Raw genomic sequence first — 72,089 nt, forward strand, 5'->3', positions numbered from 1 at the left:
GAGACAGTGCGAGGGGACGGGGGTGAAACAGTGTGAAGGGACGGGATGAGCCTGTGTGAGGGGACGGAGACAGTGTGAGGGGACAGGGGTGAGACAGTGTGAGGGGACGGGGGTGAGACTGCATAAGGGGACGGGGGTGACAGTGTGAGGGGACTGGGGTGAGACTGCGAAGGGACGGGGTGAGACTGTGCGAGGGGACAGGGGTGAGACTGTGCGAGGGGACGGGGGTGAGACTGTGCGAGGGGACGGGGGTGAGACTGTGCGAGGGGACGGGGGTGAGGGGACGGGGTGACACAGTGTGAGGGGACCGGGGTGAGACTGTGCGAGGGGACGGGGGTGAGGGGACGGGGGTGACACAGTGTGAGGGGACGGGGGTGAGACTGTGCGAGGGGACTGGGGTGAGACTGTGCGAGGGGACCGGGGTGAGACTGTGCGAGGGGACGGGGTGAGACTGTGCGAGGGGACGGGGGTGAGACTGTGCGAGGGGACGGGGTGAGACTGTGCGAGGGGACGGGGTGAGACTGTGCGAGGGGACGGGGTGAGACTGTGCGAGGGGACGGGGTGAGACTGTGCGAGGGGACGGGGTGAGACTGTGCGAGGGGTCGGGGGTGAGACTGTGCGAGGGGTCGGGGGTGAGACTGTGCGAGGGGACGGGGGTGAGACTGTGCGAGGGGACGGGGTGAGACTGCGTGAGGGGACGGGTTGACACAGTGTGAGGGGACGTGTGGCCCATCATTTTCGTGCACCTTCCCACTTTGTTGTTCTTTCTCTGCCTCTATGCCGCGCACTGCACTGTTTGGCTGCCATGATGTACCGCGCTGTGCTTGGTTTGAACAGTCGCTCTGTGCTGATACTTTCCCTTTAATGATTCTTTTATTAACGCTTTCCTCCCCCTACACCACAAGATACAGGAATATGATCGTCTTTGATAAATAATTGCACTTCTTCTTCCCTTTCGCGCTGTATTTCGCTCTCGGAGAATCTCGTCTTCAGGTCTTTGATATGTTCTAGTTTCTTCGAGGAGCGGGAATCATTTTCTTATTGCCTCCAGCGACATTTCCATTAACCCCTTCCCTCCTTGTGGGGTTTTCCTGAGGAAGGACGGATAACTCCGGTTATAAGTTTATGGACCAGGACCGCCGGTCACTGTGTGCGAGTCCGGACGTGGCCAGCAGAGGGCAGCATGAGGCGTCATAAACCACCCCTCCCCAGTCACTGTAATATACAGGAGTGCAGAGTATTTCAGCACCGCGGCCTTAACCCTTCCATACAGATTCTTCCTCCCATCCCAGACATCTAGCATAATGAGATGGATACGAGCCGCTCTGTAGCCATCTTTGGATCCCGCGTGTTTCTGCACCTTCACATTTAAGATCTCTGCTTGTGTGACGCCCTGGACTAGCCAGGTAGTCACAGGCATAACATCACACACACCCCCTCCCCTGGATAGTCTACACCAGTCAAACAAAACCCTTGTTGCCTCCCTCCAGGGTCTGATGTCCACACCAGGTGGGGCGGAGCCAGGCGGTTGGCCCCACCCACCGAGGAGTTCACAGGCCTGGAGGCGGGAAAAGTAGTTAGTTCAGTTTGGAGTTCAGTGGAAGCGGAGTGAGGAGTAGAGTTTGGAGTGGAGAAACTGCTAGTGTCTGGGTAGGAGCCCAGGCACTGTCAGCAAGGTTGGCAGATGGTGGTGGCCGTCTGCAGGAGTTAGTGGACCTCTGCGGAACCGTAGGACCGGGGTCGGGCGGTGGCCCGCCGGTACCGAACCGGGAAGTGCAGTGAAGCTAAGCACAAAGGCAGGGCCATCGGACCCCAACTAGGCTAGGAGCCGCCGACAACGGTCAAATCCGAGAGTGACCGGAACCCCAGGGGTTTCCTTACACCCAAGACCCGACAGAAGGCAACAGTCCACACAGTGAGGATAAAAAGCCACCACCACAGTCTAGAGATCCAAGGGCCAGCGCCTGCGGGAAAACAGGCTCCTTCGGTACATACACACCGGGGAGCGGACTACCATTGGGAAACCATCGGAGTCGATACATACACAACAGTGCAGGGGAAGACAGCCGCCATCACCTGTCTGGGGAGAGCAAAGACACTGCAGCCGGCTGTGGGACCCGTCCATCCGCCATTTGGTTTACCAGAGACTCTGTGAATCTGTGCCTGAGTGAGTACACCAGTGCCATCCGGCACCGCGCCGCGCTGCCCCTGCAATCCCTGCACCCCGGCCTTCCTGCCTCCCCGTACCACCACCGGGCCCCGGGATCACCAACCCCTACCCACGGAGGGGGAACCAACATCCTAGCTGCTCCCTGTCACCGCTCCCGGGATCCCCGTCACCAGCAGCGGTGGTGCCCACCATCACCACGACCCGTGGGTGGCGTCACAAACTATCTCCCCAAACCAACCACCCCTTTTTCACTCGTGGGCGAGGAGCGCTGCTCGAGTCCCCGGGTCCGGCCCACCGCTCGAGCCACCGAGCAGCAACAGCCCCGGACCCGAGCGTAGCGAGCGCGGCAGCCCTTGCTCCGGCCACAGGAGCAGGGGAGGCCGCGGGTCCAGCGGTCGCCCAGGTAATGCCGATCTCCCTGCTCTATGTACCTGGTGCTACCTGGCTACCGCAATACGATGGGAAGCCTGATGCTTTGCAGGCGTTCCGGAAAAAGATTAGCCCGGTCCTCGATTTGTATGCCCTGACTGGCAGGCAACGGGCAGCGGTAGTGCTAAGGCAGCTAACCGGCGCGGCTGAGCAGGAGACGGAGACCTGGACTGACGCGGACCGGGCCTCAGTAACTACCATTTTTGAGAAACTCCAGACCGCTTTTGAGACCCGCACGGAAGCGGAGCTGCAGATGCAGTTTTATCAGTGTCGGCAGCGGCCTACGGACAATATCAGAGACTATGCCTTGCGCCTGCAAACAGCTCTCCGTACGCTGAAGCGGGTGGACACTATTAACGATGTGGACAGCATTAAGATGCTAGTGGAGCAATTCCTGCAAGGGCTGGGGTCCATGGAAGACCGCAAGCAGCTACGGCATTGGACCCTGGAACACCCCAATCTGGACTTTGCAGTATTGAAAGAGCGGGCCATCAAGGCCCTGCAGGCCCCAACGCCAGACGCTCCTGAGGCGGCCCCATGGCCGGCTGAAACTGCTCCCATCTCGGTGGCACCTCCTCTCCCGGCTCTACCGGCCCCTGCAGCGCCTGTTGGGATGATGGAGGACCTGGGCAGAATGGATGGAGACCTAGCCAAGATCCTCGCCGCACTCCAGCTTCTGGCGAGAGTCAAGCCCCCAGGAAGGATCCAGCTCGCCGACAGCCCGGAGGACATCCCCTGGATGCAGCGGAGAAGGACCAATGACTCACGGTATGGGCCTCCTATTTGTTACAGGTGCAGCAAGCCTGGCCACTACTCTAGGCGGTGCCCATTAAACGAGCAACCCCTGGGGCCAAGGCCAATCCTCAGGAATAGACACCAATGGCCCCCCCGATTGGCGAGACCAGTACGTCGGAGCTCGCCCCATCATCCCTCTGGCAGTGGACGGTAGGTATCCCGCTCATGGCCCTCTTGGACACCGGATCACAGGTAACCACTATACCATATACACTGTACCAGCAGTATTGGGGTACTGATGAACTTGCCCCCCCTGATGATAGCCTGACCCTTGTCGCGGCCAATGGACTCTATCTGACCCAGGTGGGATACAAACAAGTGACCCTGACCGTGGGACGTGTGGAGCTAAAACAACAAGGAATGATTGTGGTGCTGAATGAACCCAGTGACCATAACCCGAAAGTAATTCTAGGGACCAATGTGATGGAGCATTGTATGAGTGAGGTGCTGAGAATGTTGCAGCAGTTGGCCGCCACAGCAGGAGGAGGCCGGCAGAGGGCTGTGCAGCCTGAGATCCGGGCCCTTCTGTATCGGCAACAAGTGAACTTGACGGGTGGAGAGATTGGTGGAGTAACGGTGATGGATGTGGCCCCCTTGGTGCCACCAAGAAGCGAGATGATGATTTGGTGCAAGGCAGCAGTAGGCCCCCAGGGGCGCGATGGTGGAGCCCACGCCTTCTGAGCACTGGCCCACGGTGATAGCGGCCAGAGGGGTGGTTGACGTCAGGAAGGGGAGAGTGCTAAATTGTGGGGAGGAAGAAGTTAGACTTCCCCGTTACGCTACCCTGGCCAAGCTGCTTACCCTAGACCCTCACACCATTCATGAGACCGCCCCTCCTACCTCTGCACCCCCTGCCAGTGACCATATACCCCCCGAACAGTTAGCGGAGTGGTGCCAGGAACTACATGTAGGCAATGACGCCACACCCACGTATCACAAAAAGGGAGTGTACAGGGTAGTACAGGACTATGAGCAGGTTTTCAGCAAACACCCACTAGATTTCGGGAGGATTAAAGGGGTTCAACACCATATCCCTACAGGCATGCATCCACCCATCAAAGAAAGGTATAGGCCCATCCCGCCAGCACACTATCAATGCGCCAAGGACATGTTGAGGAACATGAAGGAGGCAGGGGTCATCCGGGATAGTTGTAGTCCCTGGGCAGCTCCACTGGTGCTGGTGAAGAAGAAGGACGGCACCATGAGAATGTGTGTGGATTACCGGAAGATCAACCAGATAACGCATAAAGATGCCTATCCTCTCCCCCGTATCGAACAGTCGCTAGCTGCGCTGAAAACTGCTATCTTCTCTACCCTTGACCTTACCAGCAGATACTAGCAGGTGGCGGTCGCGACGGAGGACCGCGAGAAGACTGCATTTGCCACTCCCATGGGACTCTGCGTGTTCAACAGCATGCCGTTCAGGCTGTGCAATGGCCCTGGAACCTTCCAACGGCTCATGGAGTGCTGCCTGGGACATCTCAATTTCGAAACTGTCTTGCTGTATCTAGATGATGTGATCGTATACTCCCAGACGTACGAGGCTCACCTGGAGCACCTGGCTGAAGTGTTCGCGTCCCTTGCTAGGTATGGGATGAAGCTGAAGCCCTCCAAATGCCACCTGCTGAAACCCAGGGTACAGTACGTCGGACACGTGGTGAGCGCAGAAGGTGTCGCCCCAGATCCCGAGAAGATCACTGCTATCCAGGACTGGCCGAGGCCGACCACAGTGAGAGGTGAGACAGTTCCTGGGCCTGGTGGTGTATTATCGCCGCTTCATCAAGGGGTACACGAAGATGGCTGCACCTATGCAAGACCTCCTCGTGGGACAGACCAAGGGTGGCAGGGCCACTGGACCCCCGTATGTGTGGGAAGAAAAGCATGAAGAGTCCTTTCATCAGCTGAAGACAGCCTTGACAGGAGAAGAGATCCTGGCGTACTCCGACTACAGCCTCCCGTTCATCCTCTACACTGATGGCAGCATTGTGGGCCTGGGGGCAGTCTTGTCCCAGGTCCAGGACAGGAAAGAAAAGGTGATTGCCTACGCCAGCCGAAAACTCCAGCCCACGGAAAGGAACCCCGAAAATTACAGCTCCTTCAAGCTTGAGTTCCTAGCCCTGGTGTGGGCAATCACCGAGAGGTTCCGACATTACCTTGCGGCGGCAAGATTCACTGTCTACATGGACAATAATCCGTTGACCCATCTGGACACGGCCAAGCTAGGCGCGTTGAAGCAGCGGTGGGTGGCCAGGCTGTCTAACTATGACTTCACTATCAAGTACCGGGCCGGCCGCAAGAACACCAACGCAGACGCGTTATCCCGGATGCCCCACCTGCCGGATGGGGGGGTCGGAAGACGATGATCTCGAAGAAATCGAGTTGCCCGCGTTCCATCGGCCACCGGTCGAGAAACTTTATGTCAAACAGCAACAGGTGAACCTGGACCCGCTACCCAGTCAGGGATGGCAAGAAGCCCAAGACCAGGCGCTTGCTGTCCAGTTGGTCAAGACCATGATTGAGCAGGGCTCCTCCAGAATGGATCCTGCAGCTCCCTCTGGGGCCCAGCAGCTGTGGAAAGAACGAGCCCGGCTGTACCTGCACCAAGGGAAGTTGTATCGGGAGCTGATCAACCCGAAGACTCACGAGAAGGTTCGCCAGCTGGTGGTTCCTCAGGCCAGCGTGCCCAAAGTCCTACAGGCATATCACGATGGCGCCGGGCATTTCGGCTGGAACAAGCTGGAGATGTTGCTGAGAGAGCGGTTCTATTGGAGTGGGATGCGAGAATCTGTGGAGGCCTGGTGCCGAGAGTGTGGTCCCTGTACACTGAGAAGGAAGGATGAAGTCAGCCAAAGAGCTCCTCTACAGCCGATCGTCACCCATCAACCGCTGGAGTCGGTTGCCTTGGACCACGTCAAGCTTACACCCAGCCGGAATGGATATACCTATGCCTTGACCATCGTGGACCACTACTCAAGATTCATGGTGGTTGTTCCAGTCAAAGACCTGACCGGTCGCACCGCGGCTAGAGCATTCCAGGCCTACTTTTGTCGGCCACACGGATACCCAGAGAAGGTGCTTACGGACCAGGGTTCGGCCTTTGAAGCAGAGGTGTTTCAAGAGTTTTGTCAATTATACGGCTGTAAGAAGATCAGGACCACGCCATATCATGCCCACACTAATGGGATGTGTGAAAAGATGAACCACCTAGTTCTGGATCTCCTCAAGGTACTACCACTGGAAGAGCGAAACCTGTGGCCGGAGAAGCTGCCTGACCTAGTAAACATGTACAATAACATCCTCTGTGGTTCTACCAAATGCACACTGGCGTATCTGATGAGAGCCCGACCGGGCCGGCTGCCGGTGGACCTGGAAATGGACTTGGAAGCTCCGGAGGCCCTGCCGTCGACCGCAGACTGGGATGTCCGGCGGCAAGCGTAGTACCGGCGGATCCAGGAATATGTGGAGAAGAATCTGCGCCAGAGTCGAGAGAAACAGGAGCAGCGCTTCAACAAGCGGGCTCCAGCCGTCCCCTTTGAGCCCGGGGATGTGGTGCTGAAATGGAAGAGGAGAACTCATAAGCTTGATGACCAGTGGGAGAAGACCCCATATGTCATACAGCCCACTGAATGGGAGAATGAAAAGGCCTATCTGATCAGTCGCGACCAGGGAAGGACTGCGGCTACAGTTTCCAGGGACCACCTAAAGAGGTGCCCACACCCTTTGAGACTGGCGAACAAAGCTCTGGTGCCCATACCGAACGGGAAAAAGGAAAAAGAGGTGATCCACACCGTGATGGGTGACTTTCCAGCAGACTGGCCTATGCAGAACGGTGCGGTGATTGTTCCGGTGATAATGTTCCCACAACCCGTGGAAGAAATGGAAACGGAAGTAACCGCCAGTGAACCGCTTGAACCAGTGCCCAGGGATGCACCTATACCAAGCCCCCGGGGGTCTCCACCTGCCATACACGACATACGGGAAGAAGAACTGGTTGTCTCCTCTATCCCATCGCCCGCTACGAACGACATTGGGCCCCGAAGGTCCACACGCCCCAAGCTAGGTAGGCCCCCGCTTAGGTATAGGGAAACTACCATCTAAGGGTGCAGCACGTTGATTGTGTAAATAGCTGAATGAACACCAATGATCCGAATGACTCACCTGATTTATACGTCCGTAAAAGGAGAAAGTTGTCCCCGTTGGGACCATCAGTATGTTTATTCCTTGTCTGCCATACTACTACTTCGAATCAGCCCACATGAGAAACTACTCATGAACACGGCCGAGAACTTGCACATACATACACAACAGTGCAGGGGAAGACCGCCACCATCAACCTGTCCGAAGAGAGCAAAGACACTGCAGCCGGCTGCGGGACCCGTCCATCAAGCCGTTTGGTTTACCAGAGACTCTGAATCTGTGCCAAAGTGAGTACACCCGTGCCATCCGGCACCACGCTGCGCTGCCTCCGCAACCCTTCACCCCGGCCTACCCTACCTCCCCGTACCACCACCGGGATCACCAACCCCTACCCATGGAGGGGGAAACCAACATCCTAGCTGCTCCTCGCCATCGCTCCCGGGATCCCCGTCACCAGCAGTGGTGGTGCCCATTATCACCACGTCCCATGGGTGGCGTCACGAACTATCTCCCCAAACCAACCACCCCCTTTTCACTCGTGGAAGAGGAGCACTGCTCGAGTCCCCGGTTCGGTCCACCGAACAGCAGCAGCCCCGGACCCGAGCGTAGAGAGTACGGCCCCTCTGCCCGCGACACTTGCTTTTAAAGAATGGCTGCTTCTTTCACTGTCGGGGGCTGAGAACCTTTGCTCCCAGAGTCCCGACTGTCTCACAAGATGCCGGGTTATTAAGTACACAAAAACTCGCTTCCTTTACACGGATTTCTGTTATTTTCCTCCACCCATGCACATACATGCTCATTTTAGTGGAGTGTGCATGTGGCATGAAAAGGTAGCGAGGAGCAGGTCTGTGCCTTCAGCTGCTCATCTCCGCACAATACACCTTAGTGACCAACAGCTGCTGCACTGAGAGTCAAGACATGCTCCTCGCTCCATATTAAAGGGAACGTCACCAAGTATGACGGAGGGGCAGAGACCCTGATTCCAGCGATGTGTCACTTACTGGGCTGCTTGCTGTACTTTTAATAAAATCATTGTTTTCTCTGTAGCAGAGCTCTGAATGCTGAGTTGTATAACCCCGCCCTCACCACTGATTGGCTGTTTTCTTGATACACTGTGTATAGGCAGAAAGCTGCCACTCAGGAGTGTGGGAGAAGTTTTACAGCCGAACATTCAGTGCTCTGCAGCAGAGAACAGGGATTTTATCATAACTACAGCAAGCAGCTCAATAGGCTACACATGGCTGGAATCAGGAACTCTGCACCTCCATTATGCTGCTCACAGGAGGCAGAATCTGGAGACAGATCCCTTTCTGTGGGCCAATCCCATCATGAGCAGGTTTGAGGTCTCATAAGAGGATGAGATAGGGGCGAGATCGAAACCTCCGGATCTAAACAGGACTTTACATTCAGTAACAGCAAACAGAGATATTACCAATAGAACGAGAGGTGTATCTAGAGAGTGACGCGCACATCTGTGGACACCATTTTATTAGTGTGTATGGCCCTTTAACAACTTGATACATTGTGACAAGCGATATTTGAACAGTGGACTGCAGTGATCCCGCTCTCTGATTGGTTGACACTCTGGTGTTTCCCAGCAGCCTCGTCACCGGCCGGCAGAGGGGAGGAATCTCACATATACAGTTTCTTAGTCCATTTCAGAGGCCTGAATTATGGAGCGCAGCTCTGAGGGCTGTAGATTCCATAACTTTACACCAGCCACAGTGATGAGAGGGGCAGCAGGAGCATGGCAGACCTCAGGAGCGGACTGTGGCCGGAGCCCTTCAGACCGGCGTAGTATTCGGCCACTTTAACGTTGGGGGTGACATCATTGTTGATGAAGAAGATCTGCATGCACCGCCCGCTGCCGCGCACGCTGTCCGAGAACTTGTAGGAATTGCTCCACAGCTTCTCACAGAAATCCTTGGCGGACGGGAAGACGACTTCAATCTTCCGGCACAAAGACCCAATCGGACATCTATTGAATCCTGTTAAAAAAAATAAATAAATAAATAAAGAAGAGTGACTTTTACTGCAGCCAGGAATATTAGAGTGTCAGCTCTGCGGACAAATCTCTGGCAGGGGCCATCCACAGCCCCAGGAGGGCGCTCACCGCTCGTCCAGTTCCAGCCCTTGTGCCAGTTCTCCATACAGGTGTAGTCCTGTTTACAGTCGTTGTACCAGGTCTCGCAGTCCTCCTTACACAGGGGCACGTCCACGATCCGCTGCTTCCTCCAGCTCTGGTCCACCTGCCGGCAGAAGACAGAGCGGCCTTACACTCGCCCCCAGAGCTGCACTCACAATTCTGCACTCACATTGTAATTACACCGCTCTCACTGCCCAGCGCATGGCTGTAGGATATTACATACGTCCGTACATTGTGGGGAATAATCTATATTACACACACACACACACACACACACACACACACACACACTAGCTGTGGTACCCAGACGTTACCCGGGATAGTAACTGTCTCTCTCTATCCGTCTCCCCACCGACATCTTATTACCTCACATATCAGCTTCTTATACTATGACTGTCCTTTGTTCCTATAGCAACCACTCACAACTGCTATTAAAAACCTTTAGTTCCAGGCTCCATTCACTTTAATGCATGCAGCTTTTTGGAGTGTAACTGTAAAGCGCGGGGTTAAATTTTCCTGTCAAAACAGTCTATGACATTCCCTGAGTCACATGAGGCATCTGTGCAAAATTTCGTGATTGTAAATGCGACGGTGCGGATTCCTTTAGCGGACACACACACCACACACCACACACCACACACCACACACCACACACCACACACCACACACCACACACCACACACCACACACCACACACCACACACCACACCTCTGTTACTTCAGCTCTGTAAGCAACTAGAGAAAAATAATCAACTTATCTCCACAAGAAAGGTAAAAATATACAGCGTCCAAGACCCCAGTGGGTTCAGCTCAACACCTCAGGCCCCCTGGACCTGACCTCACCCCACACTCCCCAAAGCCCCCCCATCCTCCTTACTGTCTCAATCCAGGGTCCCAGGTTCGGGGAACACTCATAGAAACACGTGTCCTGGACGAAATGCTTCCTGCACTGCTCAGACATTACACCGCAGTGATTCCAGTTAAAGTTGTAAAGGTAAGACTGGTCATCGTGAGCAGCATGGCTGGTATTTGTAGTGCAGCACGCCTTCTCCTTCCAAGCTACACACTGCACCAAAAGAAACACAAAGGTCTCCTGTCTATACACACATGGCAGTATTATAGCAGTTCTATTCCTGTACATAGGAGGCAGTATTATAGCAGTTCTATTCCTGTATATAGGGGCAGTATTATAGTAGTTATATTCTTGTACATAGGAGCAGTATTATAGTAGTTATATTCTTGTACATAGGGGCAGTATTATAGCAGTTCTATTCCTGTATATAGGGGCAGTATTATAGTAGTTATATTCTTGTACATAGGAGCAGTATTATAGTAGTTATATTCTTGTACATAGGAGCAGTATTATAGTAGTTATATTCTTGTACATAGGGGGCAGTATTATAGTAGTTATATTCTTGTACATAGGAGCAGTATTATAGTAGTTATATTCTTGTACATAGGGGGCAGTATTATAGTAGTTATATTCTTATACATAGGGGCAGTATTATAGTAGTTATATTCTTGTATATAAGGGCAGTATTATAGCAGTTATATGCTTGTATATAGGGGCAGTATTATAGTAGTTATATTCTTGTATATAGGGGCAGTATTATAGTAGTTATATTCTTATACATAGGGGGCAGTATTATAGTAGTTATATTCTTATACATAGGGGGCAGTATTATAGTAGTTATATTCTTGTATATAGGGGGCAGTATTATAGTAGTTATATTCTTGTATATAGGGGGCAGTAATTATAGTAGTTATATTCTTGTATATAGGGGCAGTATTATAGTAGTTATATTCTTGTATATAGGGGCAGTAATTATAGTAGTTATATTCTTGTATATAGGGGCAGTATTATAGTAGTTATATTCTTATACATAGGGGGCAGTATTATAGTAGTTATATTCTTATACATAGGGGGCAGTATTATAGTAGTTATATTCTTATACATAGGGGGCAGTATTATAGTAGTTATATTCTTATACATAGGGGGCAGTATTATAGTAGTTATATTCTTATACATAGGGGGCAGTATAAGGCTATGTGCCCACGCTAGAATGTCCCTGCGGATTTTTTTGCCTGAAAATCCGCGACTTTCGCGGCAAATCCGCACCCGCGGATTTTTTATTTTTTTTTTTCCCCCCCATTCAAAGCCAAAAATCCGCACCAAATCTGCACCAAACAATTGACATGCTGCAGATTTTTCCTGATCAAAATCCGCGGCAAATCCGCCGCGGAAAAATCCGCAGCATGGGCACAGCATTTCCAAAATGCCATTGAAATGGCTTGGAAGTGCTGCTGCTGCAGATTTTCGGCAAATCCGTGGTAAATCCGCGGCAAAATCCGCGGTAAATCCTGTAGCGTGGGCACATAGCCTTATAGTAGTTATATTCTTATACATAGGGGGCAGTATTATAGTAGTTATATTATACATAGGGGGCAGTATTATAGCAGTTATATTCTTGTATATAGGGGCAGTATTATAGCAGTTCTATTCCTGTACATAGGAGCAGTATTATAGTAGTTATATTCTTGTACATAGGGGGGCAGTATTATAGTAGTTATATTATACATAGGGGGCAGTATTATAGTAGTTATATTATACATAGGGGGCAGTATTATAGCAGTTATATTCTTGTATATAGGGGCAGTATTATAGCAGTTCTATTCCTGTACATAGGAGCAGTATTATAGTAGTTCTATTCTTGTACATAGGGGCAGTATTATAGTAGTTATATTCTTGTACATAGGGGGCAGTATTATAGTAGTTCTATTCTTGTACATAGGGGCAGTATTATAGTAGTTATATTCTTGTACATAGGGGGGCAGTATTATAGTAGTTCTATTCTTGTACATAGGAGCAGTATTATAGTAGTTCTATTCTTGTACATAGGAGCAGTATTATAGTAGTTATATTCTTGTACATAGGGGGGCAGTATTATAGTAGTTATATTCTTCTACATAGGGGCAGTATTATAGTAGTTATATTCTTGTACATAGGGGGGCAGTATTATAGTAGTTATATTCTTGTACATAGGGGGGGCAGTATTATAGTAGTTATATTCTTGTACATAGGGGGCAGTATTATAGTAGTTATATTCTTGTACATAGGGGGCAGTATTATAGTAGTTATATTCTTCTACATAGGGGGCAGTATTATAGTAGTTATATTCTTGTACATAGGGGGGCAGTATTATAGTAGTTATATTCTTGTACATAGGGGGGCAGTATTATAGTAGTTATATTCCTGTACATAGGGGCAGTATTATAGTAGTTATATTCCTGTACATAGGGGCAGTATTATAGTAGTTATATTCCTGTACATAGGGGCAGTATTATAGTAGTTATATTCTTGTACATAGGGGGCAGTATTATAGTAGTTATATTCTTCTACATAGGGGGCAGTATTATAGTAGTTATATTCTTGTACATAGGGGGGCAGTATTATAGTAGTTATATTCTTGTACATAGGGGGGCAGTATTATAGTAGTTATATTCCTGTACATAGGGGCAGTATTATAGTAGTTATATTCCTGTACATAGGGGCAGTATTATAGTAGTTATATTCTTGTACATAGGGGGCAGTATTATAGTAGTTATATTCTTGTACATAGGGGGGCAGTATTATAGTAGTTCTATTCTTGTACATAGGAGCAGTATTATAGTAGTTCTATTCTTGTACATAGGAGCAGTATTATAGTAGTTATATTCTTGTACATAGGGGGGCAGTATTATAGTAGTTATATTCTTCTACATAGGGGGGCAGTATTATAGTAGTTATATTCTTGTACATAGGGGGCAGTATTATAGTAGTTATATTCTTCTACATAGGGGGCAGTATTATAGTAGTTATATTCTTCTACATAGGGGGCAGTATTATAGTAGTTATATTCTTGTACATAGGGGGGCAGTATTATAGTAGTTATATTCTTGTACATAGGGGGGCAGTATTATAGTAGTTATATTCCTGTACATAGGGGCAGTATTATAGTAGTTATATTCCTGTACATAGGGGCAGTATTATAGTAGTTATATTCTTGTACATAGGGGGCAGTATTATAGTAGTTCTATTCTTGTACATAGGGGGGCAGTATTATAGTAGTTCTATTCTTGTACATAGGGGCAGTATTATAGAAGTTATATTCTTGTACATAGGGGGGCAGTATTATAGTAGTTCTATTCTTGTACATAGGGGCAGTATTATAGTAGTTATATTCTTGTACATAGGGGGCAGTATTATAGTAGTTATATTCTTGTACATAGGGGCAGTATTATAGTAGTTATATTCTTGTACATAGGGGGGCAGTATTATAGTAGTTATATTCTTGTACATAGGGGCAGTATTATAGTATTCTCCTCTCACCTGACCATGTAATTTGTCCTCAGGTCCCGGCTCGGTCTTGTGGTGCTTCCCGTCCATGCACTGGTTCATGTAGTCCTCTTTGGCGGCGTACAGTAGTGACGCTGCGGTCAGGAGGAGGAGGCAGCGCAGCATGTCTGTAGGAGGATGAAGGCGGTATAATGGGCACTGTGGTGCAGCACTCGGTGTATGAGGGGATTGGGTCACTCGGTTTGTTTCTCTATGATCTGACTTTTCTCAGGTCTGGGGAGATGATATGGGTGAAGTCAGGGTGGGGCAGAGCGAGGCGGCGCCCGTCCATCCCATTTAGCAAAAGTGTTGTGTTTTGTATTTTTTTTTACACCACAAATATTATCCCGAATTAAATTCATCAAAAGTTTCTTTTACAGTAGAAATCTGGAATAAGACGCTGTAAAGTGGAGGTTGTGCAAAAGTATTCCACACCTTAATGTTTTCAGCAGCTCCACCAGACCTGGCAGCGCTGGGGCCGGACGAGGAGCACGGAGCCGCGCGCCACTAATGCGGCTGGTGACGGCGGACGCCTCCGTGTCATTACTCCAGTCACAGGCCGCAGCCGCAGTTTTGGCACTTGCACTTCTGAATGTGACGGCGGCACAGCCCCTGTGCGTCCCTCTGTCCAGACCCTCCGTCCATCCGTCCGTCCAGTCCCTCTGATGTGAAAACGCCAATAATTTAGGGGCTTCTCTCAGAATTTCCCTCCAGTTTTGGGGCGCAGAAGCTTTGATGATTTAACCCCGGTGTATTTCCAATTCTTAAACCTGTTTAACATCTTTGGGGCTTTTTTTGTTATAAATCTGTTCCCGCGCCCCCCATCCATCATGTCCTCTATAATAATGGGGTCTTTTTGTGGGTGAAGGACATTGGACCCCCAGACACCAGGACCCGGCTGCAAGTTACAGACTCACACAATAATTTTGACTTCCTACAGCTGAGGATTCGCTACAATAGCATCCGGTGGACATTCACCTGCACTGATACATTGTAACAGACTGTCAGCGCTTTACCCATTAGTGATCGCACATCAGGACGGCGGCACATGGAGGAAGCAAGTTCCCAGTCACTGACAGCAAGCAGAGGCCGGCTGCACCATTATTATTGCCAGAGCAGGTGTGTTGTGAATGTGATGAATACAATCATACCCAGCTTCCCCCCCCCCCCCACCAGCGGTCACCCAGCTTTCCCCCCCCCCCCCCCACCAGCGGTCACCCAGCTTTCCCCCCCCCCCCCCCCATCAGCGGTCACCCAGCTTTCCCCCCCCCCCCCCCATCAGCGGTCACCCAGCTTTCCCCCCCCCCCCCATCAGCGGTCACCCAGCTTTCCCCCCCCCCCCCCCCCATCAGCGGTCACCCAGCTTTCCCCCCCCCCCACCAGCGGTCACCCAGCTTTCCCCCCCCCCACCAGCGGTCACCCAGCTTTCCCCCCCCCCCACCAGCGGTCACCCAGCTTTCCCCCCCCCCACCAGCGGTCACCCAGCTTTCCCCCCCCCACCAGCGGTCACCCAGCTTTCCCCCCCCCCACCAGCGGTCACCCAGCTTTCCCCCCCCCCACCAGCGGTCACCCAGCTTTCCCCCCCCCCACCAGCGGTCACCCAGCTTTCCCCCCCCCCCACCAGCGGTCACCCAGCTTTCCCCCCCCCCCACCAGCGGTCACCCAGCTTTCCCCCCCCCCCACCAGCGGTCACCCAGCTTTCCCCCCCCCCACCAGCGGTCACCCAGCTTTCCCCCCCCCCCACCAGCGGTCACCCAGCTTTCCCCCCCCCCCACCAGCGGTCACCCAGCTTTCCCCCCCCCCCACCAGCGGTCACCCAGCTTTCCCCCCCCCCCACCAGCGGTCACCCAGCTTTCCCCCCCCCCCACCAGCGGTCACCCAGCTTTCCCCCCCCCCCACCAGCGGTCACCCAGCTTTCCCCCCCCCCCCACCAGCGGTCACCCAGCTTTCCCCCCCCCCCCACCAGCGGTCACCCAGCTTTCCCCCCCCCCACCAGCGGTCACCCAGCTTTCCCCCCCCCCCCACCAGCGGTCACCCAGCTTTCCCCCCCCCCCCCACCAGCGGTCACCCAGCTTTCCCCCCCCCCACCAGCGGTCACCCAGCTTTCCCCCCCCCCCCACCAGCGGTCACCCAGCTTTCCCCCCCCCCACCAGCGGTCACCCAGCTTTCCCCCCCCCCACCAGCGGTCACCCAGCTTTCCCCCCCCCCCCCCACCAGCGGTCACCCAGCTTTCCCCCCCCCCCACCAGCGGTCACCCAGCTTTCCCCCCCCCCCCACCAGCGGTCACCCAGCTTTCCCCCCCCCCCCACCAGCGGTCACCCAGCTTTCCCCCCCCCCCCACCAGCGGTCACCCAGCTTTCCCCCCCCCCCCACCAGCGGTCACCCAGCTTTCCCCCCCCCCCACCAGCGGTCACCCAGCTTTCCCCCCCCCACCAGCGGTCACCCAGCTTTCCCCCCCCCACCAGCGGTCACCCAGCTTTTCCCCCCCCCCACCAGCGGTCACCCAGCTTTCCCCCCCCCCACCAGCGGTCACCCAGCTTTCCCCCCACACCAGCGGTCACCCAGCTTTCCCCCCACACCAGCGGTCACCCAGCTTCCCCCCCACACCAGCGGTCACCCAGCTTCCCCCCACCAGCGGATACAACCAAGGAGGGAAATTAAGTTAATGCGGACATCAGTCACCTGCCCCCTATAGGGGGTCTTATGTGGCAGAGGAGCCCCCCACTAAGGATGCAGGATCTGAGGAAATCCACTACCTGTACACCCTTATAGCAACAACCCTGTGAACCGCACTACAAGTCTCAGCATGCATTGTCCCCCATTGATAATGGATAGATACGGCATCACCTGAATGTTATGTCACTTATACTTACTGCAATGGGGACGGGTCAGTGGGGGTCAGCAGTGGAGGGTCCCGGGGGTCAGCAGACCAGCAGTGGAGGGTCCCGGGGGTCAGCAGACCAGCAGTGGAGGGTCCCGGGGGTCAGCAGACCAGCAGTGGAGGGTCCCGGGGGAGGTGGGTTCAGGTGGCCAGGAAAGGCGAGGTCCTCTGGGTCAGCTGGCCAGCAGTGGAGGGTCCCGGGGGTCAGCACACCAGCAGTGGAGGGTCCCGGGGGTCAGCACACCAGCAGTGGAGGGTCCCGGGGGTCAGCACACCAGCAGTGGAGGGTCCCGGGGGTCAGCACACCAGCAGTGGAGGGTCCCGGGGGTCAGCACACCAGCAGTGGAGGGTCCCGGGGGTCAGCACACCAGCAGTGGAGGGTCCCGGGGGTCAGCACACCAGCAGTGGAGGGTCCCGGGGGAGGTGGGTTCAGGTGGCCAGGAAAGGCGAGGTCCTGGGGGTCAGCTGGCCAGCAGTGGAGGGTCCCGGGGGTCAGCAGACCAGCAGTGGAGGGTCCCGGGGGTCAGCAGACCAGCAGTGGAGGGTCCCGGGGGTCAGCAGACCAGCAGTGGAGGGTCCCGGGGGTCAGCAGACCAGCAGTGGAGGGTCCCGGGGGTCAGCAGACCAGCAGTGGAGGGTCCCGGGGGTCAGCAGACCAGCAGTGGAGGGTCCCGGGGGTCAGCAGACCAGCAGTGGAGGGTCCCGGGGGTCAGCAGACCAGCAGTGGAGGGTCCCGGGGGTCAGCAGACCAGCAGTGGAGGGTCCCGGGGGTCAGCAGACCAGCAGTGGAGGGTCCCGGGGGTCAGCAGACCAGCAGTGGAGGGTCCCGGGGGTCAGCAGACCAGCAGTGGAGGGTCCTGGGGGAGGTGGGTTCAGGTGGCCAGGAGAGGCGAGGTCCTGGGGGTCAGCTGGCCAGCAGTGGAGGGTCTTGGTGGGTGCAGGTGGCCAGGACAGGAGAGGAGAGTCTTGGGGGTCAGGCAGGTCCGGAGCTTGCACAGGTGGCAGGATTCAGGGGATCTTTGGGATCCTCTCCAGGCAGAGAGCTTGCCCTTGTCTTATCCCCTGGAGATCTGCAGAGTAAGGGAATGTCACTTGGAGAATATTCAATGTTTCTTCACCTCTGGGAGCAAAGTGCAAGTCGCCATCTGCATTAATCTTTAGCCAGGACGATGCGGCTGGAAGTCTCCTGTGCTGCACTGACCGCTGCGACTAATCACCTGCAGCCGCTCCTCCCCTCTGGAGGCCGGTTACCTGCTGGTGGGGTGTCAGGTAGGTTCACACATGCAGGTTTTGATGCAGTTTTTGAAGCTTGCGCTCTGCAGGTGTGAGGAGGAACATCCCAGAAGATTTATGCAATCATTTCCCCAATCTTCTGCACCTGTTCCCCCATGTGTGGACCCTTCAGTGTTTTCTGCCCCCGGAGGTCCAGGCCTGGAATTACACTCTTGCTGTGTCTATTATGCCGCCACCTTGTGGCCACGCTGCGTCTCTGCGTGCTGTGGACGTGTGGATGGACTGTGCACGCTGCAGATGAGGTGAAGACGTTTTCTGCACCAATAAAGCGCGTCTTTTGTGCCAAGTGAAATCATTGTCTGGAAGAGCTGGAAAACAAAAATGCACCAACAATTGACGTTACAAATGTTATCTGCCCCCAAAACTGCAAGGAAAAAAGAAGCAAGGTGCGCACAGCACCTGAGACTTCTCACAGAGTTTGCTGGGATAGGAATAGACTGCAAATCTGGACAAAAACTGCACCAAAAAATGCATAAAAAACTCTGCGTGTGCACACAGCCATAGTTAATTTTTAATTTTTTTAAAAAAAAAATTTTTAATTTAAGTTAATTTACATAAATTGTATGGGAAAAAAACTCGGGTAAGTGTGCGGGGGCCAGGGGAGCGCTGTAAGTGTGCGGGGGCCAGGGGAGCACAGTAAGTGTGCGGGGGCCAGGGGAGCACAGTAAGTGTGCGGGGGCCAGGGGAGCACAGTAAGTGTGCGGGGGCCAGGGGAGCACAGTAAATGTGCGGGGGCCAGGGGAGCACAGTAAGTGTGCGGGGGCCAGGGGAGCGCAGTAAGTGTGCGGGGGCCAGGGGAGCGCTGTAAGTGTGCGGGGGCCAGGAGAGCGCTGTAAGTGTGCGGGGGCCAGGAGAGCGCTGTAAGTGTACGGGAGCCAGGAGAGCGCTGTAAGTGTGCGGGGGCCAGGAGAGCGCTGTAAGTGTGCGGGGGCCAGGGGAGCGCTGTAAGTGTGCGGGGGCCAGGGGAGCGCTGTAAGTGTGCGGGGGCCAGGGGAGCGCTGTAAGTGTGCGGGGGCCAAGGGAGCGCTGTAAGTGTGCGGGGGGGCCGGGGGAGCGCTGTAAGTGTGCGGGGGGGGCCGGGGGAGCGCTGTAAGTTTGCGGGGGGGAGGCCGGGGGAGCGCTGTAAGTTTGCGGGGGCCGGGGGAGCGCTGTAAGTGTGCGGGAGCCGGGGGAGCGCAGTAAGCGTGCGGGGGACGGGGGACGGGGGAGCGCAGTAAGCGTGCGGTGGACCGGGGGAGCGCAGTAAGCGTGAAGGGGCCGGGAGAGCACAGTAAGCGTGAGGGGGCCGGGAGAGCGCAGTAAGCGTGCGGGGGCCGGGGGAACGCAGTAAGCGTGCGGGGGCCGGGGGAGCGCAGTAAGCGTGCGGGGGCCGGGAGAGCGCAGTAAGCGTGCGGGGGCCGGGAGAGCGCAGTAAGCGTGCGGGGGCCGGGGGAGCGCAGTAAGCGTGCGGGGGCCAGGGGGAGCGCAGTAAGCGTGCGGGGGCCAGGGGGAGCGCAGTAAGGCCGGTTTCACACATCCGGCTTTTTGCCGTTTTGCCGGATGCGGCGCTCTCCCGTACAGTTAATACAGTACAGTGACAGCGCAACAAGCGCCGGTCACATGCTGTCATGTGACCGGCGCATGTGACCCGGAAGTTACAGCGCTGTCATTGTACTGTATTAACTGTACGGGAGAGCGCCGCATCCGGCAACACGGCAAAAAGCCGGATGTGTGAAACCGGCCTAAGCGTGCGGGGGCCAGGGGGAGCGCAGTAAGTGGAGATATGTGACACCCCTGGACTATCAGGTCGTCACAGGGTATTGTGCAATCTGCCCTCCCGTGCAATATCCACCTCCTTCTTGGTTGTGGATCCCCAACTACATGGTGTTGCCTACATAAGCTAATTAAAGTCCTAGGTACACTCTGCACCACACCCACCAGACACACCAGTGGACAGCCTGAGTGGAATATGGTCACCCACTTGGGGGGTTGGTAAGGAGAGGTCAGGAGTAGACAGAAGTGTGTTGGAAGTGAAGGAGAGAGGAGGTCAGGTGCTGGTCTTCTAGGAAGCTATCTAAGTGGCAGACGTTGGTCTGGGCCTAGAGAAGCTGGACCCCCAGTCGCAGGGGATCGTGGCAAGGGGCACGGACCTGTCAAGGAGGACAGCTGGCGGCCTTGCACCATCCTTGAGTGGGACCAGGGCACAATGGGGTACACGGACCCTAGGTCAGGGAATAGCTTCAGGCAACCTGACAATTTACCCGATGAGAATGGAGCCTTCAAGATCCGCTCTCCACCAGCTCCAGAATTGGGGTACAAGCGCAACGAGGGGGATAGGACTTTCCACCAAAACGGTCCAGAAAATCCCAAGCGTGAACCCTGAGAGCAAGCTCCCACACTTAGCCATAGTGGGGAACGGGACCTGGCAGGTTTCACACTACCGGGACCAACAGAGAAGTAACTAAGTGCCAGGAGGAAGGTCACGGATCACCAGGCAGCACCATTGGGGAAAGGACCCGAACCAGCTCCCCTCAGCGGCAGCGGTGTCCAGAACTTTGGTTTATCCAGTTGTCGGTGTCAGCTTAATGGACTGAGTGAGTATGCAAGTGACCCCTTTGCACCCAACGGCACGTCCCCGTCACCATCACCGAGCCCCGGGGCATTCCCCCTACCCGTGGAGGGTCACAACACCTGGCTGCCTCACTCCATCACCCCGGGTACCCCCAACTGCAGCGGTGGTACTCCAAATTACCATATACCACGGGTGGCGTCACAAACATTAACACAATCCCCTGTAAATACCCCCTTCATTTGAGTGACCGTACGGCCCCCGGGTCTGGATACCCCTCGAGCCACCGAGCACCCGGATCCGAGTAGCTCGGCTGCTGGCATGGGAACGGCACACCTCAAATTCCTGGCGTCACGAACAGGATATGAGCAGGACCCATTTACCTGGGTGACGTGCGCCTTAGAAGTTGAAACCGCAAGTCAAAATCCTGTTTTCCGACAATTCCGCCATCTTCCGGCGCCAAAACGCCGTCTTCTCCACAAAAATGCGCAAAGCTGAAGCCTCGCCCTTCATCCTGAGAGTGAGCCGGAACCGGAAGTTCCCAGAGGGCCACAGCATCGAAGAGAGTGCTGAGTGAAAACCGAGGGGGAGAGCGAGAATGTCTGCGCCAGACGATGGAAGAGTGGCGGCACTGCCTCCACCCGACCAGGGTAACGGCAGTGCTCGGGCCGCAGGAGCGGCAGCACTGGGACCCGCGGCGATTGCGCCCATAATGCCGATAACCCTGCCCTATGTGCCTGGCAACGCCTGGCTCCCACAGTATGATGGCCAACCAGATGTGTTGCAGGGATGTAACGTCCTCGGTATGTACGCTCTGACCGGACGGCAGCGGGCGTCTGTAGTGCTCGGGCAGCTGACCGGCGCTGCCGAATTGGAAGTAGAGACATGGCCTGAGGAGGATCGGGTCTCGGTACCCGCCATTTTTAAGAGACTGGGAGCTGCGTTTGAGACCCGCACTGAAGCGGACCTGAGGATGAGGTTCTACAACTGCAAAAACGGCCCCAAGACAGCATTAGGGATTACGCCTTAAAGTTACAAGCTGTGCTGCGGACCCTGAGACTGACCAACAATATTGGAGAGCCAGAGAGGAACAAGATGCTTGTAAAGCAGTTCCTCCAGGGCCTGGGATCAGTGGAGGACCGTAAGCAGCTCCGGCTGTGGGCCCTGGAACATCCTGCCTTGGACTTTGCTACCTTGAAGGAGCGGGCAATCAAAGACCTGCAGCCCCCGGAAGCTCCTGACTCTCCACTCCCGTCCTGGCAAGCTGGTACATCCCCGCTACAGGTGAAGCCCCCTGCTCTGGCACTGCCAGAGCCAACTCCCCCAGTAGTGCCTGTAGCCGGAATCAGCGATTTGTCTTCACAGGTACAGCAGCTAAGTAACGACGTCGCAAGGATCTTGGAGGCAATGCAACTCAAATTAAAGGCCATCCCGACGAGAGAGATCCAACTGGCCGACTGGCCAGAGGACGTCCCCTGGATGAGGAAGCGGACCCCGGCGTATAAAGGACGGAGCAGTGACCGGTATGGACCACCTGTTTGTTATAAGTGTAACAAGTCTCGCCAATACGCTAGGAGCTGTCCTTTAAACGGGCAACCCCTAGGGCCAAGGGCCAATCCCCAGGAATAAACTCTCAGGCCCAGCAGACTGGAGAGAGCGGTATGTAGAGGGACGGCCCATCGTTTCCATCACCCTGGATGGGATCCCGACCTCTGCACTCCTTGATACCGGCTCCCAGGTAACGACTATTCCCTATGTACTCTATAAGAAATTTTGGCTTGACGATGAACTCACCCCGCCAGATGACAGCCTTACCATCTACGCCGTCAACGGGTTACCAGTGACTCAAATCGGGTTCAAGGAGGTGACCATTAGGGTGGGCCGGGTAGAGTTGATGAGGCAAGGCCTCATAGTGGTACAGAATGACCCTAGTGATCAGAACCCTAAGATCATTTTAGGCACAAATGCCATTGAGAATTGTATGGGAGAAGTGTTTTTGCTTCAACAGCAGCTGTCTGAGACTGCAGGAGAAGGCGGCAGAGAGCCCTGCAACGTGAGATCCGAGCCCTCCTGCAGCGGCAACAGGTGAATCTCTCTGGGGGTAAGATAGGTGGTGTACAGGTCATGGATGTGGCCCCTCTTATAGTGCCCCCACGAAGTGAAATACTGATATGGTGTGTGACGCCCTGGACTATCCAGGACGTCCCAGGTAGAAACAACAACACTACACACCCCTTCCCAGTTAGGTAACATCAGTCAAACTTAAAGCCTTGGCACCACCCTCCAGGTTTGATGTCCACACCAGGGGGGTGGAGCCAGGTGGTTGGCTCCACCCACCGAGGAGTTCACAGGCCTGGAGGCGGGAAAACAGTGGGGAGTCGAGCTGAGAAAGGAGAGAGTTGAGGTTGGAGTGAGAGCAGACAAGTTCATGGGCAGTCCTGTGTCCAGGCTGCCCAGAGACTACCCGGTGGCTGGGTCGGAGCCCAATCACCATTGGAAAGGAGGCAGACGGTAGTGGCCGCCTGCAGGAGACCGGGAAGACAACCGGTGGAACCGTAAGGGACCAGGACAGGGTAGTGGCCCGCCGGAACCGAACCGGGGAGCCAACTGGATACCGGAGCACCAGGCAGAGTACTCAGACCCCGAACTAGGCTAGCAGCCACCACCATAGTCAAATTAACTGATTGCGGTCTGAACCTCAGGGGTTCATTCCCACCTAAGTCCCGATTGAAGGCAACAGCCCAATCATTCCGGATAAGTGCCACCACCAAGAGCAAGAGATCCAAAGGGCCAGCGTCTATGGGCAAACGGGCTCCTACGACAGATATACGTCTGGGAGCGGGCTACCAGTGCTCAGGCACAGGAGTCAAGATTCACACACAGAGGTGCAGGAAAAAAGCGGTCACCATCAACCTATCCTGGGAAAAGCTGCAGCCGGCTGCGGGCCCCGTTCATCACTCCATTTGGTTTACCAGTGACTCCAGTGTCTTGTGTCAGAGTGAGTACACCAGTGCCATCCGGCACCGCGCCGCACTGCACCGTATTGCTACACCCTGCACCCGGGCCCGCTGGACCCCGGGACCATCATCCCCTACCCACGGAGGGGTCAACACCTAGCTGCGCTACTACACCGCTCCCGGGGGTCCCCATACCTTCACCGCAGCGGTGGTGTCCACAATCGCCACAACCCGTGGGTGGCGTCACGAACTATCATTTCAAACCAAACACCCAAATCCCCACGTGTAGCGCCAACTCCCTTGCAGAGCGACGTGACCCCCGGGTCCGTGAGAGGCTTGAGCCACCACTCGCAGCCGAGCCCGCGGGGCGGTACAGGTGCAGGGCAGCTGCAGGCTCCCGTGGACAGGATTACCAGGCAGTGGTGGAGCCCCTACCCTCAGAGCATTGGCCCACCGTGTTCACGGCCAGAGGGGTGGTCGACATCCAGGAGGAGAGACTGCCTGTGCGAGTGTTTAACTGTGGGGAAGAGGAGATCACATTACCCAGATACGCCACCATAGCCAAGCTGTTCGTAGTCAATGTGTGGCGCCCTGGACAAGCCAGGTCGTCACAGGTACTACACCAACACACCCCACACCCCGGCTAGGCACACCGAAGCCAAACACAAAATCCTTGTTGCCTTCCTCCAGGGGCTGATGTCCACACCAGGGGGTGGGCCAGGCGGTTGGTCCCGCCCACCGAGGAGTTCACAGTCCTGGAGGCGGGAAAAGGAGGTAGATCAGTTTTGAAGTTGAGGAGTGAGGAAGTAAAGTGGTAGAGGAGCAGTCTGAAGGCGTCCGGGTGTGTGGCCCGGACGGAACAGCAAGGTTGGCAGATGGTGGTGACCGTCTGCAGGAGAGGCTAATTGGAGCAAACCGTAAGGACCATGGACGGGCGGTGGCCCGGCGGTACCGGATCGGAGAGCAAAGAGAAGCCAGCACCATCCGGCAGGGCTTACGGACCCCGACCAGGCTAGGAGTCGCTGTAAAACTGGTCAAATCCGTTAGCGAAGGGAACCTCCGGGGTTTCCCAGCAGTCAAGACCTGATTAAAGGCAACAGCTCACACCGTAGAGGGAAACACAGTCACCGCCAAGGCTACAGTTCCCAGGGCCAGAGCCTGCGGGCAAAAGGGGCTCCTTCAGCATCCATCCAAGCTGGGGAGCGGGTTACCGGTGGGAAGCCATTGGAACCGTAAACACAACATAGGTGCAGGGAAAGGCAGTCACCATCAACCTACCGGGAGAACTACCGCAGCCGCCTTTGGGACCCGTCCATCCAGCCGTTTGTTTGACCAGAGACTCCGTGTGAATTACTGGCTGAATGAGTATCACCGTGCCGTGCGGCACAGCGCTGGCCCCGCGACCCTGCACCTCACCAGGCCCCGTAACCCGCCTGCCATCCATCCCTACCTCCCTCACCGGGCCCCGGGACAACCAACCCCCTACCCACGGAGGGGAGAACCAACATCCAAGCTGCTCCCTGTCATCGCTCCCGGGATCCCCGTCCAGAGCAGTGGTGGTGTCACCAATCTCACCACAACCGTGGGTGGCGTCACGGACAATATCTCTAAACCCAAACCACCCCCTTTCACTCACGGGCGAGGAACGCCGCTCGAGTCCCCGGGATCCGGCCCACCGCTCGAGCCACCACCGAGCAGCAGCAGCCGGACCCGAGCAGTGGGTGAGCGCAGCGTCCCCTCCTCCCCCCGCGACAACTTGGCGTCACGAACAGGATCTTACCGCTCTGCCGTCTGGTAGAGGTGCGTCTTGTGACCGCCGGAGGTGTCCGGCCGAAAATTTGGAGAAGCCGCCATTTTGGGCGCGAAAAGTCCTCGCTCGAGCGTCTCCTCGAGCAGTGGAGGCGCTAAAATAAAAACCCCGCCCCTGTAGAGGAGGAGCCGGAAAAAAACTAAGGGGGACGGATGGTGTCTGGCCGCATGTAGCCCGCGGCTATAGAAGCAGGGACGCCGGGACTCTGCGATCTGCTAATTCCTGGAAAGTATGTCTGCTCCACCCAGCTACGCCGAGGCTACAGAGCCGGTGCCCGGGACGGCGGCGTGGCTCAGGGCCCGAACAGCAGGGATCTGCCGACGCTACCGGAGTCAGATATGTATGCTGATGGAGCAGTGGACCGTGGAGGTGGAGGAGGTAGCTGCGGTCGCCCGGGTGTATGGAATGGAGGCCATGATGGAGGAGCTGGTGAGTGGCCCACGCCCCTGTGTCCCCGAGGGACCGGCCGTTGCAGCTGAGTGACCCGGTCTACCCCTGGCCCCCATGCCGCCTCCGTCTTCCCTGCCCATGCACCGCGCTGCTTCTGGTCCGTCTGGCGTACACCCCATCGTAGCAGTGGCCGAGAGAGTGGCGAGCCCGGAGGCTGCGGCAGCTGGCGGCGACCCGCCTGGAGCAGGGACGGATGATAGCGACTCCGGACCGGACACAGAGCCTGTTTCGGAGGAGGACGAAGGGGTCGTTGTCCTGTGTGACATGGAGGCCACTTACATCCCCCGGAGCGGAAATAACGGGTACCCTGCGGCCCTTCCTCGTCGCGCCTGCTATGCGCTGGAAGGGCTGGTTCCCGTGTTCCTCCACCCGGGGCCGGCTGAGGATGAGGAAAGCGAGCAGTGATGGCAGCGGAGCTCCGCTGCAAGTTGTCCCCGTTGGGACCACCAGTACAGTTTAGAAAGTTTTGAATGACAAGATGCGGAGCTGCCGCCTGACCTACACCCCACCTATTGTCTCCTCCCCATAATCCTATAGAATGTAAGCCCGCAAGGGTAGGGCCCTCTTCCCTCTGTACTAGTCTGTCTACTGTAACTTGTATACGTATTTTGTATGTAACCCCCTTCTCATGTACAGCACCATGGAATTAATGGTGCTCTATAAATAAATAATAATAATAATAATAATAATAATAATCAACCGAAGGAAAGTTTACCTGATTTACAACCGTGATTAAACCGGCCGTTGCTGACAACTGTTGTCCCCGTGGGGACTGTCTGTAACCATGCGTAGAAACTGCTACGGACAAGCCCGAGAACTTGCAGGGCAACCACAAACTTGTGGAATGTAGATAAAAATGTTGGCTTGATACCGTTACCGCCTCCGGAGAGGCTGATTTGGAGGATGGGCCTAAAGGAAAGTGATGGCCCAGGCCCGCCACTACCGTAACCGATGGCGATCCTCCGGGAGGTTCAGGGGTTCCCCATGGACGTGGGTCCCCTGAAAGGGACAGAACCCGCTCGGGCAGCCTGGTAATGGACTGGGGTCAAGGGGTGCTGCCCATTTGCTTAGGGGCAGCATCAAGGCCAGGTTGCTTGGGTGGGAGAAGAGCGGAAGCCGTAACCGTTATTTATTAAAAATGTTTGGTAACGTTTAAGAAATGTGCCTCCCGATGTGGGAAGATTGAAAAATGCTTGTTTTACATGTTTTACCGTTTTATATCTTTTTTCAGTTCGTGAAAAATAAAACCAGTGATGGACGGGCAGCCCGCGGACGGTCTGCATTTTACTAAGGAGGAATGTGGCGCCCTGGACAAGCCAGGTCGTCACAGGTACTACACCAACACACCCCACACCCCGGCTAGGCACACCGAAGCCAAACACAAAATCCTTGTTGCCTTCCTCCAGGGACTGATGTCCACACCAGGGGGTGGGCCAGGCGGTTGGTCCCGCCCACTGAGAAGTTCGCAGTCCTGGAGGCGGGAAAAGGAGGCAGATCAGTTTTGAAGTTGAGGAGTGAGGAAGTAAAGTGGTAGAGGAGCAGTCTGAAGGCGTCCGGGTGTGTGGCCCGGACGGAACAGCAAGGTTGGCAGACGGTGGTGACCGTCTGCAGGAGAGGCTAATTGGAGCAAACCGTAAGGACTGTGGACGGGCGGTGGCCCGGCGGTACTGGATCGGAGAGCAAAGAGAAGCCAGCACCATCCGGCAGGGCTTACGGACCCCGACCAGGCTAGGAGTCGCTGTAAAACTGGTCAAATCCGTTATCGAAGGGAACCTCCGGAGTTTCCCAGCAGTCAAGACCCGATTGAAGGCAACAGCTCACACCGTAGAGGGAAACACAGTCACCGCCAAGGCTACAGTTCCCAGGGCCAGAGCCTGCGGGCAAAAGGGGCTCCTTCAGCATCCATCCAAGCTGGGGAGCGGGTTACCAGTGGGAAGCCATTGGAACCGTAAACACAACACAGATGCAGGGAAAGGTAGTCACCATCAACCTACTGGGAGAACTACCGCAGCCGCCTGTGGGACCCGTCCATCCAGCCGTTTGTTTGACCAGAGACTCCGTGTGAATTACTGGCTGAAAGAGTACCACCGTGCCGTGCGGCACAGCGCTGCCCCCGCGACCCTGCACCTCACCAGGCCCCGTAACCCGCCTGCCATCCATCCCTACCCCATCACCGGGCCCCGGGACAACCAACCCCCCTACCCACGGAGGGGAGAACCAATATCCAAGCTGCTCCCTGTCATCGCTCCCGGGATCCTTGTCCAGAGCAGCGGTGGTGTCACCAATCTCACCACAACCGTGGGTGGCGTTACGGACAATATCTCTAAACCCAAACCACCCCCTTTCACTCACGGGCGAGGAATGCCGCTCGAGTCCCCGGGATCCGGCCCACCACTCGAGCCACCACCGAGCAGCAGCAGCAGCAGCCGGACCCGAGCAGTGGGTGAGCGCAGCGTCCCCTCCTCCGCCCGCGACAAATGCAGATGCCATACATGCAACAGGTCCTCCAGGTCAGTCCGATCAGTCCCCTGGTGACAGTTCCCACGGACCGTTAGAGAAGTGGTGTCAGGAACTACACGTGGGCACCGACTCTACACCTGCACATCATACACAAGGGGTCTATAGGGTTGTCCAAGAGTATGAGCAGGTCTTTAGTAAACATTGTCTGGATTTTGGGTGGATAAAAGGGGTACAACTGTGCCGCTCCCGCGTCAGCAGCCGGGCTGCTCGGATCCGGATACGCAGTGGCTCGAGGGGTCTCTGGACCCGGGGGTCGTGCGGCCACTCAAAGGGGGTATTTACAGGGGATAGTGTATTTAAAGTTTGTGATGCCACCCGTGGTGTGTGGTAAGGTGGAGTACCACCGCTGCAGCTGGGAGTACCCGGGGGTGATGGAGTGGGCAGCTAGATGTTTTAACCCCTCCACAGGTAGAGGGAATGCCCCGGGCCTCGGCGGTGTAGTAGGGAAGTGCTGTTGGGAGTGAAGGGGTCACTTGCGTACACACTCAGTCCATAAAGCTGACACCGACAACTTGGTAAACCAAAGTTCTGGACACCCCTGCCGCTGAGGGGGAGCTAGTTCAGGTCCCGTCCCCGATGGTGTTGCTTGATGATCTGTGACCTTTTCTTTGGCACTTAGTTCACTTCTTGGTTGGCCCCGGTAGCATGAAACTAGTCGGGTCCCGCTCCCCACTGTGGCTAACTGAGGGAGCTTGCTCTCAGGGTTCACGCTTGGGATTTTCTGGACCGTTTTTGTGGAAAGTCCTATCCCTCTCGTTGCGCTAATACCCCGTTTTGTAGAGCGGGTGGAGAGCGGATCTTGAAGGCTCCATTCTCATCGGGTAAATTGTCAGGTTGCCTGAAGCTACTCCCTGACCTAGGGTCCACGTACCCCATCGTGCCCTGGTCCCACCCCGGGATGGTACAAGGCTGCCGGCTGTCCTCCTCGACAGTTCCGTGACCCTTATCACGATTCCCTGTGACCAGGGATCCAGCTCCTACTAGGCCCAGACCACCGTCTGCCACCTAGTTACTTCAAGGAGCCCTGCTCCTGACCTCCTCTCTCCTTTACTTCTAACACTTCACTCTCCCTTTCTCTAACTCTCTCTCACTGACTGACTCCTGACACTCCTGACCTCCCCTTAACCAACCCCCCACGTGGGCGATCCTATTCCACTCAGGCCTTCCACTGGTGTGTCTGGTGGGTGTGGTGCAGAGTGTACCTAGGATTTTGATTAGCTGATGATGGCAACACCATAGTTGGGGACGCGTAACCAAGGAGGGGGTGGATATTGTACAGAAGGGCAGATTGCACAATACCCTGTGATGATCTAATAGGCCAGGGCGTCACACAACATCACATACCCACAGGCACTCACCCACCTATCAAAGAGAGTATAAGCCCATACCACCTGCCCATTATCAATGTGCCAAAGATATGCTCAGGAGCATGAAGGAGGCTGGGGTAATCCGTGACAGTTGCAGTCCCTGGGCCGCCCCTCTGGTACTCGTAAAGAAGAAGGATGGTACCATGAGGATGTGTGTAGACTACCGTAAAATTAATACGATCACGCACAAAGATGTCTGCCCCTTGCCCCGCATTGAGGAATCGTTGGTTGCCCTGAAATCTGCTACTTATTTCTCTACCCTTGATCTCACTAGCGGACACTGGCAGTGGCTGTTGCCGAGGAAGAGCAGGAGAAAACCGCGTTCGCTACCCCGATGGGATTGTGCGAATTCAATAGCATGCCATTCGGGCTGTGCAACGCATCGGGGACGTTCCAGAGGCTCATGGAGTGCTGCTTGGGCCACTGGAACTTCGAGATGGTCTTGCTGTATCTGAACGACGTCATTGTGTAAGGGGTAGTCGGACCCCTGGTAGTGAAGGAGCGGTTTCCCCCCCCTGAAGACGCCACATTAGTATGGTGGCAAATTGTAAATGTTGATGGTAAAATGTTACCTGTCATAAACTGTTTCCCCACTAGGTGCCAGTGTAGAGCAGTGGTTCCCCTCGTAACAGTGGCAGGGAAGGAAGGGGCAGGGCAGCCTAGGTGGGGAAGGAAGGGTTCTGAATGCAGAGTGCAGTGTGCAGTGAGATGTGACTGGAGAAAGAAGTCTGAGGTGACGGGGCAGAGTGTGGAAGTGCTGCAGTGGCAGAAGAAGTGGAAGAGTCAAGACTAGTCCCAAAGCCGGTAGTGTGTACTACAGTGCAGTGCAGCTATCAGGGGGATAACAAGTGGCCCCTGCAGGCGAAGGGTAGTGCCCTGACAAAGAAGTGAAGGTAAATGGGAACGCCCGTAGAAAACAAGTGAAGCAGTTCCCCGGCAAAGAAGTGGAGAGGTGAGAACTTATCCGGAGCCGGTAGTCTGTGCTAGATCTGCCCTACAGTGAAACAGGGTTCAGTGTGCAGCTACTAGGGGGTTAACGTATGTCCCCTGCAGGCGAGGGAAAGTTACCGGGGAAAGAGGAAACCGTCAGCAAGAAGTTTAACCTGTAAACCAAAGTGACTTGATGCTGAAAGGTGTAAAGAAGAGTGGAAGTTGTGTTCAATAAAATGTTTCTTGGTTCATCAACTGCCTGTCTGTGGCTCTTTACTGGGAGTGGTGAAGAGGCCGGTGAGCCGAGAGAAAAAGGTGTCACCGAGAAGCAAATGGCCCACATGGATGTGTCCCTGCCACCTACACTCTGCCCCACAAACAACACCCCTGTTTTAACAGTGACGGCCGGGCCGGGGGTCAGCCTGCCGCCCCCTAGGCGGGAGACCGCGACTACACCCCCTGAGGCGCCCCCTGCCCCCGTTACAAACTGGCGTAGTCGGCAGGATCAAGCCTGCATGCAAGAAACCCTGACCAGAGACTGTGAGGAAGATCAAGTGGTGCCTGACGTGCTGAACAGGCCACAAGAGGGCGGCAAGATGGCGGCCGTCCTCATGGACTCAGCAGAGGCGCGAAAAGTTGGCGCCAAACGAAAAGCACTGGGCTGGCCTGGGAGGAAGAAGCCTGGAGTGCACCGCCCAAAGAGGGGGAGGTACCTGCACCAAGAAGCTGCAGAGGTCTAGAGACGTGGGCGGCGCCGCAAGAAAGAAAAGGCGTCGCCAACGCTATGCAGACCTGGTGGGTGAAGCCGGGGGCGGAGTGTGTGCAAAAGCGGGAAAAGAAGAACCGCCTCCACCCTCCCCGGCGTCATTGCAATCCCAGCAGCAGAAGCAACAGTTCCAGTTACCTGCGCTAAACAGAATGGAGGCCAGGACAGACAAGCAAGCCGTAGCGGGCGCGCTGGTGTCCATAGGACGCAGAAGAGAACGTCCGATGGAGAGCTCGGTGGGAGAGTTACCCACCATCACGTTGCCGGCAAGCATGATACCGGCCGTGACTGGAGTCTCGGAGAAACCAGCGAGGGTCACGTGGTTTACCTCATGGGATGCCGTTACCGGGGAAACGACGAAGGAAGTCCGGGCCACCTACAAGTCCCGGCTGACTCTGGGGAGCGGGCCACCAGGAGCATCCGTACAGATTCCGGAGGCGCCCGCGTCTGTTAAGGTAGGCCCTCTGCCCCCCTCAGGAGTTAAGGCCCCGTACTGGCAAGATATCCCAGAACCAGAGGTAATCGTCCGGAAGAGACTGATTTGTTTGCCGTTGAAAACCGGTACTGTTGAAAGCCGGTGAATGTTTCCAGTTACAGTAACGTTAAAAGTACTGAACCCGGGAGGAGCTTAATGCAGAACTGTGCGTGGACTCCTTCCGTGACTGTTAAGAAGGAATCTTGTTGTCTTGTTGTTTTCTGCCCACCCAAAGACCGGGAGCGCTTGGAAATAGCCTCCGGGCAGAAGGTCAGCTAAGACCGGGAGCGCCTGAGGAGGGCCTCCGGGCAGATGTGCGACTAAGACCGGGAGCTTCCCTGGAGGGACTCCGGGCACCAAACTTGTGTGCCAGTCTGTGTGTTTTCCTACATGTGTTGTTTTGCAGGTACGAACCTCTCCAGGAGGCTGAGGTTAAAGAGGGGAGGAATGTAAGGGGTAGTCGGACCCCTGGTAGTGAAGGAGTGGTTTTTCCCCCCCTGAAGACGCCACAGTAGTATGGTGGCAAATTGTAAATGTTAATGGTAAAATGTTACCTGTCATAAACTGTTTCCCCACTAGGTGCCAGTGTAGAGCAGTGGTTCCCCTGGTAACAGTGGCAGGGAATGAAGGGGCAGGGCAGCCTAGGTGGGGAAGGAAGGGCTCTGAATGCAGAGTAGTGTGCAGTGAGATGTGACTGGAGAAAGAAGTCTGAGGTGATGGGGCAGAGTGTGGAAGTGGTGCTGCAGTGGCAGAAGAAGTGGAAGAGTCAAGACTAGTCCCAAAGCCGGTAGTGTGTACTACAGTGCAGTGCAGCTATCAGGGGGATAACAAGTGGCCCCTGCAGGCGAAGGGTAGTGCCCTGACAAAGAAGTGAAGGTAAATGGGAACGCCCGTAGAAAACAAGTGAAGCAGTTCCCCCGCAAAGAAGTGGAGAGGTGAGAACTTATCCGGAGCCGGTAGTTTGTGCTAGATCTGCCCTACAGTGAAACAGGGTTCAGTGTGCAGCTACTAGGGGGTTAACGCATGTCCCCTGCAGGTGAGGGAAAGTTACCGGGGAAAGAGGAAACCGTCAGCAAGAAGTTTAACCTGTAAACCAAAGTGACTTGATGCTGAAAGGTGTAAAGAAGAGTGGAAGCTGTGTTCAATAAAATGTTTCTTGGTTCATCAACTGCCTGTCTGTGGCTCTTTACTGGGAGTGGTGAAGAGGCCTGTGAGCCGAGAGGAAAAGGTGTCACCGAGAAGAAAATTGCCCACATGGAAGCGTCCCTGCCACCTACACTCTGCCCCACAAACAACACCTCCGTTTTAACAGTGACGGCCGGGCCGGGGGTCAGCCTGCCGCCCCCTGGGCGGGAGACCGCGACTACACCCACTGAGGCGCCCCCTGCCCCCGTTACAAACGTATACTCCAAGACGTACGAGGTGCACCTGGAACACCTGTCAGAGGTGTTCGAGGCACTGTCGAAGTATGGGATAAAGCTCAAGCCATCCAAGTGCCACCTGCTGAAGCCGAAGTTACAGTACTTGGGGCATGTGGTCAGTGCTGAAGGTGTGGCACCAGATCCAGAGAAAATCACAGCTATCCAGAACTGGCCAAGGCCCAACACCGTCAGAAAGGTGTGACAGTTCCTGGGTCTGATGGGGTACTATCGGAGGTTTGTCAAGGGGTACACGCAGATGGTGGCCCCCTTGCAAGACCTTCTGGTGGGACAACTCGTGCATGGCAAGTCCTCAGGCCTTCTGTTCAAATGGGGTAAGGAACAAGAAAATTCCTTCCGTTTATACTGTATATGGATGCCATTAATGTGGGGCTCGGAGTCATCCTGTCACAGGTACAGAAGGGCAAGGAGAAGGTGATAGCCTATGCTAGCCGGAAGCTAAGGCCCACAGAGAGGAACCCAGAACACTATAATTCTTTCAAGCTGGAGTTCCTGGCACTTGTATGGGCTGTGACGGAAAGGTTTAAGCACTACCTTGCTGCCGCCAAATTTACTGTGTACACAGACAATAACCCGTTGACTCACCTGGATACGGCGAAGTTGGGAGCCTTGGAACAGCGCTGGGTTGCAAGGTTGGCGAATTATGATTTTATCATAAAATACAGGGCTGGTCGCAAGAACACTAACGCTGATGCACTGTCTAGGATGCCTCATCTGTTTGACGACGAGAGGGACGAAGATGACCTGGAGGAAATTGAATTGCCTGCGTTCCATTAACCCACTCCCTGGGAGTGTACCCATCAACAAGAAATGACCTGTGATCCATTGCCTCATCACGGTTGGCAAGAAGCCCAAGATAGGGACCTTGCAATCAGATTAGTTAAAGCATTACTGGCCAGAGCTGGTGCTTGTCTTGAGCCAGGCACCCCGGAGGAAGCCAGAAAACTGTGACAGGACAGGAGTCGGCTCTATCTCCAAACTGTGCAGAAGCCTAACCAATCTCAAAACACATGAGAGGATCTGCCAGACCGTGATACCTCGGGCGTATGTTCCAGTGGTGTTGGAAGCGTACCATGATGGAGCCGGGCACTTTGGGTGGAAGAAGCTGGAGATGTTGCTGAGAAGTCGCTTCTACTGGATAGGGATGAGAGACTCCATAGAAGCCTGGTGTAGGAATTGCGGTCCCTGTGCCTTGAGAAGGCAGGATGGCACCAGTCAGCAAGCACCACTTCAGCCGATTGTCACCAAACAGCCCCTGGAGATTGTGGCCCTGGATCATGTCAAGTTGACTCCCAGCAGGAGTGGGTACACGTACGCGCTCACGATAGTCGACCATTAAGCGGGCTTGACACGCTACAACAAATCTAACGATGTGTTGGCGGGGTCACGTCATAAGTGATGCACATCCGGCATACTTAGTGTTGTTGTAGCATGTGACAGCTACGTGCGGTTGTGGTTGAACGTAAAACTGTTCATCGCATACACGTCGTTCAAAACCTAAAAATTGAACATCGGATTGTCCAATGTTCCCGAGGCAGCACACATCGCCGTGTGTGACACCCCGGGAACGATGAACAGATCTTACCTGCGTCCCGCGGCTCCCGCCGGCTATGCGGAAGGAAGGAGGTTGGCGGGATGTTTACGTCCCGCTCATCTCCACCCCTCCGCTTCTATTGGCCGGCTGCCGTGTGACGTCGCTGTGACGCCGAACGTCCCTCCCACTCCAGGAAGTGGATGTTTGCCGTCCTCATCGAGGTCGTATGGAAGGGTAAGTACGTGTGACGGCAAATAATCGTTTGTGCGACGCGGTCAACAAATTGAATGTGTCGCACATATAATGGGGGCGTCTCACATAGTATAAGATATCGTATGCAGAATTGAAAGCTGTAAAGCAGGCTTACTCTCGATTCCTGGTGGTGGTACCTGTTAAAGATCTGACTGCCAGCACAGCGGCAAAGGCGTGCCAAGCGCACTTTTGTGGGCCGCATGGGTACCCCGATCGAGTCCTTACTGATCAAGGTCCAGCATTTGAGGCTGAAGTCTTCCAGTTCTGTAATCTGTACGGGTGCAAGAAGATACGCACCACCCCCTATCACGCACAGACGAATGGGATGTGCGAAAAGATGAACCATATAGTGATCAATCTGCTGCAATCTCTTGAAGAGCACAACCAGTGGCCTGAAAAGCTACCAGACCTTGTGGACATCTATAACATTCCGGTGGGATCCACCAAATACACCCCGGCCTACCTGATGAGAGCTAGACCTGGAAGACTCCCAGTGGACTTAAAGATGGAGGTCGAGTTGTTCGAAGCCTACTTACCTGGAGAAGATTGGGACTCCTTCAGATCCAGTATAAACAGATTCAGAAGTGCATTCAAGAGAGTTTGAAGCAAACCAGATAACGTCAAGAGAGGAACTTTAACAAGCAGGCAAAGGCAACCCCCTTCTCCCCCGACGAGATTGTGCTGAAAAGGAAGAGAAAGCTGCACAAATTGGATGATCAATGGGAAAAGGAGCCATATGTGGTACAACCATCCAACTTCGACAACCAGAAGACCTGCCTAATCAGCAAGGATCAGTGAAGGACCACTGCTACTGTCTCTAGAGACCATCTAAAAAAATGTGCAAAGCCCTTACGAGTAGCAGATGAGCCTCAGCCCCAACCTCAAGTGGTGGAAGGAGAGAAGAGAATGATCTGTACCATTCTAGGTGACTTTCTGGAGGATTGGCCTATGCAGAATGGAGCAGTAATAGTCCCTGTGTTAACATTCCCACAACCTGTGGAAGAACCAGAACAGGAAAGGCTTAGTGACACTGCACCCACTCCAGCACTGAGAGTAGCACCTGTCCCCTTGCCACGCACACGTAGAGTCCTACCAGCTACACCTAGCGTTGAGGGTGAGGGACCTGTAGACAATGTTGCCATGTTACAAGAGGGGGATGAGGGTCTGGAATTGAGAAGGTCGACCCGGGTTAACTTTGGTCAGCCTCCACGGAGGTACAGGGAAGAATGTTGATGGTACCTGTAATATGTAACTGTATGTTGTTAGGCATCTGTGTTTCCTTTATTATTTTTGAAAGTTTGATATTTTTCATATAGAGAAAATGTTAGAAGATAGGTGTTTAATCAACAGGGTTTGAATGAACAGAGAAAAGTTACCTGATTAGCGAGAAGATTTTTATAGTGTGTACCCCGGTGCAAGGACATCGTTACATTTATGCACCAATGTTTATAGTAAATATGGACCATGGCTGTGGGACTGGTTGAGACCAACACAGACTTGTGTATTGTAAATAGTTGCACCTGCTGTGCCCACCAGAGTTGTCTTTTGCAACACCCGGGACCTTAACCTGGTCACAGACCCACGGATAGGTTTGCAGCGGGTCAGGTTGTTTGGGTGGCGGGTTAATGGGATCCGGGACATTGGAACTGGACTGTCGCAGGAAGAGGCTGCAACGGAGCAGGTTGAGCCTCCGCTACTAACCAAACTGGTAGCGTTCCACCGTTGGCTTGATGAACTCATGTTATAGTAACGTTTAAGTACCAGCCTCCCTAATGTGGGATGAATCTTGTTAATAAAAATGTTTCTTTTTCTATTTTTGCAGTTAAAAAAAATTTAAAAAAACCAAAAAACCTCTGATGTCCTGTAGCTCAAGGACGAGCAACGTTTAACCAAGGGGGAATGTGACACCCCTGGACTATCAGGTCACCACAGGGTATTGTACAATCTGCCCTCCCATGTAATATCTAACTCCTTCTTGGTTATGGGTCCCCAACTACATGGTGTTGCCTACCTCAGCTAATTAAAGTCCTAGGTACACTCTGCACCACACCCACGAGACACACCAGTGGACGGCCTGAGTGGAATAGAGTCGCCCACTTGGGGGGTTGGTTAGGTGAGGTCAGGAGTGTCAGGAGTAGACAAAAGTTTGTTGGAAGTGTAAGAGAGAGGAGGTCAGGAGCCGGGGTCCTAGGAAGCCATCTAGGTGGCAGACAGTGGTCTGTGCCTAGAGGAGATGGACCCCTGGTCGCAGGGGATCGTGGCAAGGGGCACGGAACTGTCGAGGAGGACAGCCGGCGGTCTTGCACCATCACCGGGCTGGGACCAGGGCACGACTGGGTACGTGGACCCTAGGTCAGGGAGTAGCTTCAGGCAACCTGACAATTTACCTGATGAGAATGGAGCCTTCAAGATCCTCTCTCCACTCGCTCCAGAATCGGGGCACTAGCGCAATGAGGGGTATAGGACTTTCCACTAAAAACGGTCCAGAAAATCCCAAGCGTGAACCCTGAGATCAAGCTCCCACACCAACAGAGAAGTAAACTTAGTGCCAGGAGGCAGGTCACGGATCACCAGGCAGCACCATTGGGGACGGGACCCGGACTAAGCTCCCCTCAGCGGCAGCGGTATCAAGAACTTAGGTTTATCCAGTTGTTGGTGTCAGCTTAATGGACTGAGTGAGTACGCAAGTGACCCCTTTGCACCCAACGGCACCCCCCAAACACCATCACCGAGTCCTAGGGCATATCCCCTACCCGTGGAGGGTTCTAACACCTGGCTGCCCCATTTCATCACACCCGGGTCTTCCCAACTGCAGCGGTGGTACTCCACCTAACCACACACCACGAACTTTAACACAATCCCCTGTAAATACCCCCTTCATTTGAGTGGCCGCACGACCCCCGGATCCGGAGACCCTCGAGCCACCGAGCACCCGGATCCGAGCAGCCCGGCTGCTGGCACGAGGGTGGCACAGACACAGGGCGGGACTTCCGCAGGTAAGTCGCACGAATGTTGCAGGTTTACCGCAGATATTTAGCTGGAATCCCGCAGCAATTGATAGCTGCAAATTCCGGGATCAGCTGCGGGAAACCTGCAGACATACCTGCGGATATATCCGCAGGTAAAATGTCCCGTGGGCACATAGCATAATTGACATGCAGTTCTTTGTGGCTGTGGGAAATCTGCAGCATTGAAACAGCACTCCCCAAATCCCATAGGATGACATGGAGTGTCTGTACTTGCGCAAACCTGCGGATTTATCTGGAAATTCTACAAAATCCGCAGCGAAATCCGCAGGAATTTTCTCTTGTGGACACAGGGCCTAATAGTCACAAAAAAGCACCATGTCAGATAGTGATTAGTGAGGCTTATATGAGCATGAGCACATTCTGGCTGCTATAAATTAATGAACAGTCCGGGCGTCTGTTGAACATCCCTTACTGCCAAATGGGTGTAGTTTGGGGTGTTGCTAGGGGCGTGGTCAAAATTAGTCCCTCTCGCTGTTCTTCAAAAGTTGGTAGGTTTGTATAAGAGTAATAGGTATTAATAATACAGAATATTTTTGGGTAAGATTTAGTGTAACGTAGAGCTAAGAGTGCAGGAGGGGGTGTCAGTGGTAGATAGTTGTTAGTGCAGAGTGCAGGAGGGGGTGTCAGGGGTAGATAGTTGTTAGTGCAGAGTGCAGGAGGGGGTGTCAGGGGTAGATAGTTGTTAGTGCAGAGTGCAGGAGGGGGTGTCAGGGGTAGATAGTTGTTAGTGCAGAGTGCAGGAGGAGGCGTCAGGGGTAGATAGTTGTTAGTACAGAGTGCAGGAGGGGGTGTCAGGGGTAGATAGTTGTTAGTACAGAGTGCAGGAGGGGGTGTCAGGGGTAGATAGTTGTTAGTGCAGAGTGCAGGAGGGGGTGTCAGGGGTAGATAGTTGTTAGTGCAGAGTGCAGGAGGGGGTGTCAGGGGTAGATAGTTGTTAGTGCAGAGTGCAGGAGGGGGTGTCAGGGGTAGATAGTTGTTAGTGCAGAGTGCAGGAGGGGGTGTCAGGGGTAGATAGTTGTTAGTGCAGAGTGCAGGAGGGGGTGTCAGGGGTAGATAGTTGTTAGTGCAGAGTGCAGGAGGGGGTGTCAGGGGTAGATAGTTGTTAGTGCAGAGTGCAGGAGGGGGTGTCAGGGGTAGATAGTTGTTGGTGCAGAGTGCAGGAGGGGGTGTCAGGGGTAGATAGTTGTTAGTGCAGAGTGCAGGAGGGGGTGTCAGGGGTAGATAGTTGTTGGTGCAGAGTGCAGGAGGGGGTGTCAGTGGTAGATAGTTGTTGGTGCAGAGTCAGGAGGGGGTGTCAGGGGTAGATAGTTGTTAGTGCAGAGTGCAGGAGGGGGTGTCAGGGGTAGATAGTTGTTGGTGCAGAGTCAGGAGGGGGTGTCAGGGGTAGATAGTTGTTAGTGCAGAGTGCAGGAGGGGGTGTCAGGGGTAGATAGTTGTTAGTGCAGAGTGCAGGAGGGGGTGTCAGGGGTAGATAGTTGTTGGTGCAGAGTGCAGGAGGGGGTGTCAGGGGTAGATAGTTGTTAGTGCAGAGTGCAGGAGGGGGTGTCAGGGGTAGATAGTTGTTAGTGCAGAGTGCAGGAGGGGGTGTCAGGGGTAGATAGTTGTTGGTGCAGAGTCAGGAGGGGGTGTCAGGGGTAGATAGTTGTTAGTGCAGAGTGCAGGAGGGGGTGTCAGGGGTAGATAGTTGTTGGTGCAGAGTCAGGAGGGGGTGTCAGGGGTAGATAGTTGTTAGTGCAGAGTGCAGGAGGGGGTGTCAGGGGTAGATAGTTGTTGGTGCAGAGTCAGGAGGGGGTGTCAGGGGTAGATAGTTGTTAGTGCAGAGTGCAGGAGGGGGTGTCAGGGGTAGATAGTTGTTAGTGCAGAGTGCAGGAGGGGGTGTCAGGGGTAGATAGTTGTTGGTGCAGAGTGCAGGAGGGGGTGTCAGGGGTAGATAGTTGTTAGTACAGAGTGCAGGAGGGGGTGTCAGTGGTAGATAGTTGTTAGTACAGAGTGCAGGAGGGGGTGTCAGGGGTAGATAGTTGTTGGTGCAGAGTGCAGGAGGGGGTGTCAGGGGTAGATAGTTGTTAGTACAGAGTGCAGGAGGGGGTGTCAGGGGTAGATAGTTGTTGGTGCAGAGTGCAGGAGGGGGTGTCAGTGGTAGATAGTTGTTGGTGCAGAGTGCAGGAGGGGGTGTCAGGGGTAGATAGTTGTTAGTACAGAGTGCAGGAGGGGGTGTCAGTGGTAGATAGTTGTTAGTACAGAGTGCAGGAGGGGGTGTCAGGGGTAGATAGTTGTTGGTGCAGAGTGCAGGAGGGGGTGTCAGGGGTAGATAGTTGTTGGTGCAGAGTGCAGGAGGGGGTGTCAGGGGTAGATAGTTGTTAGCGGAGCAGTGGACAGGAGGTGGCGGTCTAGAGTCTGATACCGGTGGTCACCTAGGCCACTTAGAGACAGAGGGAGGAGCAGAGGATTGGTCAGGCAGATAGGCCGGAAAGTGAGTACAGTTCTGTGGAGTGATCCAGGATTACGGACGGGGCCTGGAACCCTCCTTGTGTCCAGAGCTTGAGGCTCTCTTCGAGGATCGGGCTACAGAGCGCCCCAGGATCGGTATGACATTGGGGTATAGCGCCGGTGGCGGATCCTTGTGCTGGTCAGGAGCTGGAGATCCGTCCGGGCCTGGAAGGGGTTAAAGAGCAGATTGATCTCTGAAACGGCAGATTATACACGGACGACGACGCGCAGACGTTACATCTGAGCCAATATGGCCGACCGCAGGCAGCTCAGCACCGGACACCACCACCTATGTGCTCTATGTGAACGGCACTTGGTCGATCTGCCGGGAGTCGGACCCCACAATCAGATGTCCGACTCCCAGGACCCCTGTATTCATTGTACATCGTCTATTGTACTTTATACTTTAATTCTTCAAAAATCTTCCTGTCAGTGAATAGAAATCCTCTTAGTTACATCTAGGACAGTGATGGCTGACCTATGACACGCGCTGGGACATTTTTGCTGACTCGCGCGGCGGGGGCAGGCGGCCACATCCCGATCTATAAGACAAGCCGCGGCCGCCGGTGATTTGTGTTCTGTACCGTTAATCAGGGTCCTGAGTGAGGCTTACCTACCGCGCCGTATGTAACACGCCTCTCTCTAACCCCGGGGTCTTAAACACGCGGCACACGAGCCATATGCAGCCCCTGAGGCAACTTTTTGCAGCCCGCAGGCCCCCTCACGATCGCGGTCCTATGTCAGGGGCCACAGCCACAGCCACCTGCGCTTTACTTTAGATGATTTCCACCACTGTGCAGAGGTCAGAGGAAGTCTCTGCAGAGCTTCACCGACCAATCAGAGGCCAGCAGGTGACATCTTTGTATGACGTCACCTGCTGGCCTCTGATTGGTCGGCGACTGCCATTGGTGAAGCTCTGTGCGAGGCGGCGGAAGTCAATCATCTGAATTACAGCGCAGATAGCTGCTGTCCCCGGCATAGGGCCGCGATCGTCAGGGGGCCTGCGGGCCGCAAGAAGCAAGAAAGAGGACACCAAGGGAATGGAGGACAGGTGAGAAGAACCTTCTTTTTTTTATGTGAAAACAATATAATGCGGTATAAATAGGGGACATTACTATAGGTTGGGGCATTGCTAAAAGAAGGGGACAAGGATGGGCACTAGAGATGAGCGAGTACCTAACTATTCATATTCACTATACTCATGAGCATTGTCTAATACTTGTGTACTCATTCCAAATAGTGGGTGCAATGCAAGTCAATGGGCACATTACTACAGAGGACAAGGATGGCAGACATTACTACAGAGGACAAGGATGGCAGACATTACTACAGAGGACAAGGATGGCAGACATTACTACAGAGGACAAGGATGGCAGACATTACTACAGAGGACAAGGATGGCAGACATTACTACAGAGGACAAGGATGGCAGACATTACTACAGAGGACAAGGATGGCAGACATTACTAAAGGGGACAATATGGGCTCATTACTACAGGGGACAAGATGGGCACATTACTACAGAGGACAAGGATGGCGGACATTACTAAAGGGGACAATATGGGCTCATTACTACAGGGGACAAGATGGGCACATTACTACAGGGGACAAGATGGGCACATTACTACAGAGGACAAGGATGGCGGACATTACTAAAGGGGACAATATGGGCACATTACTACAGGGGACAAGATGGGCAAATTACTACAGAGGACAAGGATGGCGGACATTACTAAAGGGGACAATATGGGCTCATACCTACAGGAAGGGGACAAGATGGGCACATTACTACAGGGGACAAGATGGGTACATTATTACAGAGGACATGGATGGAGCACATTACTACAGGAGACATGGATGGAGCACATTACTACAGGAGACATGGATGGAGCACATTACTACAGGAGACATGGATGGGGACATTACTACAGAGGACAAGGATGGCAGACATTACTACAGAGGACAAGGATGGCAGACATTACTAAAGGGGACAATATGGGCTCATACCTACAGGAAGGGGACAAGATGGGCACATTACTACAGAGGACATGGATGGAGCACATTACTACAGGGGACATGGATGGGGCACATTACTATACAGGACATGGGTGGGGCATATTACTACAGGGGACAAGATGGGCACATTACTACAGAGGACATGGATGGAGCACATTACTACAGAGGACAAGGATGGCGGACATTACTACAGAGGACAAGGATGGCAGACATTACTAAAGGGAACAATATGGGCTCATTACTACAGGGGACAAGATGGGCACATTACTACAGGGGACAAGATGGGCAAATTACTACAGAGGACAAGGATGGCGGAAATTACTAAAGGGGACAATATGGGCTCATACCTACAGGAAGGGGACAAGATGGGCACATTACTACATGGGACAAGATGGGTACATTATTACAGAGGACATGGATGGAGCACATTACTACAGGGGACAAAATGAGCACATTACTACAGGAGACATGGATGGGGCACATTACTACAGGAGACATGGATGGGGCACATTACTACAGGAGACATGGATGGGGCACATTACTACAGGAGACATGGATGGGGCACATTACTACAGGGGACATGGATGGGGCACATTACTACAGGAGACAAAATGAGCACATTACTACAGGAGACATGGATGGGGCACATTACTACAGGAGACATGAATGGGGCACATTACTACAGGAGACATGAATGGGTACATTATTACAGAGGACATGGATGGAGCACATTACTACAGGGGACATGGATGGGGCACTTTACTACAGGAGACATGAATGGGGCACATTACTACAGGGGACATGGATGGGGCACATTACTACAGGAGACAAAATGGGCATATTACTACAGGAGACATGGATGGGGCACATTACTACAGGAGACATGGATGGGGCACATTACTACAGGAGACATGAATGGGTACATTATTACAGAGGACATGGATGGAGCACATTACTACAGGAGACATGAATGGGGCACATTACTACAGGGGACATGGATGGAGCACTTTACTACAGGAGACATGAATGGGGCACATTACTACAGGGGACATGGATGGGGCACATTACTACAGGAGACAAAATGGGCATATTACTACAGGAGACATGGATGGGGCACATTACTACAGGAGACATGGATGGGGCACATTACTACAGGAGACATGAATGGGTACATTATTACAGAGGACATGGATGGAGCACATTACTACAGGGGACATGGATGGAGCACATTACTAGAGGAGACATGGATGGGGCACATTACTACAGGAGACATGAATGGGTACATTATTACAGAGGACATGGATGGAGCACATTACTACAGGGGACATGGATGGGGCACATTACTACAGGGGACATGGATGGAGCACATTACTACAGGAGACAAAATGGGCATATTACTACAGGAGACATGGATGGGGCACATTACTACAGGGGACATGGATGGGGCACATTACTACAGGAGACATGGATGGGCACATTACTACAGGAGACATGGATGGGGCACATTACTACAGGAGACATGGATGGGGCACATTACTACAGGAGACATGGATGGGGCACATTACTACAGGAGACATGGATGGAGCACATTACTACAGGAGACATGGATGGGGCACATTACTACAGGAGACATGGATGGGGCACATTACTACAGGGGACATGGATGGGGCACATTACTACAGGAGACAAAATGGGCATATTACTACAGGAGACATGGATGGGGCACATTACTACAGGAGACATGGATGGGGCACATTACTACAGGAGACATGGATGGGGCACATTACTACAGGGGACATGGATGGGGCACATTACTACAGGAGACAAAATGGGCATATTACTACAGGAGACATGGATGGGGCACATTACTACAGGAGACATGGATGGGCACATTACTACAGGAGACATGGATGGGGCACATTACTACAGGAGACAAAATGGGCATATTACTCCAGGAGACATGGATGGAGCACATTACTACAGGAGACAAAATGGGCATATTACTACAGGAGACATGGATGGGGCACATTACTACAGGAGACATATGGGGCACAATACTACAGGAGACATGGATGGAGCACATTACTACAGGAGACATGGATGGAGAACATTACTGAAGGAGACATGGATGGAGCACATTATTACAGGAGACATGGATGGGGACATTACTACAGGAGACATGGATGGAGCACATTACTACAGGGGACATGGATGGGGCACATTACTACAGGAGATAAGGATGGGGCACATTACTACAGGGGACAAGGATGGGCACATTACTACAGGAGACATGGATGGAGCACATTACTACAGGAGACATGGATGGGGCACATTACTACAGGAGACATGGATGGAGCACATTATTACAGGAGACATGGATGGGGACATTACTACAGGAGACATGGATGGAGCACATTACTACAGGAGACATGGTTGGGGCACTTTACTACATTGGACATGGATGGGGCAAATTACTATAGGATACATGGATGGGGCACATAACTACAAGAGACATGAATGGGGCACAATACTACAGGATAGATGGATGGGGCACATTAATACAGAGGACATGGATGGAGTACATTACTACAGAGGACATGGATGGAGCACATTACTACAGGGGACAAAATGGGCACATTACTACAGGAGACATGGATGGGGCACATTACTACAGGTGACATGGATGGGGCACATTATTACAGAGGACATGGATGGGGCACATTACAACAGGGGACAAAAAGGGCAGAAAACTACAGGAGACATGGATAGGGACATTACTACAGGAGACATGGATGGGGCTAATTACTACAGAGGACATGACTGCTGGGAGGAATGGGGGAGAGGAAATAATGACTGCAGGGGGAGAGCAGATAATCATTATCTCCTCTGCCCAAGGCAGTATTATCTGCTCTACTCTTCAGCATTCATTATCTCCTCTCCCCCTCAGCAGTCATTATCTCCCCTGCCCCTCAGCAGACATTATCTCTTCTCCCCCTCCCCCCCAGCAGTCATTATATCCTCTGCCCCTCAGCAGTCATTATCTCCTTTTGCCCCAGCAGTCATTATCTCCTCTCCCCCTCCCCCCTCAGCAGTCATTATCTCCTCTCCCCCTCCCCCTCAGCAGTCATTATCTCCTCTCCCCCTCAGCAGTCATTATCTCCCCTGCCCCTCAGCAGACATTATCTCTTCTCCCCCTCCCCCCCCCAGCAGTCATTATCTCCTCTTGCCCCAGCAGTATTATCTGCTCTAACCTTCAGTAGTCATTATCTCCTCTGCCCCTCAGCAGTCATTATCTTCTCTCCCCCTCAGCAGTCATTATCTCCTCTCCCCCTCAGCAGTCATTATCTCCTCTCGCCCCAGCAATCATTATCTAGTCTCCCCCTCAGCAGTCATTATCTCCTCTCACTCCATCAATCATTATCTCCTCTAGCCCCAGCAATCATTATCTCCTCTCCCCCTCAGCAGTCATTATCTCCTCTAGCCCTCAGCAGTCATTATCTCCCTCTCCCCCTCAGCAGTCATTATCTCCCCTCCCCCTCAGGAGTCATTATCTCCTCTCCCCCTCAGCAATCATTATCTCCTCTCCCCCTCAGCAGTCATTATCTCCTCTCCCCCTCAGCATTCATTATCTCCTCTAGCCCTCAGCAGTCATTATCTCCTCTCCCCCTCAGCAGTCATTATCTCGTCTCCCCCCTCAGCAGTCATTATCTCCTCTTGCCCCAGCAGTCATTATCTCCTCTCCCCCAGCAGTCATTATCTCCTCTGCCCCTCAGCAGTTATCTCCTCTGCCCCCCAGTAGTCATAATCTCCTCTCCCCCCTCCCCCTCAGCAGTCATAATCTCCTCTGCCCCTCAGCAGTCATAATCTCCTCTCACCCTCCCCCTCAGCAGTCATAATCTCCTCTGCCCCTCAGCAGTCATAATCTCCTCTCCCCCCTCCCCCCTCAGCAGTCATAATCTCCTCTCCCCCTCAGCAGTCATAATCTCCTCTCCCCCTCAGCAGTCATAATCTCCTCTCCCCCTCAGCAGTCATTATATCCTCTGCTCCTCAGCAGTCATTATATCCTCTGCTCCTCAGCAGTTATTATCTCCTCTCCCCCCAGCAGTCATTATATCCTCTGCCCCTCAGCAGTCATTATCTCCTCTCCCCCCAGCAGTCATTATCTCCTCTGCCCCTCAGCAGTTATTATCTCCTCTGCCCCTCAGCAGTCATTATCTCCTCTTGCCCCAGAAGTCATTATCTCCTCTCCCCCCTCAGCAGTCATTATCTCCTCTCCCCCTCCCCCTCAGCAGTCATTATCTCCTCTTGCCCCAGCAGTCATTATCTCCTCCCCCCCTCCCCCTCAGTAGTCATAATCTCCTCTCCCCCCTCAGCAGTCATTATCTCCTCTCTCCACAGCAATCATTATCTCCTCTCCCCATCCCCCCCAGCATTCATTATCTCCTCTGCCCCTCAGCATTCATTATCTCTTCTGCCCCTCAGCAGTCATTATCTCTTCTGCCCATCAGCAGTTATTATCTCCTCTCCCCCTCCCCCTCAGCAGTCATTATCTCCTCTCCCCCTCAACAGTCATTATCTCCTCTTGCCCCAGCAGTCATTATCTCCTCTCCCCCAGCAGTCATTATATCCTCTGCCCCTCAGCAGTCATTATCTCCTCTTGCCCCAGCAGTCATTATCTCCTCTCCCCCTCCCCCCTCAGCAGTCATTATCTCCTCTCCCCCTCCCCCTCAGCAGTCATTATCTCCTCTCCCCCTCAGCAGTCATTATCTCCTCTCCCCCTCAGCAGTCATTATATCCTCTGCCCCTCAGCAGTCATTATCTCCTCTTGCCCAGCAGTCATTATCTCCTCTCCCCCCTCCCCCCCTCAGCAGTCATTATCTCCTCTCCCCCTCCCCCTCAGCAGTCATTATCTCCTCTCCCCCTCAGCAGTCATTATCTCCTCTCCCCCTCCCCCTCAGCAGTCATTATATCCTTTGCCCCTCAGCAGTCATTATCTCCTCTTGCCCCAGCAGTCATTATCTCCTCTCCCCCCTCCCCCCTCAGCAGTCATTATCTCCTCTCCCCCTCAGCAGTCATTATCTCCTCTCCTCCTCAGCAGTCATTATCTCCTCTCCCCCTCCCCCTCAGCAGTCATTATCTCCTCTTGCCCCAGCAGTCATTATCTCCTCCCCCCCTCCCCCTCAGTAGTCATAATCCTCTCCCCCCTCAGCAGTCATTATCTCCTCTCTCCACAGCAATCATTATCTCCTCTCCCCCATTCCCCAGCATTCATTATCTCCTCTGCCCCTCAGCATTCATTATCTCTTCTGCCCCTCAGCAGTCATTATCTCTTCTGCCCATCAGCAGTTATTATCTCCTCTCCCCCTCCCCCTCAGCAGTCATTATCTCCTCTCCCCCTCAACAGTCATTATCTCCTCTTGCCCCAGCAGTCATTATCTCCTCTCCCCCAGCAGTCATTATATCCTCTGCCCCCTCAGCAGTCATTATCTCCTCTTGCCCCAGCAGTCATTATCTCCTCTCCCCCTCCCCCCTCAGCAGTCATTATCTCCTCTCCCCCCTCCCCCTCAGCAGTCATTATCTCCTCTACCCCTCAGCAGTCATTATCTCCTCTCCCCCTCAGCAGTCATTATATCCTCTGCCACTCAGCAGTCATTATCTCCTCTCCCCCTCCCCCTCAGCAGTCATTATCTCCTCTCCCCCTCAGCAGTCATTATATCCTCTGCCCCTCAGCAGTCATTATCTCCTCTTGCCCCAGCAGTCATTATCTCCTCTCCCCCTCCCCCCTCAGCAGTCATTATCTCCTCTCCCCCTCCCCCTCAGCAGTCATTATCTCCTCTCCCCCTCAGCAGTCATTATCTCCTCTCCCCCTCCCCCTCAGCAGTCATTATCTCCTCTCCCCCCTCCCCCTCAGCAGTCGTTATCTCCTCTCCCCCTCCCCCTCAGCAGTCATTATCTCCTCTCCCCCTCCCCCTCAGCATTCATTATCTCCCTCTCCCCTAGCAGTCATTATCTCCTCTTGCCCCAGCAGTCATTATCTCCTCTCCCCCTCAGCAGTCATTATCTTCTCTCCCCCTCCCCCTCAGCAGTCATTATCTCCTCTTGCCCCAGCAGTCATTATCTCCTCTCCCCCTCAGCAGTCATTATCTCCTCTCCCCCTCACCAGTTATTATCTCCTCTCCCCCTCAGCAGTCATTATCTCCTCTCCCCCTCAGCAGTTATTATCTCCTCTGCCCCTCAGCAGTCATTATCTCCTCTCCCCCTCAGCAGTCATTATCTCCTCTCCCCCTCAGCAGTCATTATCTCCTCTCCCCCTCAGCAGTCATTATCTCCTCTCCCCCTCCCCCTCAGCAGTCATTATCTCCTCTTGCCCCAGCAGTCATTATCTCCTCTCCCCCTCCCCCTCAGCAGTCATTATCTCCTGTCCCCCTCCCCCTCCCCCTCAGCAGTCATTATCTCCTCTCCCCCTCAGCAGTCATTATCTCCTCTCCCCCTCCCCCTCAGCAGTCATTATCGCCTCTCCCCCTCCCCCAGCAGTCATTATCAGATAACTTTTTGATATAAGAGCTACAAATATCACAAAATAATGGATTTTTCGAGAGGTGACACATCACCAGAGTTATGCTTGTTTATTTTTTGTTTTTACAAATTCTGACATACCAAGCTCAAAAAGCATCACTGATCTAGAAAATGGAAACCCATCCACATTTCCAGCTGAGGGTTTGTTACAATTGTATCCGCTTTTCACAGACTGTAATGCGTCACTATGACACAGAACCCCACAATTTAGCTTAGAGGACGACATGGCGGTTGGATTTTATCTGGAGGTCTCAGTCGCTTTCAGTCCTTGCTCTGGATTTTAGCCAGGAGGACAGCAATGTGCATGTGGCATAGCAGGTGAACCCCAAAAAGTGAAGGAGCGCAGAGCGTAGGAAACAGTCTTTATTGCTTTCAGTCCTGCAGTTTGGTGAAGGTCAGCTCCGCCATCCCGTCCCGGATGTATCGGAAATACTCCAGGTGACCGCGGTGCATCTTCAGCTGATATTTCCCGCAGGTCTTCACGTACTGCAGGAAGTGGGGGGCCCCGGGGAACAGCACGTTGTCCGCCAGGATTATGGTCCCTTCCTGCAGCAATCCCACCTCCTCCAGCAGCTGCAGGTCCCGCAGGTAGCAGCGCTTCCCGTGATCCATGAAGATGAAGTCCAGCTTCTGCACCCCGTGCTTGTCCTTCAGCTGCGCGATGATGTCGTTAGAGGGTCCCACCAGGAGCTCCACCTGCAGGCGGGGGGCGGAACTGTTAGCGTCGGGGGGCACAAGACAGATCGCGGCTTATAACCAAGACAACATTGAGAAATGTGGCCCCTGAGCGGGTGACATGGCCGATACTGTGCTCAATTGTGCGCTGCTGCGGAATATGGTGGTGCCATATATACAGTTGTTATTATACCGGGGGACAATAATTATTGGGGCAAAATCACAGAATATGGACGAACATTGCGAAGATCATAACAAGAGAATGACTACACCATGAATATCTCACCGTGTCGTCATCAAACCCGGCCAGTCGGATCACCTTCTCGGCCACCGCCGCTTTGCTGGGGTTGGCGTCCACAGTGTAGAGTCTGGCGCCGAGGGGCAGGGCCTGCGCCATGATGATAGCGGCATATCCGCACTGCGTGCCCAGCTCCAGCACATTCAGCGGCGCGGTCTCGTAAATCAGCCGGTCCAGGATCTTCCCTGCGAAGATGAATAAGACACAAAAGTGACAGCACAAAATCCCCCGGAAGGTTCCGGAATACAGAGCTCTAACACCGGGGGATACGGGCAACTTTACCTTTCTGGGGCCCGATGTTACTTAGATATTCACAGTGATAACAGTATTGGTCAAAGGTGTTGAGCACGTGCTGGGGGTCTCCGGGGATGGCATGGGTGATCACGTACTGGAAGGCCCGCTCCTCCCGAGGCATCCCCGTCAGATAGTCCTGAATACGGCGCACAAGGACCGCACGATAGAAGAGCAGAAAGTAGTGACGGTAACGGATAATCACCGTGATAACGAAGGGGATGAAGGCCAAAGCGATGGCAGGAGACACCATGATCCAACCTGCACCACAGAAGACGGGAGACATCAAATCCAATCCTCAATCAGGAGAATATGTCCCAACTACTATCATACCGCCCCTATATACAAGCATATAACTGCTATAATACTGCCCCTGTGTACAAGAATATAACTACTATAATACTGCCCCTATATACAAGAATATAACTACTATAATACTGCCCCTATATACAAGCATATAACTGCTATAATACTGCCCCTGTGTACAAGAATATAACTACTATAATACTGCCCCTATATACAAGAATATAACTACTATAATACTGCCCCTATGTACAAGAATATAACTGCTATAATACTGCCCCTATATACAAGAATATAACTACTATAATACTGCCCCTATGTACAAGAATATAACTGCTATAATACTGCCCCTGTGTACAAGAATATAACTACTATAATACTGCCCCTATGTACAAGAATATAACTGCTATAATACTGCTCCTATGTACAGAAATATAACTACTATAATACTGCCCCTATGTACAAGAATATAACTACTATAATACTGCCCCTATATACAAGAATATAACTACTATAATACTGCCCCTATATACAAGCATATAACTGCTATAATACTGCCCCTGTGTACAAGAATATAACTACTATAATACTGCCCCTATGTACAAGAATATAACTGCTATAATACTGCCCCCTATGTACAAGAATATAACTACTATAATACTGCCCCCTATGTACAAGAATATAACTGCTATAATACTGCCCCCTATGTACAAGAATATAACTGCTATAATACTGCCCCCTATGTACAAGAATATAACTGCTATAATACTGCCCCCTATGTACAAGAATATAACTGCTATAATACTGCCCCCTATGTACAAGAATATAACTGCTATAATACTGCCCCCTATGTACAAGAATATAACTACTATAATACTGCCCCTATGTACAAGAATATAACTGCTATAATACTGCCCCCTATGTACAAGAATATAACTGCTATAATACTGCCCCCTATGTACAAGAATATAACTACTATAATACTGCCCCCTATGTACAAGAATATAACTGCTATAATACTGCCCCCTATGTACAAGAATATAACTGCTATAATACTGCCCCCTATGTACAAGAATATAACTACTATAATACTGCCCCTATGTACAAGAATATAACTGCTATAATACTGCCCCCTATGTACAAGAATACAACTGCTATAATACTGCCCCCTATGTACAAGAATATAACTACTATAATACTGCCCCCTATGTACAAGAATAGAACTGCTATAATACTGCCCCCTATGTACAAGAATATAACTGCTATAATACTGCCCCCTATGTACAAGAATATAACTACTATAATACTGCCCCCTATGTACAAGAATATAACTGCTATAATACTGCCCCCTATGTACAAGAATATAACTGCTATAATACTGCCCCCTATGTACAAGAATATAACTACTATAATACTGCCCCTATGTACAAGAATACAACTGCTATAATACTGCCCCCTATGTACAAGAATATAACTACTATAATACTGCCCCTATATACAAGCATATAACTGCTATAATACTACCCCTATGTACAAGAATATAACTACTATAATACTGCCCCCTATGTACAAGAATATAACTACTATAATACTGCCCCTATATACAAGAATATAACTACTATAATACTGCCCCTATGTACAAGAATATAACTACTATATTACTGCCCTCTACGAACAAGAATATAACTACTATAATACTGCGCCTATATACAAGCATATACCTGCTATAATACCGCCCTTATATACAAGAATATAACTACTATTATACCGCCCCTATATACAAGCATATACCTGCTATAATACTACCCCTATATACAAGCATATAACTACTATAATACTGCTCCCATGTACAAGAATATAACTACTATAATACTGCCCCTATGTACAAGCATATAACTACTATAATACTGCCACCTATGTACAAGAATATAACTACTATAATACCGCCCCTATGTACAAGAATATAACTAGTATAATACTGCCCCTATATACAAGAATATAACTACTATAATACTGCCCCCTATATACAAGAATATAACTACTATAATACTGCCCCTATATACAAGAATATAACTACTATAATACTGCCCCCTATGTACAAGAATATAACTACTATAATACTGCCCCTATGTACAAGAATATAATTACTATAATACTGCCCCTATGTACAAGAATATAACTACTATAATACTGCCCCCTATGTACAAGAATATAGCTACTATAATACTGCCCCTTAAATACAAGAATATAACTACTATAATACTGCTCCTAGATATAAGAATATAACTACTATAATACTGCCCCTATGTACAAGAATATAACTACTATAATACTGCCCCTATGTACAAGCATATAACTGCTATAATACTGCTCCTATGTACAAGAAGATAACTACTACAATACTGCTCCTATGTACAAGAATATAACTACTATAATACTGCCCCTATGTACAAGACTATAACTACTATAATACTGCCCCCTATATACAAGAATATAACTACTATAATACTGCCCCCTATATACAAGAATATAACTACTATAATACTGCCCCATGTACAAGAATATAACTACTATAATACTGCCCCTATGTACAAGAATATAACTACTATAATACTGCCCCTATATACAAGAATATAACTACTATAATACCGCCCCTATATACAAGCATATAACTGCTATAATACTGCTCCTATGTACAAGAAGATAACTACTATAATACTGCCCCTATATACAAGAATATAACTACTATAATACTGCTCCTATGTACAAGAATATAACTACTATAATACTGCTCCTATGTACAAGAATATAACTGCTATAATTCTGCCCCCTATGTACAAGAATATAACTACTATAATACTGCCCCTATGTACAAGAATATAACTACTATAATACTGCCCCCTATATACAAGAATATAACTACTATAATACTGCCCCCTATGTACAAGAATATAACTACTATAATACTGCCCCTATGTACAAGAATATAATTACTATAATACTGCCCCTATGTACAAGAATATAACTACTATAATACTGCCCCCTATGTACAAGAATATAGCTACTATAATACTGCCCCTTAAATACAAGAATATAACTACTATAATACTGCTCTTATGTACAAGAATATAACTACTATAATACTGCTCCTATATACAAGAATATAACTACTATAATACTGCCCCCTATATACAAGAATATAACTACTATAATACTGCCCCCTATATACAAGAATATAACTACTATAATACTGCCCCCTATGTACAAGAATATAACTACTATAATACTGCCCCCTATATACAAGAATATAACTACTATAATACTGCTCCTATGTACAAGAATATAACTACTATAATACTGCCCCTATATACAAGAATATAACTACTATAATACTGCTCCTATGTACAAGAATATAACTACTATAATACTGCCCCTATGTACAAGAATATAACTACTATAATACTGCACCTATGTACAAGAATATAACTACTATAATACTGCCGCTATGTACAGGAATATAACTACTATAATACTGCCGCTATGTACAGGAATATAACTGCTATAATACTGCCCCTATGTACAGGAATATAACTACTATAATACTGCCGCTATGTACAAGAATATAACTACTATAATACTGCCCCCTATATACAAGAATATAACTACTATAATACTGCCCCTATGTACAAGAATATAACTACTATAATACTGCCCCTATGTACAGGAATATAACTACTATAATACTGCCGCTATGTACAGGAATATAACTACTATAATACTGCTCCTATGTACAGGAATATAACTACTATAATACTGCCGCTATGTACAGGAATATAACTACTATATAGATGTGTTGATGCGCTGACCCTGTTGTGGTGCTATCACGATTTGCCCCTTTTCGGTGTGTCCTATTCCTATATTGGCCCTTTTCCTGTAGGCATAGACATGTATTATGGCGGTGTTGTTGTTACCTTGCTCGGTCTCTGGCAGGGGTCTTCTGTCTCGTGTTCTCTGATCTGCGTTGTTCCTGTCTTCTCTCCTCCATTATTAATCAGTGGGTGCAGCCAGTTAGGGGACAACACATGAGAGGCATTACTCGGGTTGCAGCGGCTGCCAGGTGTTATGGGGCGAGGACACCGGCCGCTCACTGTCTGCTGAACCCACTTATGATATTCAGCCTTTTATATTGACAGTTACTGATCCATCTCCGGATACTCCAGACATTGCTGCAGTATGGCTGCTGATGATAGTCAGTGTGAACTAATCCCAGAATGAAAGAGCTTTTCAGCCACTGTATATATATTACATTACTTATACTGTATTATACTCCAGAGCTGCACTCACTATTCTGCTGGTGCAGTCACTGTGTACATACATTACATTACTGATCCTGAGTAACCTCCTGTATTATACTCCAGAGCTGCACTCACTATTCTGCTGGTGCAGTCACTGTGTACATACATTACATTACCGATCCTGTGTTACCTCCTGTATTATACTCCAGAGCTGCACTCACTATTCTGCTGGTGCAGTCACTGTGTACATACATTACATTACTGATCCTGAGTTACCTCCTGTATTATACTCCAGAGCTGCACTCACTATTCTGCTGGTGCAGTCACTGTGTACATACATTACATTACTGATCCTGAGTTACCTCCTGTATTATACTCCAGAGCTGCACTCACTATTCTGCTGGTGCAGTCACTGTGTACATACATTACATTACTGATCCTGTATTATACTCCAGAGCTGCACTCACTATTCTGCTGGTGCAGTTATTGGTTATTTCCATAGTGCTGTACAGACATTATCATCACTGTAATCAGTGGAGCTCAGAATCTAAATTCCCTCTCAGTCTGTGGAGGAATCCCAGGAAACACGAGGAGAACGTTCAGACTCTTTGCAGATGTTGTACTTTGTGGAATCTAAACTCAGGACTGAGGCTCTGCAATGCAATAGTGCTAACCACTGAGCCACTATGCTTCCCTATATACAGTATATATAGTGTTAACCACTGAGCGGGCATGCTGCCGTATATATATAGTACAGTGCTAACCACTGAGCCGCCGTGCTGCCCTATATAGAGTGGAATCCACTGAGCTAACATGCTGCTTTATATACAGTTAGGTCCAGAAATCTTTGGCCAGTGACACAATTTTGGCGAGTTGGGCTCTGCATGCCACCACATTGGATTTGAAATGAAACCTCTACAACAGAATTCAAGTGCAGATTGTAACGTTTAATTTGAAGGTTTGAACAAAAATATCTGATAGAAATTGTAGGAATTGTCACATTTCTTTACAAACACTCCACATTTTAGGAGGTCAAAAGTAATTGGACAAATAAACCAAACCCAAACAAAATATTTTTATTTTCAATATTTTGTTGCGAATCCTTTGGAGGCAATCACTGCCTTAAGTCTGGAACCCATGGACATCACCAAACGCTGGGATTCCTCCTTCTTAATGCTTTGCCAGGCCTTTACAGCCGCAGCCTTCAGGTCTTGCTTGTTTGTGGGTCTTTCCGTCTTAAGTCTGGATTTGAGCAAGTGAAATGCATGCTCAATTGGGTTAAGATCTGGTGATTGACTTGGCCATTGCAGAATGTTCCACTTTTTTGCACTCATGAACTCCTGGGTAGCTTTGGCTGTATGCTTGGGGTCATTGTCCATCTGTACTATGAAGCGCCGTCCGATCGACTTTGCGGCATTTGGCTGAATCTGGGCTGAAAGTATATCCCGGTACACTTCAGAATTCATCCGGCTACTCTTGTCTGCTGTTATGTCATCAATAAACACAAGTGACCCAGTGCCATTGAAAGCCATGCATGCCCATGCCATCACGTTGCCTCCACCATGTTTTACAGAGGATGTGGTGTGCCTTGGATCATGTGCCGTTCCCTTTCTTCTCCACACTTTTTTCTTCCCATCATTCTGGTACAGGTTGATCTTGGTCTCTTCTGTCCATAGAATACTTTTCCAGAACTGAGCTGGCTTCATGAGGTGTTTTTCAGCAAATGTAACTCTGGCCTGTCTATTTTTGGAATTGATGAATGGTTTGCATCTAGATGTGAACCCTTTGTATTTACTTTCATGGAGTCTTCTCTTTACTGTTGACTTAGAGACAGATACACCTACTTCACTGAGAGTGTTCTGGACTTCAGTTGATGTTGTGAACGGGTTCTTCTTCACCAAATAAAGTATGCGGCGATCATCCACCACTGTTGTCATCCGTGGACGCCCAGGCCTTTTTGAGTTCCCAAGCTCACCAGTCAATTCCTTTTTTCTCAGAATGTACCCGACTGTTGATTTTGCTACTCCAAGCATGTCTGCTATCTCTCTGATGGATTTTTTCTTTTTTTTCAGCCTCAGGATGTTCTGCTTCACCTCAATTGAGAGTTCCTTAGACCGCATGTTGTCTGGTCACAGCAACAGCTTCCAAATGCAAAACCACACACCTGTAATCAACCCCAGACCTTTTAACTACTTCATTGATTACAGGTTAACGAGGGAGACGCCTTCAGAGTTAATTGCAGCCCTTAGAGTCCCTTGTCCAATTACTTTTGGTCCCTTGAAAAAGAGGAGGCTATGCATTACAGAGCTATGATTCCTAAACCCTTTCTCCGATTTGGATGTGAAAACTCTCATATTGCAGCTGGGAGTGTGCACTTTCAGCCCATATTATATATAGAATTGTATTTCTGAACATGTTTTTGTAAACAGCTAAAATAACAAAACTTGTGTCACTGTCCAAATATTTCTGGACCTAACTGTACAGTACAGTGTTAACCACTGAGCAGCCGTGCTGCCCTTTATATAGTGCAGTGATGACCACTGAGCCACTCTTCTGCCTTATAGTACAGTGCTAACCACTGAGCCGCTGTGCTGCCTATATATAGTACACTGCTGACCACTGAGCCGCAATGCTCCCTATATATAGTACAGTGCTGACCACTGAACCGCCATTCTCCCTATATATAGTACAGTGCTGACCACTGAGCCACCATGCTGCCCTATATATAGTACAGTGCTGACTACTGAGCCACCATGCTCCCTATATATAGTACAGTGCTGACCACTGAGTCACCATGTTGCCGTATATATAGTACAGTGCTGACCACTAAGCCGCCATGCTCCCTATATATAGTACAGTGCTGACCACTGAGCCGCCATGCTGCTCTGTATATAGTACAGTGCTGACCACTGAGCCGCCATGCTCCCTATATATAGTACAGTGCTGACCACTGAGCCGCCATGCTGCCCTGTATATAGTACAGTGCTGACCACTGAGCCGTTGTGCTGCTCTATAGATAGTACAGTGCTGACCACTGAGCTACCGTGCTGCCCTATATATAGTACAGTGCTCTCCACTGAGCCGCCATGCTCCCTATATATAGTACAGTGCTGACCACTGAGCCGCCATGCTCCCTATATATAGTACAGTGCTCACCACTGAGCCGCCGTGCTGCTCTGTATATAGTACAGTGCTGATCAATGAGCCCCCAGTCTGCCGTATATATAGGACAGTGCTGACCACTGAGCCACCATGCTGCTCTATATATAGTACAGTGCTGACCACTGAGCCACCATGCTCCCTATATATAGTACAGTGCTGACCACTGAGCCGCCATGCTGCCCTGTATATAGTACAGTGCTGACCACTGAGCCGTTGTGCTGCTCTATAGATAGTACAGTGCTGACCACTGAGCTACCGTGCTGCCCTATATATAGTACAGTGCTGACCACTGAGATGCCATGCTCCCTATATATAGCACAGTGCTGACCACTGAGCCGCCGTGCTGCTGCTGCCCCTTTAAGTGTTGACCCGGAGTCCAGCACTACCCGATCTGCTGTATTTTTATTGTCGGTGAATATTGACCGAGGAGACAAAGTTCAGGACACGTCAGATTAATGATCAGATTCATCCAATAAAATAATAAATCTGGAAATTACGAAAAGTTTCCATTACATAAAGGAAGATCTGCTGCATTGTATAATAGCAGGGGGCGGAGCCTGAAAGTCCCCGGAGCACCCCGCCAGGCCCCACCCCTGGACCACACCACCAGGCCCCGCCCCCTGGACCACACCACCAGGCCCCGCCCCCGGAGCACACTGCCAGGCCCCGGCCCCCGGACGACACCGCCAGCCCCTCCCACGGACCACCCCGCCAGGCCCCACCCCTGGACCACACCACCAGGCCCCGCCCCCTGGACCACACCGCCAGGCCCTGCCCCCGGAGCACACTGCCAGGCCCCGCCCCCGGAGCACTTAACGTTTAGATGATTATTAAACCGTTTATTAATGTGTGTTCTAGAGATACATCAGGGATTGTGATTGGTGGAGGCTCCGGGTGCCGAGTCCCCAGCAATCGACCGAGGAAAGCTGCTGAAGATCTGAGCTGAGGCCCGAGCTCCTCCAAGACCAAACCAGGAGTCTGCGGCTTTATATAGTGGTCACTGGGGGTCTCAACACCCGGACCCCACTGACGTATCCCTTATAGCCCCCAGGATGGACACCGCCGCCACTTCACAGACTCCTCCGCAGGACACTAGGGGCGCTATACTGTGACCACAGGAGACGAGATTCGAGGAGACTGCACCCACAGGACACTAGGGGCGCTATACTGTGACCACAGGAGACGAGATCCGAGGAGACTGCACCCACAGGACACTAGGGGCGCTATACTGTGACCACAGGAGACGAGATCCGAGGAGACTGCACCCACAGGACACTAGGGGCGCTATACTGTGACCACAGGAGACGAGATCCGAGGAGACTGCACCCACAGGACACTAGGGGCGCTATACTGTGACCACAGGAGACGAGATCCGGGGAGACTGCACCCACAGGACACTAGGGGCACTATACTGTGACTACAGGAGGCGAGATCCGAGGAGACTGCACCCACAGGACACTAGGGGCACTATACTGTGACCACAGGAGACGAGATCCGAGGAGACTGCACCCACAGGACACTAGGGGCGCTATACTGTGACCACAGGACGCAGCATCCGGGGAGACTGCACCCACAGGACACTAGGGGCGCTATACTGTGACCACAGGAGACGAGATCCGAGGAGACTGCACCCACAGGACACTAGGGGCGCTATACTGTGACCACAGGAGACGAGATTCGAGGAGACTGCACCCACAGGACACTAGGGGCGCTATACTGTGACCACAGGAGGCAGCATCTGGGGAGACTGCACCCACAGGACACTAGGGGCGCTATACTGTGACCACAGGACGCAGCATCCGGGGAGACTGCACCCACAGGACACTAGGGGCGCTATACTGTGACCACAGGAGACGAGATCCGAGGAGACTGCACCCACAGGACACTAGGGGCGCTATACTGTGACCACAGGAGACGAGATTCGAGGAGACTGCACCCACAGGACACTAGGGGCGCTATACTGTGACCACAGGAGGCAGCATCCGGGGAGACTGCACCCACAGGACACTAGGGGCGCTATACTGTGACCACAGGAGACGAGATCCGAGGAGACTGCACCCACAGGACACTAGGGGCGCTATACTGTGACTACAGGAGGCAGCATCCGGGGAGACTGCACCCACAGGACACTAGGGGCGCTATACTGTGACCACAGGAGACGAGATCCGAGGAGACTGCACCCACAGGACACTAGGGGCGCTATACTGTGACCACAGGAGACGAGATTCGAGGAGACTGCACCCACAGGACACTAGGGGCGCTATACTGTGACCACAGGAGACGAGATTCGAGGAGACTGCACCCACAGGACACTAGGGGCGCTATACTGTGACCACAGGAGGCAGCATCTGGGGAGACTGCACCCACAGGACACTAGGGGCGCTATACTGTGACCACAGGAGGCAGCATCCGGGGAGACTGCACCCACAGGACACTAGGGGCGCTATACTGTGACCACAGGAGGCAGCATCCGGGGAGACTGCACCCACAGGACACTAGGGGCGCTATACTGTGACCACAGGAGGCAGCATCCGGGGAGACTGCACCCACAGGACACTAGGGGCGCTATACTGTGACCACAGGAGACGAGATCCGAGGAGACTGCACCCACAGGACACTAGGGGCGCTATACTGTGACCACAGGAGACGAGATCCGAGGAGACTGCACCCACAGGACACTAGGGGCGCTATACTGTGACCACAGGAGGCAGCATCCGGGGAGACTGCACCCACAGGACACTAGGGGCGCTATACTGTGACCACAGGAGACGAGATCCGAGGAGACTGCACCCACAGGACACTAGGGGCGCTATACTGTGACCACAGGAGGCAGCATCCGGGGAGACTGCACCCACAGGACACTAGGGGCGCTATACTGTGACTACAGGAGGCAGCATCCGGGGAGACTGCACCCACAGGACACTAGGGGCGCTATACTGTGACCACAGGAGACGAGATCCGAGGAGACTGCACCCACAGGACACTAGGGGCGCTATACTGTGACCACAGGAGACGAGATCCGAGGAGACTGCACCCACAGGACACTAGGGGCGCTATACTGTGACCACAGGAGACGAGATCCGAGGAGACTGCACCCACAGGACACTAGGGGCGCTATACTGTGACCACAGGAGACGAGATCCGAGGAGACTGCACCCACAGGACACTAGGGGCGCTATACTGTGACCACAGGAGGCAGCATCCGGGGAGACTGCACCCACAGGACACTAGGGGCGCTATACTGTGACCACAGGAGACGAGATCCGAGGAGACTGCACCCACAGGACACTAGGGGCGCTATACTGTGACCACAGGAGGCAGCATCCGGGGAGACTGCACCCACAGGACACTAGGGGCGCTATACTGTGACCACAGGAGGCAGCATCCGGGGAGACTGCACCCACAGGACACTAGGGGCGCTATACTGTGACCACAGGAGATGAGATCCGAGGAGACTGCACCCACAGGACACTAGGGGCGCTATACTGTGACCACAGGAGACGAGATCTGAGGAGACTGCACCCACAAGACACTAGGGGCGCTATACTGTGACCACAGGAGACGAGATCCGAGGAGACTGCACCCACAGGACACTAGGGGCGCTATACTGTGACCACAGGAGACGAGATCCGAGGAGACTGCACCCACAGGACACTAGGGGCGCTATACTGTGACCACAGGAGACAAGATCCGAGGAGACTGCACCCACAGGACACTAGGGGCGCTATACTGTGACCACAGGAGACGAGATCCGAGGAGACTGCACCCACAGGACACTAGGGGCGCTATACTGTGACCACAGGAGACGAGATCCGAGGAGACTGCACCCACAGGACACTAGGGGCGCTATACTGTGACCACGGGAGACGAGATCCGAGGAGACTGCACCCACAGGACACTAGGGGCGCTATACTGTGACCACAGGAGACAAGATCCGAGGAGACTGCACCCACAGGACACTAGGGGCGCTATACTGTGACCACAGGAGACGAGATCCGAGGAGACTGCACCCACAGGACACTAGGGGCGCTATACTGTGACCACAGGAGGCAGCATCCGGGGAGACTGCACCCACAGGACACTAGGGGCGCTATACTGTGACCACAGGAGGCGAGATCCGAGGAGACTGCACCCACAGGACACTAGGGGCGCTATACTGTGACCACAGGAGACGAGATCCGAGGAGACTGCACCCACAGGACACTAGGGGCGCTATACTGTGACCACAGGAGGCGAGATCCGAGGAGACTGCACCCACAGGACACTAGGGGCGCTATACTGTGACCACAGGAGGCAGCATCCGGGGAGACTGCACCCACAGGACACCAGGGGCGCCATACTGTGACTACAGGAGGCAGCATCCGGGGAGACTGCACCCACAGGACACCAGGGGCGCTATACTGTGACCACAGGAGGCGAGATCCGAGGAGACTGCACCCACAGGACACCAGGGGCGCCATACTGTGACTACAGGAGGCAGCATCCGGGGAGACTGCACCCACAGGACACTAGGGGCGCTATACTGTGACCACAGGAGGCAGCATCCGGGGAGACTGCACCCACAGGACACTAGGGGCGCTATACTGTGACCACAGGAGGCAGCATCCGGGGAGACTGCACCCACAGGACACTAGGGGCGCTATACTGTGACCACAGGAGACGAGATCCGAGGAGACTGCACCCACAGGACACTAGGGGCGCTATACTGTGACCACAGGAGACGAGATCCGAGGAGACTGCACCCACAGGACACTAGGGGCGCTATACTGTGACCACAGGAGGCAGCATCCGGGGAGACTGCACCCACAGGACACTAGGGGCGCTATACTGTGACCACAGGAGACGAGATCCGAGGAGACTGCACCCACAGGACACTAGGGGCGCTATACTGTGACCACAGGAGGCAGCATCCGGGGAGACTGCACCCACAGGACACTAGGGGCGCTATACTGTGACTACAGGAGGCAGCATCCGGGGAGACTGCACCCACAGGACACTAGGGGCGCTATACTGTGACCACAGGAGACGAGATCCGAGGAGACTGCACCCACAGGACACTAGGGGCGCTATACTGTGACCACAGGAGACGAGATCCGAGGAGACTGCACCCACAGGACACTAGGGGCGCTATACTGTGACCACAGGAGGCAGCATCCGGGGAGACTGCACCCACAGGACACTAGGGGCGCTATACTGTGACCACAGGAGGCAGCATCCGGGGAGACTGCACCCACAGGACACTAGGGGCGCTATACTGTGACCACAGGAGACGAGATCCGAGGAGACTGCACCCACAGGACACTAGGGGCGCTATACTGTGACCACAGGAGACGAGATCCGAGGAGACTGCACCCACAGGACACTAGGGGCGCTATACTGTGACCACAGGAGGCAGCATCCGGGGAGACTGCACCCACAGGACACTAGGGGCGCTATACTGTGACCACAGGAGACGAGATCCGAGGAGACTGCACCCACAGGACACTAGGGGCGCTATACTGTGACCACAGGAGGCAGCATCCGGGGAGACTGCACCCACAGGACACTAGGGGCGCTATACTGTGACCACAGGAGACGAGATCCGAGGAGACTGCACCCACAGGACACTAGGGACGCTATACTGTGACCACAGGAGGCAGCATCCGGGGAGACTGCACCCCCAGGACACTAGGGGCGCTATACTGTGACCACAGGAGGCAGCATCCGGGGAGACTGCACCCACAGGACACTAGGGGCGCTATACTGTGACTACAGGAGGCAGCATCCGGGGAGACTGCACCCACAGGACACTAGGGGCGCTATACTGTGACCACAGGAGACGAGATCCGAGGAGACTGCACCCACAGGACACTAGGGGCGCTATACTGTGACCACAGGAGACGAGATCCGAGGAGACTGCACCCACAGGACACTAGGGGCGCTATACTGTGACCACAGGAGACGAGATCCGAGGAGACTGCACCCACAGGACACTAGGGGCGCTATACTGTGACCACAGGAGACGAGATCCGAGGAGACTGCACCCACAGGACACTAGGGGCGCTATACTGTGACCACAGGAGACGAGATTCAAGGAGACTGCACCCACAGGACACTAGGGGCGCTATACTGTGACTACAGGAGGCAGCATCCGGGGAGACTGCACCCACAGGACACTAGGGGCGCTATACTGTGACCACAGGAGGCAGCATCCGGGGAGACTGCACCCACAGGACACTAGGGGCGCTATACTGTGACCACAGGAGACGAGATCCGAGGAGACTGCACCCACAGGACACTAGGGGCGCTATACTGTGACCACAGGAGACAAGATCCGAGGAGACTGCACCCACAGGACACTAGGGGCGCTATACTGTGACCACAGGAGACGAGATCCGAGGAGACTGCACCCACAGGACACTAGGGGCGCTATACTGTGACCACAGGAGACAAGATCCGAGGAGACTGCACCCACAGGACACTAGGGGCGCTATACTGTGACCACAGGAGACGAGATCCGAGGAGACTGCACCCACAGGACACTAGGGGCGCTATACTGTGACCACAGGAGGCAGCATCCGGGGAGACTGCACCCACAGGACACTAGGGGCGCTATACTGTGACCACAGGAGGCAGCATCCGGGGAGACTGCACCCACAGGACACTAGGGGCGCTATACTGTGACCACAGGAGATGAGATCCGAGGAGACTGCACCCACAGGACACTAGGGGCGCTATACTGTGACCACAGGAGACGAGATCTGAGGAGACTGCACCCACAAGACACTAGGGGCGCTATACTGTGACCACAGGAGACGAGATCCGAGGAGACTGCACCCACAGGACACTAGGGGCGCTATACTGTGACCACAGGAGACGAGATCCGAGGAGACTGCACCCACAGGACACTAGGGGCGCTATACTGTGACCACAGGAGACAAGATCCGAGGAGACTGCACCCACAGGACACTAGGGGCGCTATACTGTGACCACAGGAGACGAGATCCGAGGAGACTGCACCCACAGGACACTAGGGGCGCTATACTGTGACCACAGGAGACGAGATCCGAGGAGACTGCACCCACAGGACACTAGGGGCGCTATACTGTGACCACAGGAGACGAGATCCGAGGAGACTGCACCCACAGGACACTAGGGGCGCTATACTGTGACCACAGGAGACAAGATCCGAGGAGACTGCACCCACAGGACACTAGGGGCGCTATACTGTGACCACAGGAGACGAGATCCGAGGAGACTGCACCCACAGGACACTAGGGGCGCTATACTGTGACCACAGGAGACGAGATCCGAGGAGACTGCACCCACAGGACACTAGGGGTGCTATACTGTGACCACAGGAGGCGAGATCCGAGGAGACTGCACCCACAGGACATTAGGGGCGCTATACTGTGACCACAGGAGACGAGATCCGAGGAGACTGCACCCACAGGACACTAGGGGCGCTATACTGTGACTACAGGAGGCGAGATCCGAGGAGACTGCACCCACAGGACACTAGGGGTGCTATACTGTGACCACAGGAGGCGAGATCCGAGGAGACTGCACCCACAGGACACTAGGGGCGCTATACTGTGACCACAGGAGACGAGATCCGAGGAGACTGCACCCACAGGACACTAGGGGCGCTATACTGTGACCACAGGAGGCGAGATCCGAGGGGACTGCACCCACAGGACACTAGGGGCGCTATACTGTGACCACAGGAGGCAGCATCCGGGGAGACTGCACCCCCAGGACACTAGGGGCGCTATACTGTGACCACAGGAGACGAGATCCGAGGGGACTGCACCCACAGGACACTAGGGGCGCTATACTGTGACCACAGGAGGCAGCATCCGGGGAGACTGCACCCACAGGACACTAGGGGCGCTATACTGTGACCACAGGAGGCAGCATCCGGGGAGACTGCACCCACAGGACACTAGGGGCGCTATACTGTGACCACAGGAGGCAGCATCCGGGGAGACTGCACCCACAGGACACTAGGGGCGCTATACTGTGACCACAGGAGACGAGATCCGAGGAGACTGCACCCACAGGACACTAGGGGCGCTATACTGTGACCACAGGAGACGAGATCCGAGGAGACTGCACCCACAGGACACTAGGGGTGCTATACTGTGACCACAGGAGGCGAGATCCGAGGAGACTGCACCCACAGGACACTAGGGGCGCTATACTGTGACCACAGGAGGCAGCATCCGGGGAGACTGCACCCACAGGACACCAGGGGCGCCATACTGTGACTACAGGAGGCAGCATCCGGGGAGACTGCACCCACAGGACACTAGGTGCGCCATACTGTGACCACAGGAGACGAGATCCGAGGAGACTGCACCCACAGGACACTAGGGGCGCTATACTGTGACCACAGGAGACAGCATCCGGGGAGACTGCACCCACAGGACACTAGGGGCACTATACTGTGACTACAGGAGGCAGCATCCGGGGAGACTGCACCCACAGGACACCAGGGGCGCTATACTGTGACCACAGGAGGCGAGATCCGAGGAGACTGCACCCACAGGACACCAGGGGCGCCATACTGTGACTACAGGAGGCAGCATCCGGGGAGACTGCACCCACAGGACACTAGGGGCGCTATACTGTGACCACAGGAGGCAGCATCCGGGGAGACTGCACCCACAGGACACTAGGGGCGCAATACTGTGACCACAGGAGACAAGATCCGAGGAGACTGCACCCACAGGACACTAGGGGCACTATACTGTGACCACAGGAGACAAGATCCAAGGAGACTGCACCCACAGGACACTAGGGGCGCTATACTGTGACCACAGGAGGCAGCATCCGGGAGACTGCACCCACAGGACACTAGGGGCGCTATACTGTGACCACAGGAGACGAGATCCGAGGAGACTGCACCCACAGGACACTAGGGGCGCTATACTGTGACCACAGGAGACGAGATCCGAGGAGACTGCACCCACAGGACACTAGGGGCGCTATACTGTGACCACAGGAGGCAGCATCCGGGGAGACTGCACCCACAGGACACTAGGTGCGCCATACTGTGACCACAGGAGACGAGATCCGGGGAGACTGCACCCACAGGACACTAGGGGCGCTATACTGTGACCACAGGAGACGAGATCCGGGGAGACTGCACCCACAGGACACTAGGGGCGCTATACTGTGACCACAGGAGGCAGCATCCGGGGAGACTGCACCCACAGGACACTAGGGGCGCTATACTGTGACCACAGGAGACGAGATCCGAGGAGACTGCACCCACAGGACACTAGGGGCGCTATACTGTGACCACAGGAGGCAGCATCCGGGGAGACTGCACCCACAGGACACTAGGGGCGCTATACTGTGACCACAGGAGACGAGATCCGGGGAGACTGCACCCACAGGACACTAGGGGCGCTATACTGTGACCACAGGAGGCAGCATCCGGGGAGACTGCACCCACAGGACACTAGGTGCGCCATACTGTGACCACAGGAGACGAGATCCGGGGAGACTGCACCCACAGGACACTAGGGGCGCTATACTGTGACCACAGGAGACGAGATCCGGGGAGACTGCACCCACAGGACACCAGGGGCGCCATAGTGTGACCACAGGAGGCGGAATCCGGGGAGACTGCACCCACAGGACACTAGGGGCGCTATACTGTGACCACAGGAGACGAGATCCGGGGAGACTGCACCCACAGGACACTAGGGGCGCTATACTGTGACCACAGGAGGCAGCATCCGGGGAGACTGTACCCACAGGACACTAGGGGCGCTATACTGTGACCACAGGAGACGAGATCCGAGGAGACTGCACCCACAGGTCACTAGGGGCACTATACTGTGACTACAGGAGGCAGCATCCGGGGAAACTGCACCCACAGGACACTAGGGGCGCTATACTGTGACCACAGGAGGCAGCATCCGGGGAAACTGCACCCACAGGACACTAGGGGCGCTATACTGTGACTACAGGAGGCGAGATCCGAGGAGACTGCACCCACAGGACACTAGGGGCGCTATACTGTGACCACAGGAGGCAGCATCCGGGGAAACTGCACCCACAGGACACTAGGGGCGCTATACTGTGACCACAGGAGACGAGATCCGGGGAGACTGCACCCACAGGACACTAGGGGCACTATACTGTGACCACAGGAGACAGCATCCGGGGAGACTGCACCCACAGGACACTAGGGGCACTATACTGTGACTACAGGAGGCAGCATCCGGGGAGACTGCACCCACAGGACACTAGGGGCGCTATACTGTGACCACAGGAGGCAGCATCCGGGGAGACTGCACCCACAGGACACTAGGGGCGCTATACTGTGACCACAGGAGACGAGATCCGAGGAGACTGCACCCACAGGACACTAGGGGCGCTATACTGTGACCACAGGAGGCAGCATCCGGGGAGACTGCACCCACAGGACACCAGGGGCGCTATACTGTGACCACAGGAGGCAGCATCCGGGGAGACTGCACCCACAGGACACTAGGTGCGCCATACTGTGACCACAGGAGGCGAGATCCGAGGAGACTGCACCCACAGGACACTAGGGGCGCTATACTGTGACCACAGGAGGCAGCATCCGGGGAGACTGCACCCACAGGACACTAGGGGCGCTATACTGTGACCACAGGAGGCAGCATCCGGGGAGACTGCACCCACAGGACACTAGGGGCGCTATACTGTGACCACAGGAGGCGAGATCCGAGGAGACTGCACCCACAGGACACTAGGGGCGCTATACTGTGACCACAGGAGGCGAGATCCGGGGAGACTGCACCCACAGGACACCAGGGGCGCTATACTGTGACTACAGGAGGCAGCATCCGGGGAGACTGCACCCACAGGACACTAGGGGCGCTATACTGTGACCACAGGAGGCAGCATCCGGGGAAACTGCACCCACAGGACACTAGGGGCGCTATACTGTGACCACAGGAGGCGAGATCCGAGGAGACTGCACCCACAGGACACTAGGGGCGCTATACTGTGACTACAGGAGGCAGCATCCGGGGAAACTGCACCCACAGGACACTAGGGGCGCTATACTGTGACCACAGGAGGCGAGATCCGAGGAGACTGCACCCACAGGACACTAGGGGCGCTATACTGTGACCACAGGAGGCGAGATCCGAGGAGACTGCACCCACAGGACACTAGGGGCGCTATACTGTGACCACAGGAGACGAGATCCGGGGAGACTGCACCCACAGGACACTAGGGGCACTATACTGTGACCACAGGAGGCAGCATCCGGGGAAACTGCACCCACAGGACACTAGGGGCGCTATACTGTGACCACAGGAGGCGAGATCCGAGGAGACTGCACCCACAGGACACTAGGGGCGCTATACTGTGACTACAGGAGGCAGCATCCGGGGAAACTGCACCCACAGGACACTAGGGGCGCTATACTGTGACCACAGGAGGCGAGATCCGAGGAGACTGCACCCACAGGACACTAGGGGCGCTATACTGTGACCACAGGAGACGAGATCCGAGGAGACTGCACCCACAGGACACTAGGGGCACTATACTGTGACTACAGGAGGCGAGATCCGAGGAGACTGCACCCACAGGACACTAGGGGCGCTATACTGTGACCACAGGAGGCAGAATCCCGGGAGACTGCACCCACAGGACACCAGGGGCGCTATACTGTGACTACAGGAGACGAGATCCGAGGAGACTGCACCCACAGGACACTAGGGGCACTATACTGTGACTACAGGAGGCGAGATCCGAGGAGACTGCACCCACAGGACACTAGGGGCGCTATACTGTGACCACAGGAGGCAGCATCCGGGGAGACTGCACCCACAGGACACTAGGGGCACTATACTGTGACTACAGGAGGCGAGATCCGAGGAGACTGCACCCACAGGACACTAGGGGCACTATACTGTGACTACAGGAGGCGAGATCCGAGGAGACTGCACCCACAGGACACTAGGGGCGCTATACTGTGACCACAGGAGGCAGCATCCGGGGAGACTGCACCCACAGGACACCAGGGGCGCTATACTGTGACCACAGGAGGCAGCATCCGGGAGACTGCACCCACAGGACACTAGGGGCGCTATACTGTGACCACAGGAGGCGAGATCCGGGGAGACTGCACCCACAGGACACTAGGGGCGCTATACTGTGACCACAGGAGGCAGCATCCGGGGAGACTGCACCCACAGGACACTAGGGGCGCTATACTGTGACCACAGGAGGCAGCATCCGGGGAGACTGCACCCACAGGACACTAGGGGCGCTATACTGTGACCACAGGAGGCGAGATCCGGGGAGACTGCACCCACAGGACACCAGGGGCGCTATACTGTGACCACAGGAGGCAGCATCCGGGGAAACTGCACCCACAGGACACTAGGGGCGCTATACTGTGACCACAGGAGGCGAGATCCGAGGAGACTGCACCCACAGGACACTAGGGGCGCTATACTGTGACTACAGGAGGCAGCATCCGGGGAAACTGCACCCACAGGACACTAGGGGCGCTATACTGTGACCACAGGAGGCGAGATCCGAGGAGACTGCACCCACAGGACACTAGGGGCGCTATAGTGTGACCACAGGAGGCAGCATCCGGGGAAACTGCACCCACAGGACACTAGGGGCGCTATACTGTGACCACAGGAGGCAGCATCCGGGGAGACTGCACCCACAGGACACTAGGGGCGCTATACTGTGACCACAGGACACTAGGGGCGCTATACTGTGACCACAGGAGGCAGCATCCGGGGAAACTGCACCCACAGGACACTAGGGGCGCTATACTGTGACCACAGGAGGCAGCATCCGGGGAAACTGCACCCACAGGACACTAGGGGCGCTATACTGTGACCACAGGAGGCAGCATCCGGGAGACTGCACCCACAGGACACTAGGGGCGCTATACTGTGACCACAGGAGGCAGCATCCGGGGAAACTGCACCCACAGGACACTAGGGGCGCTATACTGTGACCACAGGAGGCAGCATCCGGGGAAACTGCACCCACAGGACACTAGGGGCGCTATACTGTGACCACAGGAGGCAGCATCCGGGAGACTGCACCCACAGGACACTAGGGGCGCTATACTGTGACCACAGGAGGCAGCATCCGGGGAAACTGCACCCACAGGACACCAGGGGCGCTATACTGTGACCACAGGACACTAGGGGCGCTATACTGTGACCACAGGAGGGCGCAGCTGAAATTACCCATAGTCACATGTTTCGGCCCGTTTTCCACCCCTCTTCGGGGAGGGGGGATTAGTTTCAGGCCGCAGAGGGATCCTGTTTTGGAAGTATATGTAGACCCCCTCCTCCGTCGATCACTGGCCCAGTGTTGTCTGTGGCGAGCGGCGATGACATCACAAGTGGCATCTGTTCAGCCAAACATCTGCTCAGCATTAATATCCCAAATATAAGAGGGGTGAGGGGCGGGGGAGGGGGGAGGCGCAGCAGCTGTAGCAGCCTATGTAATATGGAAAGTAATGGAAGTTTAATAAGCTCCAGGAGCTGCACAGCCCGGGCCGGGACCCCCAGCTGAGCGCCCCCCAACCCTCAGAATATGGAAGAATAATCCCAAACTGGAGACAAGGAGAGGGAAGGAGGCACTGCCAGGACGCACCGGGCTTAACCATGTAGTGCCAGGATGTCAGCAAAATGCTAGACGGGGGAAGTATGATCC

General features: G+C 53.4%; 2 protein-coding genes across 2 annotated transcripts; both read right to left on the reverse strand.

The window, feature by feature from the left end:
* Positions 1–9,002: 9,002 nt before the first annotated feature.
* Positions 9,003–34,236, reverse strand: LOC142292347 (folate receptor alpha-like). The gene is made up of 6 exons (XM_075337657.1): positions 34,074–34,236; positions 16,926–18,534; positions 14,047–14,180; positions 10,555–10,743; positions 9,645–9,780; positions 9,003–9,519 (listed from the first exon to the last, which is right to left on the reverse strand). The coding sequence occupies exons 3-6, from the start codon at positions 14,176–14,178 to the stop codon at positions 9,242–9,244; spliced, it is 735 nt and encodes a 244-aa protein (XP_075193772.1). The 5' UTR covers positions 14,179–14,180; positions 16,926–18,534; positions 34,074–34,236; the 3' UTR covers positions 9,003–9,241.
* Positions 34,237–49,431: 15,195 nt separating this feature from the next.
* On the reverse strand, positions 49,432–55,085 carry TOMT (transmembrane O-methyltransferase). The gene is made up of 4 exons (XM_075334754.1): positions 54,921–55,085; positions 50,638–50,907; positions 50,344–50,540; positions 49,432–50,078 (listed from the first exon to the last, which is right to left on the reverse strand). The coding sequence occupies exons 2-4, from the start codon at positions 50,897–50,899 to the stop codon at positions 49,755–49,757; spliced, it is 783 nt and encodes a 260-aa protein (XP_075190869.1). The 5' UTR covers positions 50,900–50,907; positions 54,921–55,085; the 3' UTR covers positions 49,432–49,754.
* Positions 55,086–72,089: the final 17,004 nt, after the last annotated feature.

This window comes from Anomaloglossus baeobatrachus, chromosome 2, assembly GCF_048569485.1.
Source record: "Anomaloglossus baeobatrachus isolate aAnoBae1 chromosome 2, aAnoBae1.hap1, whole genome shotgun sequence".
Lineage (NCBI taxonomy): Eukaryota > Metazoa > Chordata > Amphibia > Anura > Aromobatidae > Anomaloglossus > Anomaloglossus baeobatrachus.

Excerpts from the sequence above, each read along its gene's own strand:
- LOC142292347 (XM_075337657.1), bottom strand. The coding sequence starts at position 14,178 with ATGCTGCGCTGCCTCCTCCTCCTGACCGCAGCGTCACTACTGTACGCC. Across the intron at positions 9,781-10,554 it reads TGGGACCCTGGATTGAGACA|GTGGACCAGAGCTGGAGGAA; the intron begins GTAAGGAGGATG and ends TTCTGCCGGCAG. Across the intron at positions 9,520-9,644 it reads GGGCTGGAACTGGACGAGCG|GATTCAATAGATGTCCGATT; the intron begins GTGAGCGCCCTC and ends TTTTTTTAACAG.
- TOMT (XM_075334754.1), bottom strand. The coding sequence starts at position 50,899 with ATGGTGTCTCCTGCCATCGCTTTGGCCTTCATCCCCTTCGTTATCACG. Across the intron at positions 50,541-50,637 it reads TAACATCGGGCCCCAGAAAG|GGAAGATCCTGGACCGGCTG; the intron begins GTAAAGTTGCCC and ends TCATCTTCGCAG. Across the intron at positions 50,079-50,343 it reads CCGGGTTTGATGACGACACG|GTGGAGCTCCTGGTGGGACC; the intron begins GTGAGATATTCA and ends CCCCGCCTGCAG.